Here is a 70908-nt window from a genome sequence, read left to right on the forward strand (position 1 = left end):
TGCTTTGTTATGTTTGTGTTGGAAATGGACATTTTCTAGGGTAATTTAAAAAAGTTGCGGCCGGTGACTTCTTTTTTGAGGGCGCTCGATGCGAAGTTAGTCACAACATGTATGTAGCCTGTCATGATGTGTGTGGTTTGTAATTTCAAAATATACCAATGCTTTTCCACAACCAGCCAAACACGTGAACCAGCTAAAGCAGACAAGGAGATCTGTGAATACATAAAGGCTACCGTAGTTGCAACACGCATTTGGAAAGGTGAGGCGCTAGAGAGCACTGTTCGTTTGAATGCAAAATACAATTTCACCACTAGATGGGGTAAATCCTTCTTATTGTCCCTTTAAAGATTAAAACTAAGTCCTGAGATTTAAAGACAAATACAAAATATAACCGTATTGTAAAGTGCTACCAAAAACTAAAGAGAGATCAGGCGTTACAGAGCTCCAAATGGTAGACTATACTTTTAGAAATGCTGGGTTCTTTCAACCCATATTTGAGTAAAATATGGACAAATCCGAGGGGCGCAAATTCAAAATAAGTGTTCAGAGTGTCAATTGTGTATCTTGCGTTTTGAAAATATGTGTTTGTTACGTCATGTGAACCATGTCCATCACGTGTGTTATGTCAAAATAAGTGCCTGCTGCAGACGCGTCTAAAGGGTTTTTGATAAAAGAGACGCTTGGGTTTGCCAGATTCTCGCATAATCTATAGAGTTAATCGTTAAGGGAGCGTCTCTTTTATCATAAACGGTTTTGACGCGTGTGCAACAGACACTTATTTCAACAAAACACGTGATGGACATGGTTCACATGACGTAACAAACACATATTTTCAAAACGCAAGCAACACACATGACACTCCGAACACTTATTTTGAATTTGCGCATTTCGGATTTGTCCATATTTTACTCAAATATGGGTTGAAACAACTCAGCATTTCTAAAAGTATAGTCTACCATTTGGAGCTCTGTAACGCCTGGTCTCTCTTTATTTTTTGGTAGCACTTTACAATACGGTTATATTTTGTATTTGTCTTTAAATCTCAGGACTGTGTTTTAATATTTGAAGGAACAATAAGTAGGATTTACCCCCATTTAGTGGTGAAATTGTATTTTGCATTCAAACGAACAGTGCTCTCTAGCGCCTCGCCTTTCCAAATGCGTGTTGCAACTACGGTAGCCGTTATGTATTCACAGATCTCCTTGTCCGCTTTACCTGGTTCACGTGTTTAGCTGGTTGTGGAAACGCGTTGGTAGGCTAGTGCTTTTTGTCCCTCTCTGCTATTATAGTTTATCAATACGTCAGAACGATATGGAAGTGCCCTTCAACTTACCCGTTCAATGTAAGTAAAGAGAAGAAATTCTAAGCTTGCAAAGAAAAGTCAGATCTCTGGCAGAGGTCATTTGACACCAACGAGGACATATTTATGAATAAAGACATTGATTTTCATTAATAAAACACTTAAAATCCTACTTATAGTCCCTTTAAGTCTAGACTCGAGCAAAATATGGTTAGAGGAATGAGGTGAGTAAGAACAAATGGTCCATTGTTATCTAACTAACTAACCTTTAGATATTTAGTATCCTGGGTGATGTGAAATTATTGCTTCACTCATGAGCTAGGACTTTCAGGAGATTGAAGATCTGCTTCACTGGATCAGGTTCATAATGGCCATTTTTGTGGAGTCAGTGATGCGACACAGACAGTTTTGTGCAGCGTGCAGTTGAGTTGACATTTTGAAAGACAAAAATATAGAGAAAATTAAAAAAATCTCAAATTATTAATGGCCCGTTCACAGATAGTCAGTACGGAGTTTACACTTCTCTAGGGCTTCTATCTAAATCCACACAGATGGCCTAATATTAACAGGACTGCTGAATGTGATGATGTCTACTGCCAGCTTAAGGTTTTCTCTTTTTTTTTGGTTTTAGTATTTTGATTAATTCTGAGATTCGGTTTAGACCGCCGTAATACTGTTTTCCCCGTCTCTAATCTGCTAACCCCATAACTCTTAATCAAAAGCATTTTTTTTCTTTTTTTGTCCTGCTTTATTCTAATCTCAGATGATGATGAGGTCACAGATTATGAGCCTGTGATATTCTAATCTACACATTGTGAGTCGACCTTTTCATCTGATCTTACCTGAAAAACCTTACTGGGATGCTATCTCACAACAGTGAGAGAAAAATGTGCGGTCCCTCAAAATTCCACTTTGGGACTTAAAGGGTATAAAGAGAAGCTACTAAGCACCCAGAAAATCAATCTGTTTTACAGAGGGATGCACCTGTGGTCTTTGTTGTTTTGTTTTGCTCAAGTGACATTGATATCCGACTCTGTTTTATGATTATGTGCTATGACTCAAAATTCAGGCACAAAGCACCAGTGGCTTTATTATTTTTTGCAGCAGACCAACAGCATGAAATTTAACCACAAAGCAGATTGTCCAAGATGCTTTTGCACATACCGCAAACATAAATGGTGACCATGGCTGTCCCTGGTGTCCGTGCACTTTCATTTTATTGATAATAACAGTATGGACATCCTATATAAGGGTCATTCTACAAAAAAGGTGGAAATTTGCAGACCCCTTAATCATTTAATTTGACCCAATAATCCCATAATGGAATATATTTAATAAATATAGACTGTCCTTAAAATGAAGAGAGAGTTGATTTATTTAATTTTCTTTTTTTCCGTTTTTTAAAACTTTTTTTAAATGTTAAAAATTGTCCTGTCCCTTTGATCATTCATGGAAGTTGAACTGTGTTCTTATTATTTAAAACCATGTTTTTTATAAAACAAATCTAATTTACATTTACCTTTAACCCTGAATGAATTTACTACAACACTGAAATGGTAAAAATACACTATTAATATGAATAATATCAAATAAATATTTGTGTTACCCTACCCAAAGCACTTTTATTTTGAAACGAAGCATCAGCTCTTTGAAGTTTTTCATGGGTCAAGAGGTCAGTGAAAGAAGTGCAGTGGAGGAAGGCAAAAGGTTTTTGAGATGTCTTACCTTATTACGCCCTGTCCCAAATGGCACACTCCGGACTTGTGGTCCTCCCCTGATGACATCACGTAGTCCAGACTTTAGGGACCCTTGATGCGAGTCCACGTGGGTGCACCGGAGTCGTATTTTGGGACAGACTTGAGCATCACACCGGAAATAGCTAGAGAAGTTGCCCGTCAGTGTGAACTCCTCCCTTCCGTCGTCTGATTGGTCTGATTGCTCTTTCGCAAGGACTTCTGGGTTGGCAAAGTCCGCGAAGCCTGCTGCAGTGCGGGCTTCGCTGAAGACCGCATCAAGGGGGCAAAGGAGGCGCTGATGAGCACACTTCAAAGCGTAAAAATGACAGATGGGACACCCTACGGACTCGTAGACTAAGCGAGAACGCGCAATTTAAGGCCACGAGACCGAAAGTCCACATGAAGTGCGCCATTGGGGACAGGGCCTTAGTCTTAAATATCATGATATATCTAAGAATTTTGAGATAAGATTTTTTGGATGTCATTAGTGTTACTCTTTTTTTTATAGCTGGGAGTGTTAAGATCTTTACATAAAAATACATTATACTGAATAAGTATGTAATTGTTACATCTCTAAGATAATAGCACATGGCTAATGGCAGCCATTTTTTTTAAATATTAATTTTTTTTGTAAATTGTCATTGGTGTTACCATCATTGGTGTTACCTTCATTAGTGTTACTTCTCTAATGAGTACTTCCTAAGCACGTGACCAACATAAAAGCATAAAAACAAAACAAGATGGAAAATTTTATGAACGTTTATAAGTTTTATCATATTCATTATCTATCATTATATTATAATTTTGTCATTGGTGTTACATTGTGTCATTGGTGTTAAACCAAGTTTTGGTGTTATAAATGTATTTTATTGTACTTTCTAGTAATATTTTGTTGTTGATATGGGATGTAAGACATTGTTGATATTTCAGTCTTTGCATCAAAGCTTTTTGGTTGAATGTTTTTGTTTTTGTTGGTTTTAAAGAAAAAAGTCAAACTGAGAATCAAATAATTTTATACAATGCTGGATAAAGATGAAGAATTTAATTAAACAAATATTAATAATCAATTATTTTTCTTGCTGTTATCATTCCTCTACTCAACCTTTAACTAAATACACAAGCTGTAATGAGAAAATATTTAGTATCAACATGAATGTTGTTTAAATTACAGGTTTCACATAATCACATAGTCTTTACCCTTGTCCCAGACTAAAATGCATGTTTGGGTTGCCTAAATTTCAAAAACACCTTGTACTGATGTATCTTAACACATATCAGTGGCATTGTTTTGTCTCAAGATGCACTCCAGTATTGCTTTTTCATGTTTGTAAAAACTGCTTAAATGTCCTAATATAACTAAGGCCTAGTGCTAAACCCTGTCAGGAAAAATGCCCCTTTATGCAAGACATACAGTTTTGTAATGCCATAAGGTAGAGGTGCACCGATATATCGGACGTGACTTGCAATGCTTCATTAATGAATTAATGTGAAATGCCGCTACATCCAAAAGCCAGAGGGCGCTCTCGTGCAGAAACTCAATATGCGCTGTAGTAGACGAAGAACCACTCGTAGCTCCAGGAAATCCCTTACGAAAATTAACCATGGTTTTACTACAGTTAAAACCAAAAAACCATGGTTACTGTAGTAAAACCATAGTAACTACAAAATAACCATGGTTTTGGCAATCATGGTTTTCAAAAACCATAGTTAAACCATAGTTAGTGTAGTAAAACCATGGTTTTGCTGATAGTAATCAATACACCAAAAAACCATGGTTACTACACTTTTACCACAATATAACCATGGTTAATTTTCGTAAGGGATTGCTTGAGGATATATTTATATTGCTGTTTTGCAAACCTTTTCAGGTATTGTCGTGATAATAAAGAATATCTATAATGATTATGTTTGACGAATGTTGTTTTTTCAAATGAATGTTTTAAACGACTCAAACTAACAGGGATTTCAGATTGATAAGGACTTGATCAAAAGCCGAAGTACATGAAAAGCTGTGAATAAGATCGGCTGTGCGACTAAGAATAATAATATCAGCGACTATATTATTAGTGTACATCGCATTTATCTGTGCACCCCTACCATAAGGGTAAGTAAATTACTTTGGGTGAGCTGTCCCGTTTAAGAAAGTAACTGAGTATTCACTTGTCCAATAACAAAGCTCACAAAGTCATTCGATTTTATACTTTGTACCAGATTGATTAAACCATGTTGCAAACCGTGATGTTTTATCAGGTAACTGTAAACTGAGCTATCTGTTTTCTGATAGGACCAGTGACATCTGGCTTGTCACGTGAAGATGAATGATATCCGATAGCTGTTTGATGATGAAACTGATGAGCGTGTCAGATTAACCCAAGGGATCAAAACACAATAATGAACACACTTTTGTTTTATAGCTGACAATCAGACAGCATAGATGCATCAAAATGATGAAAAATGCCTCATGGCCTACTACCAATTATTCCAGCACACATTCCTAAATCTGTGAGAAAACAACTTGTAATGTGACGTTATTCTGCAAATTGCTCTTCCAGCTGTCCTTGTTCTGTAGACTGGAAAGTGTTTACCCATTTGGATAATACAAGTGCTGCGGTTATGAGAGTTTATCACATCGACCACGAGGGACATTGAACTTTTATGGGTGAGTGCTACCATCTGTTGGTTAAACTACATCACTGCAGAAACACAATCTTTGTACAATAATAGCACTGTGTGCTACACGCTGTCAGAAAGAATGGACCAAAATTGGTCCCTAGCTGTCACTGGGCCATTACTCTTTAAAATGGTCCTAATATGTACCATAGATATGTATCCGTTTGAGGTACTACTACAGTAATATTACAGCTAGGGACCACTTTTTTCTGACCGTGTATAATGTCAGCTACATGTATGCTAATGTAATGTACAATACTGTACTAATACACTACATGAACAAAAATAGACACCCCCTTTCGTACTGCACAACTAACAGGTGCATCAATACAAGCAAACAGACATTTTGGGGTGGTTTCCAAGACAGAGTTTAGATCAATCCAGGTTATATTAGGACATTTAAGTAGTTTTTACAAACATACCTTACAAAAACACTACTGGTGTGCATCTTGTGAAAAGCAATGGCATTGATACATGTTAAGATATGTCAGTAAAATGTGTTATGCCAGCTCAAACATGCATTTTATTCTGAAGCCCTGTCCAGAAAACCACCCCTATAACTCTTCAGAAAAATAAGGTGTAGAAAAAGCTCATAGGCTGAATGTACATAAAAATAAACAGGGTTCCCACACCTTAGTTAACCTCAAATTCAAGGACCTTTTAAGGACTTCCCAGGTCCAATACCCTCAAATTCAAGGACTAAAGAGCAACGTTACATCGTGTTACACTTTAGGACACATTGTAACAGTTCCCTTTCAAGGGAACCCGCACTGCGTCACTGCGGTGACACTTTGGGGACGCCTCCAGGGGTAAGTGCGTCTGAATGTGTATATCAAATTAAACCAATGGTGAGGATTAACGACAAAGACAGGGTGACGCGGGAGCAAGGAAGTATATCGCTATCTGAAATATTGCCAAAGACGGCGTTACAGGGACCCAGGAAGTATGGCAAGGAAGACACAGCGTCTCGTTCCCTTCTTAGGGAACAACAGTTACATACGTAACCCGTGATGTTTTCATGTGTCAAATACAACTATGCAAAAAAGCATTTTGGTATGAATCAACATTGGCATACAGAAGATATAAGCATTTAATGAGAAAAGTTTAGCACGTGTGCTTAAAAAATCTAGAATTTTATGATATTTTCCTACACTATACAGGGAATTATATGGATTTTTTCCCAGAAAATTCTTGCATCAAATAGATTCAAGCACTTTCAATCTATGTATGAATATTTTCAAAAACTTCCAAGGGCCTTGAATCCCCCCCAAATTCACAAACTTTCAAGGATTTCAAGGACCCGTGGTAACCCTGAATATTAGACATAAACATTGAGACATCCAGTAGGAAAAACTCACACATTTTATTTATTAACTTCATTTATTAAGCTGTTTCTTAAGAGGTATCTGCCTGGTTTCATAAACAAGGCTTAGCTAAAGCCAAGACTAGGGTTTAGTTAAATTATGATCTTTTATAAACCTGCCTTATAAAAAGATGTTACTAGTGTGTATCTTAAGACAAATCAATGCTAGTTGCAATTTTTAAGCTGTGTCAGTGCAAGTTATTTTCAGTTGAGACAGCTCAAACTTGTGTTTTAGTCTAGGACTAGTTTTAAGCCTTGTCTGTGAAACCGAGGGATTATATAAATTGGGCCCAAGCAATGAAGAGTGGAATTATCCAGTTTATAAATCTGTAATACGTACATCATCTTCTTTGTGTTTGTTCAAAGACAACATTTATAATGAAAACTTTTTGCTGGCAAATGGCCATCAGAACCAATGACAACAAACACCAACAATTGAAAGAAACTACAGCGTGTGCAGTTCTGAACGCCTCAGCATTTACTTTAAGACTCTAAATATTTTCCTAATATATGATTTGGTTTACGTCACAGCTTCAACAAAAACAGATATTTGGTTCCTATTACAGCACCTATTACCTGGAATGCAGTGTCACCCTGAGAACATAAAGAAAATATTGGGAGAAATATTGAGGTGTGTTGTGTACTAGTCTCGAAATCTTTATCCTGTGAATTGAGGCAGATTAAATGTGACCCTGTCTGTGCAATCTAGGCTAAAGTCTCATAATCGAATAAATAAATTCGATTAGGAGCATCAAAGTTTGATTTCAGTCATTGACATGACCTTAGTCAATATTAAAGATATCAAGGTTATATTTTCACCGAATGATTTTATGTTGAAAACAGTAAATTACTTTAGCTGGGGTTTTCACAGGCAGGGTCACTGTGGGTATTCTGTTGACGTGCGTGTTAAAGGTGCAGTGTGTAAATTTTAGCTGCATCTAGTGGTGAATTGCAACCAATGGCTCAGTTCACTGTTTACCCCTCGTTTATTAAGCACATAAAGAAGCTACGGTAGCCGCCACCGGACAACCATGTCATCGGAGACAACTTAGTAAAAAAGTTTGTCCATTAAGGGCTTCTGTACAAACATGGTGGCACAAAATGGCGACTTCCATGTAAGGGGACCCTCGGTATATGTAGATAAAAACGTCTCATTCTTTAGTAATAAACACACAATGGTTCATTATGAAAGGTCTTTATACACCCCTGATAATATAGTTTTGTATATTATTTTGCATTTCTGTCAAGAGATCCTTCTAAAACACTGCACCTTTAAGACTAAAAACATGATTGATTTATGTGGAGGAATACCTAACACTGATAAGCAATCAGTGCACACAAAAGTAAAAAAAAGATCAGATGTACAACCTGCGATCACACAAGAATAATAGTGATCACTTTTGTTAAATGTATCTGCGTCGAGTTTGCGTGACTTACAAAAGAGTCTGTTTATCTAAAAATAAAATCTTCATTGAGTTTTTGTGGTCCTTCAACCTGAATATGTTCTATTTGGTTATTCGTCCGTTTCCTGGTTGTTGATGAGATCCGTGCTAAGTTTTATGATTGAACCGCACACCGTTTTCTCAGAAGGCGAGCTGTTAGCCTGACAGGTTTGTGACTGAGATTCGGTGGGCCTTGTAGGCAAGAGGTTTATAAAGCTTGATTGAGGAACACCAGCTGTGGTTTCTATTAAGGAATCGACAGGTGCGTTGGCTTCAGAGCAGCAGGTGCGTGCAGAGAAATGCGGGGAGTAGCCTGAAGTCAGGGGCTGGAGGTCGGGGCTCTGAGAGAGGTCTGAGGAGGGGCAGAGGAAAGCTGACAGTGGGCAGTCTGGAGAGGAATATTTGGCCAGCACCTGAAGTTGCTCTGGTTTGAGGGCTGCTTCGGCACAAACCCTATCGTATAGACCGGAATAACACTGCCAGGTCTTTAGCTTCATCTGATTCAGCTGAATCCTTTCGGCCGTCAGCTTCTCGTGTTCGTTCCTCTGCAGAGCAAACATACAAAAATGTCAAACAGACATAAATAGTACACAATGGGCATTAAAGGGATAGTTCGGCCAAAAATGATATTAAACCCATGATTTACTCACCCCCAAGCTGTTCGAGTTGCATATGTTCATCGTTTTTCAGACAAACACATTTTCAGATATTTTAGAAAATGTTTTAGATCAGTTGATTAAATGTGAAGTTACGGGGTCCACGTCCTTCATGTCCAAAAAAAGTGCGTCCATCCTTTACAAAATAAATCCAAACTGCTCCAGGATGATAAACAAAGGTCTTCTGAGAGTAATCCGCGCGGTGTTGTTGTAGAAATATCCATATTTAAAACTTTATTAATGAAAATAACTACCTTCAGGTAACGCCGCCATCTTAGTCGCGTCCGCATTCAAGATCAGAGCTTTACGCAGCTTACGGAGGCTACTCTGCTGCTGCTCTGTGCCCCCGCCCTCCGAATTTGTCATACGTCACTAAGAAAATTGCGTACACTACGCTAATACTCTCTCCTGAATACAGAGGAGTCTAAGATGGCGGCGCTACCGGAAGGTATTTATTTACGTTAATAAAGTTTTAAATATGGATATTTCTACAACAACACCGTGCGGATTACCCTCAGAAGACCTTTCTTTATCATCCTGGAGCCGTTTGTATTTATTTTTTGAAGGATGGACACACTTTTTTTGGACTTGAAGGACGTGGACCCCGTAACTTCACATATGATTCACTGAAAGATCTAAAACATTTTCTAAAATATCTGAAAATGTGTTTGTCTGAAAAACGATGGATATATGCAACTCGGACAGATTGGGGGTGAGTAAATCATGGGTTTAATATAATTTTTGGCTGAACTATCCCTTTAACAGCAGAGGAAAGAGATTTGTTGTTTCAACTTAAAGTTGAAATTAAATTGAAATGAAAAACTGTCATTTGTTTTGGAATATTGTGGTATTGTGATAGGAGCTTCATTATTTTTAAAACATTCATGTGACCTCATAATCTTTCAACATTTTTTAATAAATGTTAAAAGATCTAATAATAGGCTTTGTTTTCTCTAACCAAAATAGAATTGTGTAAGATTTTGTGTTAACGTTGAGCTTTCACAACAACTAAGACATCAAAGAAAGATTCAGACACCTACCAGTTTTTGAATTTCACACTCTAGGTTGAAAATGCAGTCGAGTTTCCTCTTGCGACATCGACGGGCCGCAATACGGTTCTTGCTCCGCCTGCGGATGTCGTGCACGAAATCGAGCTGCTCCCGTGTCAAGCACTGCTGCTTTATCATCTGCTGGAAATCATTCCTGTTCAGCGACACAATCTGCTCCACAGAGAACGGCAGAGCCATCTGGAGGAGAAAAACAAAAATGCTTGACAACTCATCTACATCAATTCCACGAAGACCACACAAGTGAGTCATGTTTACAGTTGTACAGATATATAGTGTGAAGTTGAACACAAAAAAATGAGTATGCAAGAAACCTGTGGACTTTTGACCCTTAGGGAGTTTTGGGCGTACTGCCCAAGACAAGTCCAACAAATATTAACCAATCTAACCCCAGTAACCCATTTCAACACAGATGCTAAATGGTTGCTTATTGGTCCAAGTCAAAAGACACAACTCCCAAAGCCCCAGATAAAAATCTCATCTATTTTAATTGGTGGCTATTTGGCAGATGCTTTTATCCAAAGTGACTTTGCGTGAATGTATGCATATGCGTAAAGTAAAGTATGCTAGGGCCTTTAGGGTTTGATGAAAATGAGCAATCACAATACTAATGTTTGTATTAGTGTAAATATAACAAATAATCAGCTCTTACTTCAGATAGTTTTTCATTGCTGTAAGACTCACTATCCCCCTCTGTGTCAAAACTATCAGAGTCCTCCCCTGATTGGTTAGAGAGCATGTAAGGACTACCCTGAGACGTGGCTCCAACATCAACATGGTGTAGTTGAGCACCCACTGCGCCAAAGCTCAGCAGAAACGGACACTCCATTGTCATGGGATCCAGGTGACAGTTCATTTGACACCTGGAAGTTTTCTCCTCCGTGTCTAGGCTGGACGGAGACGCCTCGGTGGGACAAACATCCGGCCAGACCGTGAGCTGTTTGGCTACTTCTATCTCTTCTCTGCTCCTAATGGTGTCGCTTTGGTACGATGGGCAAGATTCAGTGTTACTGTTGTAGTTAATCGCGGCATCATTCGTTCCTGAGACAGAGGACATTCCTTCATTACCCAAGTCACAAATAGATTGTGATGATTGGCTACAGTCTCCATTGCTTGAGAAAGGAGGGCAGCTTAGGGGACAACTGTCTTCTGGTCTCGCAAGAGACGTGGGGACGGATTCCAAGCCACAGACATCGGGACACGATCGCTCCCTCCCGCAAGCTCTTTGAAACTTTCTGTATTTGGGACATAAGAGGGAGTAGGTTGTATGTTTCTCAGTTTGGCCATTGTCACTTCCTAGTACATCCTCAATAGGCGTAGAAGAAGGACATGATGCCTCCTTTTCCTGAAGTAGAGACTGTGAGGGCTGAGGTATGGTTTTATCTTCATCGATGACGTCATCCCCGCCAACCAAAGCCTCCCGCCCTTTGCAGCATTTGGTCTTGCAGCATCGCTTCCTCTGGATGTTGGACGCACTTCTGCTGCTGTCGAAAAACTTGGGGAGAAGGAAGTCAAAGCAGGCTTTGTCCAAGTTCTTGAAACCAAGGACAGAAGCGCAGTTACGAAGTTCAAGCACGTTCTCTTTGGTAAAGGTAAGTTTAGAGGTGTAGGCAAACTCCAGTAAGGGTTCGAATCCCTCTGCAGTCACCTGCAATATAAGGCACAAAATTACACGTTTGGCCAGAGAGACTCATCCATGATCATCTCAAACCTGTGATTTGGCTGTTACCTCATCAGGAAGGTTGATGACAAGTCCTTCGGGCGTGGTAATACCACATACCCGAGCACTGAGGAAATCACTGCACGTGGCCAGAACCGCACGGTGGGCTCGGAAACTGTGGTTCTCCGCCACAACCGTGACATCACACAGAAGATCTTTCTTCCTTTGCTCATTTAGACATTGCAGAACGTGAGAACTGTGCACGGATGACTGGAAGGTAAACTGCGAGGATTTCGACCTCTCCACAGACATGTTGAGTTAATCTGCACCACAAAAACAGTTAGCATTTCAAAAGAACTGTCAAAAGTATTTCAATACATGCAGATAAATAGAGCGATGAATGTGACAACTTTGGTTATTCAAAAGCATTTGCAGGAATACGCAAATTATAATTTCGAGAATGATTTTATACCGACAGCGTCCCAATTTGCCCTCACATACCCTATTAGTGTGTACTCTTTTTGTTATCCTAAAGTAAGTGGCTAGCAAAAGAGTATACATACTGTAGTTTTTTTTTTTTTATGTTAAACTATGGTGTGCCGCAGTATTAACTACTATATAGTGAATACTATAGTATATTTCATCATTTACTATGGCAAAGATCAAAAACAGTAAATATATAGGAATTTTAAGTACAATTTACAATTAAATAATTAATTATATTTTTTATATAATTAATTAAAATGGTTTGGTTTTATTAGACGCGGCATGAACTCGCAAACTCGCTCTTCAGGAACTATCTAGGATCTCTGACCTAAAACACAAAAAGCGCCTGCGGGAGAAAATGTTTGAAATGGTGCACAAGTAATGAAAAGTCCTAAGAGTACGTGTCTTTTCACACGGAAGTTGTTTATCTTAACCGTGTACAGGCAGTTTGTCCCAGTCATGCACGGAGCGCGTGTGCGCCTTCTGCTGACTCACTGGCTGCGCTCGACTACATAAGACGCTGCGCTGACAGAACGGCCTATGACATCAATGTACCGCGAGAAGCGAAGCTTACTAATCGCTCTCGCGGTACTTGATGTCACACGCCAATCGTTCTGTGCAGCGCTGCATGAAGTTGAACGCAAGTCAGTGGCATTTGCTGATAAAGGATGAGTAGGCATTTTTCTTCAAATTATGTCCTTTTCCGTCGATCAAATCTGATTTACACCAAGCGTACGGGTCAAATAAGCTGTATATTAAACGGAAAGTAACGAACCCGCATCCCTAAAACATGTAACTTGTGTAAACAAAAGACGCGGTTTGATGCAACACTCCGGCTGTATCAAAACTGATGATTAAATCAAACTTTTGAACGCGAGTGACTTTCCAAACATGGTGTATAGGCTACTCACACAAGCTCCGTCGGAGGACAAATGTAAATAATGAAAATATCAGTTTTAATACGATTAGGATTACGATCATTGAAGTAATATAAAATCTGTTTTCATGAAGAAATTGACATTTAAATTAAAGATAGATTTGAAAACTTTACCTATAAAGTTCAGTTTGCCCGTGTCTTTCCGCCTCCATCAACATACATAACATATAAACCCACAACCTGTTAATACTCACCTGTCATTTGGAGAGTGATAGTAAAAGTTGGTATTGTTACAACATACTGACTAGGATTTCTTAAAGCGCTTACTTGTAACTATGAAATAGGAGGCGCGTGTGTTTTACTCTGACATCATGTGACTTACGCCAAATTTGTTTTTGTCCCGCCTTCTCAAACACTACCTCACGTTTATTGGTCTCCGGTCCTGTCTGTCACAAACGTCATCACTTCCTTAGTTTTCAACCACACAATACAATAGTTTGACACATTTTATAATTTATAGCCTACTATAAGTCAACATTTTGGGCGCACCTACTCATTCTTTATTTTTATATTCCAGAATAAGATTACACAAACGTATAAGCATGGGTTATGTATGTTTCAAATATTATAGTTAATAAATACTGTATAACTATAAATAACTATAACCAGCCTTAACCTATAACTTTCAACATAGATAATTCATAATTTATACTCCCAGTATAAATATAAATGAGGTTAAAAACTAAAATAATACTAAACTTATATATCAATTAAGTTAATCTAAATTGACTATTAAACTTCGAAACAAGTATAAGCTAACTTTACTCCTGTCCTGCTGTTAAACTGGTTTGAGGACACACATAAGGAACTAAATTACTGCTCGTATTTTAGCAACATGGAATGGTTGTTCGTCAGCCATTGATATTTTTAAAGAGTTTCACAATCCTAAAATGAGCAGATCACATTTCGAAACCCAAGTTCCCTATTACTGAGTAAGTAAACAATAGTGTGCAGTCATACGTCTGTTGTCACCTTGCTTGAACTTGAATAGTTCATCAGAAATGTAGTTCCTTAATCCCTTATTTACGTAAGCGAGAGACAACAGTAAAACATTTTACTAAGAGAAACATTTACTTTTTCACAGCACAGCATTTCGAATGATGTAACACAGACACAATTTCAACTGTACAATAGGCAGTGAAGCACATTTGTCAACAAACACGCCCTTTAAACACAAACAGAAAAGTAGTACAGTATATATTTAGAAAACTGTGCCAGACAAATACAAGTAAGGTGACCCTTAATAAGTTTGGACCATCAGTCCTGTAAATGACCAATTTATTAGCTTAAAGGTGCAATGTGGGACTTTTAGAATGATCTCACAGAGATGCAATAAACATAACTATATTATCAGTGGTGTATAAAGACCTTACATAATGAACTGTATTGTTTTTATTACCTTAGAATGAGACGTTTTTATCTACATAGTACAGTACACCGCGGGTCCCCTTACATGAAGTCGACGTCATGTTTCTACAGTAGCCCCCTGTAGACCTAAACTGATCTACCGAGTGCGTTTCGTGCCTACGTTGTCTCAGACGATTACATGTTTGTCCTTTGTCACCGTAAGATGCCGCTAAAAACCCCACATTACTCATTTAACATACATTACATACATTAAGTGCCTCAGTCTAATGAGACTGATTCAGGATCAGTTTTCCACATCATTATATAATCACAGAAAAAAGATGTTTGTAAGTACAGTGGTAGTAGGAGCCAGTGAGGTCACGAGGAGCCCTGCCTCTTTTGACTGATCACTCTGAGAGTCTCAAGCTGTCTGGCACGCTCGCTGTGAACCGAAATCAGATTCCGATTCTCTTCCGTAAGTATCCTGTATTCCTCCTCTAGCCGTGCATACTCCATCGACGCCTTTTCATCTTCTAACAGTTCTGCGATAAGTTCTTTCCTGTGGTAAAAACAACGTAGATCAACCTTACAATTCATTAGTTTTACATTACATCATCTTGTAAACGGCACATGATTCTATTTAACCGTACCGAGGAAGTTAGCCCAAAATAACATATGACGTCTTTATTGACTTAAAAAATGTAGGGAACAGAACCACCACCGTCATACAGTTTGATACTTGGGTTGATATTCAATCTATAATTATAGCCAAATCCGCAGACACGGAGGTCACTGGCCCGAGCCGTGGGCTGTGATCCAAAATGGCATCGACTCAATGACTGATATCCTCTACACATTTAGACTTTGTTAACTATCCAAGCAAGGTTGTTGTAGGGCGGGGCAGCGTCGTTTACGAGTCTGTTTGGTTTTTATTTTGAGGTTTAACATTTGAAATGCAAACTAAACTGTTAATAACTGAACAAGGATAAAAATAAAGTGTATTTGGCCTTGTTTACCTGCACATTTCACCTCTGTGTGACTAGGGAACGTCAACAAACCGTTCGGCATGAGTCAATAATAAATCTCTAGTAAATGTGCCTGTACTTGGTCACAGAAAACTCATGTGGTTTAAAGCGTGTTCCTAAAGAACCACCTGCTTTATCTTAACCTAACGGACCTGAGAAATTGCCTGTGTTTTCCTATCTGTGAGAAAAAATGAAGGGGAGAACAAGCACTGGAAATGTACATATGGCATTTAGATATTAAGAAAGCCCTTGTGTTTCCCTACATAAATAAACTTTGCATTGAGCCTTTACAAAATTTCCTTAGTAATAAAACCTACAATCTGCAGAAATGGGTGGCATGAATATTTCCCTATGTAAATTTTGGATTTTCGTTATTTTGTGACTGAACAAGAAACAATGCTTTCCTAAAATCTGTGCAATTCCCTAAGTTCACGTGAAGGAGAACTTTAAAATGTCAAATACACAGACATGGACTTTCATTTTCAAAGTGTGGTTTTGCAATTCTGTGCCTTGCATACCACAATACAGCATGTAAGGCCTTGTCATCATTACATAGGCCTTTTTAAACCAGCAGAGCAGCATGACTTTGAAAGGAAACCCCATATTAACAAAGAATACTTTAAACAATTGTATTCAAACTTTACACGGATATACCAGAAAATATTTAGTTATAACACGTTTTTAGTTATATTTACAGTACCGTGCAAAAGTCTTAGGAAACATGCTACCATTAGATTTGTTGTTTTTGCAATTGTATAGTGATCATATATAATTGTTTCTGAGTCTCTTTATTGGAATAAATCCAGAAAATACCGGAAATGTGTATGTAGGATTAAAAACGGTATAAAAGTATAAGCTGAAGTGTCAATTATTTAGGCTAAACTCCTTTTCCATTTAAGCAATATCAGGCAGCTGCCGGATCTCTTAAATTAAATGAAATCCTAATTTCTAATTCTAATGGAATGACTTCAGGAGTTCAGTCTCCTCAAAAAAGCTCAAGATGTGTTTCGTGCCAAGAGAGGTCACACTAAATACTGACTGATGCCTGAAAAAGAATTTTAGTTCTGAACATAGTTTTGTTTTTAATTTTGTGTACATATTTCTTGTATTTTCTGTTTGTATCTTAAAAAAAAAGAGGAGAAAATAATTAAAACTGCTTAAACAACAAAGCTGGGGATGGTGGGATAAGATTTTTGCACAGTACTGTAGTTGTAATAGTTATAACAAGTTTCACATCTCTTAATTAGAAATATTTATTTTACATAGGTTGAGTTTGTTTAAAGTGGTAATTTTAAAGGCTTACTTTTTGTCCTCCAGTCTGGCAATCTCATGTTTGACCTGGTTAAATTCATTGGCCATCTTGCAGTGGTCTTTATATACATCTACAGACTCCTTGAGTGACTGACATGGCAGGACTGGCTGTTAAGAATAAGAAAAACAGATGATCACATTATAATTCACATATCAGCGGGTTTGATTTAACCATATTACCTAACCCAATAATATCACACCAGTTATTGTCCTTTTATACCACAGGGGCTGCTGAATGCTTTCTGATTGGTTGAGAAAATGTTTCAGGGGTGTTGATTAATTTTCTGTAAAACTTTGGTCCTTTGAAATACTTGAAAATAATAATTACTCGCGGTGTAACGGTGTAACTCCGCTTCGTGTCGTGCCGCATTACCACCTTGGGTGTGCATTATTTTCGAATAATTCAATTATTCCTTACCTAAATAACTGAGTATGCAAAAATTTTGATTTTATTTTGTGTATACATGGTTATTATTATAACATAGTGTCATTTTAAACTTTTCCTCTTTGAGGTTACATACATAATATATAAGTCCACAAGTTACAGTTAAATTTGTATTGCTCACTGGTAGAGCATTGTGCTAGCAGCGCTTATCATGGGTCATGGGTTCGAACCCAGAAAACATACAGACTGATAAAAATGTATACCTTGTTATGCGCTCTTTCACATTCAATTGGAAATAAGTGTCTGACAAATGCATGTATTTGAATTATATGTTAAATGATGCAATAATTATATTATACATTGTAACATGTCTGACAAGTGGAAACATTAGTGAGGCGCTTGACGTTTTTAATTCCTTTTGTGTCTGAAACTTCTTCTTTCGCAATGACTCACATCAGTTCAATAGAATATCATTACCACAACAAACCACTTCTGTTTTTCCCAATTTTCCCCCTCAACTCCCCCATGTCATGTGTATGTCTAGTCGATTTTCAGGTAGAACAATGTACAGGTAACAATAAGTCATTTATGCATTTTGGCAGGGACATCTGTCCAAAGCAACTAACAGTTCATTCAATCAATACATTTTACCAGTATCTATGTACCATGGGATCAAACCCATGACCTTTGTGCTAATTACGCAATGCTCTACCAAATGGTCTACTACATGACCCACTCAATTGTTTAAACCATAATCTAAAACAGAATATATATGTCTTTTTAATCAAAGATATAAGAGATTTAATTAATTTGATCCTTTCATGATAAATTACCAAATGTATCTCTTATCTGACGCAAAGGAACAAAAGAGTTTCCTTATATTTTTCCCCTAAAAATACCCTGTCTCGGTCTCTGCTATCAATGACATAGACTTCCCTCGAAACCACACTAATGTTCAATGCAATACTGAACTCTTATCTGTTGTCATAACCCTGACTACTGCCACCTTGTGTTTTTACTTCAGATTTACTGAGGTGTATATTGTGTGTGATGTTTTTGTTGTTTTGTGAGATACATTTAGTGTTAAGGTGTGTGACAATTTGATGGTAAAAAATAGTAAAATATGTAAAAAATATGTATAAATGTCTTTAAAGTTTCAATTATAATCAGTATAAAGCAGCAAAATTGTATTTCCCTGATGAAATAGTGCTTATAATTTTGACAAATTCTCTGACACTGTTTTCATGAATAACAACTGGCGTCTACATATGTGCCTTTGCAGTTGTATAGGGCAGTGGCGGCTCGTGACTGCTCATCCGAGGGGTGCTAATTCAAAATATGTGTTTTGTGTGTCAAGAGATCCTGTGTGCATCACGTTTTTTGTCAAAATAAGTGCATTTATGATTAAAGAGATGCTCACGTTCACAAAATACACGCAAGAAACTCCCAAAACAGTAAACACTGATTACGCATGAGATAAGGCGCGAGTATCTAGCAAACGCGAGCGTCTCCTTTATCATAAACCCTTTAGACGCATCTGCAGCAGGCACTTATTTTGGCATGACACGTGATGCACATATGATCTCTCAAAGCGCAAAAAACATATTTTGAAAAAGGAACCACACACGGGCTACATACATGTCTACATACATTCACCTCGAGTGCCCTAGAAAAAATATGTCACCGGCCGCAACTGGTATATGGAAAAGTTTGGGACAGATCAGAGCAGGACAACAGCTTTAATGCAAGAAGCTCCCATGTTGCCCTGCTCATTACAATTAAAGTGTTATGTATTATGTTAACAGTATGGTATGTGAATACCAAAAATTATTATTTCAATATCTTTGTAATGCAACATTCATAACAAAGTATGTAAATCCAGTCTTAATTTAATACATGTATTGGTGGTCCCTGCTCCTCCCCTCTATCCATTAAAGGGGACATATCATGAAAATCTGACTTTTTCCATATGTAAATGCTATAATTGGGTCCTCAGTGCTTGTATCAACCTAGAAAATGTGAAAAAGTACAATCCAGTAACTTAGTTTTGGTAAACCATTCTCTGCAAGCATGTGAAAAAAATATGTCATTGAAATTTGGCTCCCCTTGTGATGTCAGAAGTGGATAATACCACCCCTTAAGGGCGATTTATAGTCGTGCGTAGGTCCTACGGCGTAGCAGCGACGGCGTAGGTTCCGCGTCGGTTTTCATTTATACTTGTGCGTCGCCGTCCGCGTCGACGTGCAAACACACGCGAAACCGCTGGTTGGCAGTTATCACGGGTGTAACCACAGCAGCAGCAGAAGTCGTCACAGAAGAAGAAGCTAAGCAAGTTAACCCACAAACGAAGACGAAATAGCAACTTGTTGTGTATAATTTGAGAAGACCAGCAATGATGGAAGTAAATAAACAGCGACTTATGTTGCAGTTTGAGTTAAATCACTCCTCAACTTGGCTCATCTTTGTTTTCACCGTCTCAAATGGAAATACCTATGACGCAGTTTTTTTACCTGACGGGAGGGGTTCTGGTGGACCAATCACAGAGCTTGCGGTCCGCGTATAGCCGACGCGCTGTTAGAAATTTTGTGAGGTGCGCGTCAGGCTACGCAGAGCTACGCACAGGCTACGGATAGCCTACGCCGTAGCTACGCCGTAGGACCTACGCACGACTATAAATCGCCCTTTACTCTGCACTATCCAACCACAGCACTGCCATTTAGTGCAGAGATCATCTCATTTGCATTTAAAAGGACACACCCCAAAACGGCACATTTTTGCTCACACCTACAAAGTGTCAATTTTTACATGTTATAATAAATTATCTATGTGGTATTTTGAGATAAAACTTCACATACATACTCTGGGGACACCAAGGTTTATTTTACATGTTTAAAAAGTCTTGTGAAATGTCCCCTTTAAGGGGGTCAATGACCTAAAAAACATAGAAAAGACCTCTAGATGTTACCATTTAGCAAGTCAACTTCTGTCCAACAAACTAATGTTTAGCTTAAATCTATATTTAAAAACAGCTAGTGTATTCAAACCAAAAAGCATGCTACTGCTTTAATAGATTATTAATAAACGTCACCTGCAACCGTTGCTCAAGGTGAGGAAAAGCTGGAAGGGGATCTTCTGCATCTTTCAACTCTGAGAGGAACAGAAAACCCGATCAACATGTCTGGTATGTGGATACAAGATGCAACCAATGTTAGAGATCTTTACTCCAAGGCCTCAGTGGTGACATCTACATCCATCTAATCAACTCTACCATACGACATCTCATATTGCACCTGAATGACACCATCACATCTACAGTCTGAGGTCATGTTAGATACTGATCTAGGTCCAGCCTCTCTGGCAGAAACATAAATCGTTGAATTCACAAGAGAGACATAAAGAACTGCTCCCAGATCAGGACAAATAGCCAAATTGAAGCTGCACCTGTTCGGCCATGGACTTCATAATCCTAAACGACAGATTGAAAGTAACTATTGCCCAGATTCTTTCAAATGGATTGACTTTAACAAGTACTTTGACAGACAGCTTGTCTGCACTGATTCCCGCCACGCCAGCTATGTCCAACTGGGGCTCACTCACCCATGCTGGGAATCCTCTGATGCAATCAGCTAAAACAGGGCTGTTTACAGTCACGCATCAAGCAGAAGGCCAATTAAAAGATGTGTATATATATGTGCACGAAATTTGCACATGGCCTTATCTTAAACCTGATAGGCACATTACTCAAATTAAGTATATCGCGTAATTCCTGCTGAAGGCAGCTGGTGGGGGTGAACGTGACAGTTTTGTGTTATTTTGGCTGACTGGTAGCACACCAGTGGACCTTTATTACAGAAGATGGGACTGTACAGTTTGCTCGATGAAACAAACTAGTAGGGAATAATGGGAAGTCAGGCAAACCTAAAAACAAAGTGCATTTAAGTTTTTGGTTCCATGCATTCAGCTTTACAACAGCATATTAAAGTACAGGCAGGAACAAAGCATGAAGTACTAAATGCTTTTAAATTTAGGCCAGTGTTCTAAAAGCAAATGAGTGAATCATGCAGCAGTGAGGTATTAAAAAAGGAAACCTGATGCTGCAATGTCCCGGCAGCAGCTGCCATCAAAGCATTTGCATGAATAGCTGTAAAACACTTTGACAGTGCTGTTGACTTTGTGGCTAGGTAGATATCTTGTTTTGAAGATGCCAGAGTTAAACTAAAATAGAGGGGGGCACCTGAAAAGGATGGCAGAAGCTGAATTGATCCCACAAGAGAGGCTTACGTGGGTTTTGTTGGTTGCCATTTTGGTAGAAGTCACGCATCTATTTTAGTCACTCAGTGGCAGTCTCTTTGTCACAAATGTGTAAACTTGTCATTGCGGATAACGTTACCTGAGGTTTCGTCGAGCCTGAATGCGATTTGTACTTCAGGTTTGTCTGCAGAGACTCGTCTTGTTGAGGTGATCATTTATTCCTAAGGAGCAAACAGAGACTGAACAGCAGTTTATGTAAACCCTTATTTTTAGCTGATTAAAGTATGGGTTCGCCAGCATTTCAATGGTTATGAATAAGTTTCATCACATGCCCACACTTGCACCAGAGATTAAACAATCCCAGCCAATGAGATCATACGTCTACAAGAGCTGCAGTGTCTGCAATAATAATTATTTTTGTGCAATATTTGCAACATATCAGTATTTTTTAAATGCAGTTAGTTGTTTATTTTAAAAGCACTTAAATTGTAATGTGTGATTATTAATATGTATTAGTTAAATATAAACCGTTATACAAGACAAACTATAAATATATTTCTATATGGTCTGTGTTAAAAAAAAAACTGATCAGATCAGAAGCTGTACAATGTAAATTAAAACAAGTTTAAAAAAAATAATCTGTTTATTTTGCTTATGATTGTATAAAAGAAAAAAAAACTTTACCTGCCAATAGAAACGTTTATACAGAAAAGAGTCAAAACACGCGCTGAAAGGAACTCGAGGAGTCGCGGAGCTACAGGCGCCCCATTGACACTCGTGTAGATCTTCCGTACCGTGTTTATACTGTTAAACCCTCGTTATAATCCTCGTAGTATACACTGGGAAGCCAACAGCAGGTTTACGAAACACAGCCAAAGTAATCACAGCTCTTCAGCGCAGGAGGAGAACCACGAGCCGGACGCCCATTAAATGGCCCAGATGACTTTACATAAGAACAATGTCCATCTCTCCAATCAGGGTTGAGTGACCCAGACATTAGCTTGAACAATGCTTTCGGTTGATAGTAATTTTGTACTGTCTGCTTTATGTTTATGTCACTGTCTTTGTAAAGGCTGTGATTAAGAGTTTTGTTTTGACGTCATTTGTGTACATGAAATTATTCAATGCTTGAAATATGTGAGATACGAAAAAAATTATATTTCATTATGAAGTTAAAAAAATATGGTGTTAAATAACTATATTTTATATTTGTATATACGTTTATATAATGATATTTTATATATTAAAAATAAAAAATTAGGAATATATGGAACATTAAATAGATTACTTAGAATTAAACATTTACTTTAATGTGAATCTAATAATTTTGTATTGTTATTTAAAAATATGTTTTGGTTATTTATATAATCACGTTTTATTTATTAAGAGAATTACAAATATTTATTTATTATTCTTTATCCATTTTAAACCAATAAAAAGACTTACAATTGAACATGTACTTTATAATGCAAGTATAATAATTGTTTTATTGTTATTAAACAAATATACGCTTTATATATTTTTTTTAATTTGTACAATTTTATTTTATGTGTCATTGGTATCTCAAAATAACTATTAAGTTAACTATTAAATTATAATGACTATTATACAGTGACACACTTCTTATAAAATCGACGAATTAATGTACCTTCGTTTTATACATTTCAGTTTTTTCGACAATTCTTAAAAAACCCTTTAACATGAATGATTCCAAAACATGAAATGACTTTTCTTCGGTTTGACTAGAGGGGATACAGCTAAGGCGAAATCTCGCGAGATGTTTGGTTTAGAGTTAGATTTGTGGGTAGGATTAGGATGAAAAACAACGTTTCTGGCTAAATATAATACAACTACAGCATAAATCCCGTAACATGTTGGGTTTAGGGTTATGTTAGGAGGTAGGATTAGTATTCAAGGAGCGCTCATCCGGCGAGACTGCACGATATTTTGGCCGTAGCTGTATCCCTTTTCTTTTCTAGGGTGTGGATCAATCGACTCGTTCGGCGTTTGATTGTTTTTCCTGTCGTGATCCGCGTGTCTGTTCTCTGCAGTCACGCCTGTTCTTTCTTAGCTGCATGCTTCTCGAGCGCTGCAGACTCATCGCAGCCTCACTGTAACATCCAAATATCTGCTCAAAATGGCCCTTCACGTCCCTAAAGCACCGGGCTTTGCTCAGATGTTAAAGGATGGTGCGAAGGTAGGGCTTTTGAATTAATTATTTTATTCTGTTGTGTTCTTTTAAGGTCCACCCATCAGCTTCATATAGATATTTCTAGAACAGGCCTTCGGGTCCCTCCTGTTACCGGTAAAACGCATCATGCTTTGGCAGTCAAATGACGAGTAATAGTTTAAGAAAGATCCTAATTATTATGTCTGGAGAAACGAACCTATCCCTGCTTTTACACTGACATGTTCATTAGTATGTGATAAAAAAAATGAAGTTAGCATGTTAGCTGAACACATGTGCGGCACATACTATTACTGACAGACAGATACTGTTCACCTGACGTCCAACTTTGAGTTCCTTTCTAAACAATATTTCAGTTATTGTTAATTAGGATTTAGTTTGTGTTAACTCAAAGTAACTAAGCCAGTTAAATACGACCTAGGTATAGTTAATAAATGTATTATTAACATAATGTATAATACAAGCAGTTCCTCATTTGCAATCTCTGCAGTCTTCTGTTGCCAGTTATTCGTTTGGTCAGATTTATCGTAGTATTTAAAGTGATTTAAACTATTATTTCTTTCTTGCTTTTGAGATAAACAATTAAATGTATCTTATTCCAGCAAAACATAATCTGGGTTAATAATAGCACATACACACACAAGCTGTATTTTAATATCCGGGTTTGTCTGTGTCCACCATAACAACTTAATTTTTTTCCAATCAGCACTATTCTGGTCTTGAAGAGGCAGTTTACAGGAATATTCAGGCTTGTAAAGAACTAGCACTGACCACAAGGACCGCGTATGGACCCAACGGTAACTCTTTCTGCCTTTGTAAACTAGTCTTTTGAAGTGAAACAGTTCAAACTAAAGTCTCATCACTTGAATTGTTTCTTAAATACTTTACAGGTATGAACAAAATGGTCATCAACCACCTGGAGAAACTCTTTGTCACAAATGATGCTGCCACCATTCTCAGAGAACTGGAGGTAATTATTAAATAAAATAACCAGTGTGCGGTCTTTAGCATTTTTTTATGTCATGAATAAGCTTAGATAATTTACAAATAACATTTCCATTAAAAGTGTGTTTCTGTTTTTTTTTTTTTTTAGGTTCAGCATCCAGCAGCTAAGATGATTGTAATGGCATCTCACATGCAAGAGCAGGAAGTTGGTGATGGGACGAATTTTGTGCTGGTGTTTGCTGGCGCTCTTTTAGAGCTGGCAGAGCAGCTGCTGAGGATGGGCCTGTCTGTGTCGGAGGTTAGTAAATGTTATTTTGGGATAGAGGTTTATGTTAATTTTATGCATTACTTATTTATAATACTTTGAGAGAGACTGTAATATTTATTGCTTTCTGTTTGGTTCTTTCTGTTTCCTGTCTAAATAATTTATGATTTGATGATTGTTTATCCAGGTGATTGAGGGATATGAGATGGCAAGTAAGAAAGCTCTGGAGATTTTGCCTGATTGTGTTTGCACCTCGGCTAAAAACCTGCATGATCTGGAAGAGGCCACGGCAATGATCCGCACAGCTGTCATGAGCAAACAGTACGGCAATGAAGACTTCCTGGCTAACCTTATCGCGCAAGCTTGTGGTAAAACCTGAATTTAAATCCTTTGGCATTCTCGGAGAATGATAATGTGTTTAGTTTTATTAACTGTTAGGTCCTTTGTATTGCTGGCCTTTGTAACCAGTTTTTTATTATTATTTTTTAGTCTCCATCTTCCCTCAGTCCGGCCATTTCAATGTTGATAATGTCAGAGTCTGCAAAATTTTGGTAAGTGGGTAAAGCATTATTCAATTTTAAAGTGTATCTGGGGCAGATTCAGATATTTCCTGTTCTCTTTAGGGTTGTGGACTGAACTCTTCTACAGTGCTTCATGGGATGGTGTTTAAAAAGGAGGCTGAAGGAGATGTCACATCAGTCAAAGATGCAAAGATAGCAGTGTTCTCCTGCCTATTCGACAGCATGGTTACTGAAACCAAGGTAAAAGAAAGATTCATTTGTATTTGTGCAGACAAACTTTTACATATTGTATCTGTATTGTGTTTGGCATAATATAGCTTACAAACCTTTTTTTATTGATGAGTATGACTTATAGGTTAACCATTGCAGCAATAATTTGTTTCAGTTAAAAAAATAGAACTTTTTTACAATGCGCAAAGCAGCTTTTCATAAAATTGCAGCTTTTCGTTTAGCACATAGCTATTAGTTTTCCCTAATGAAATATTTCTGCCTGATGTCTCATAGGGTACAGTACTGATAAAGAATGCAGAAGAGCTGATGAATTTTAGTAAAGGAGAGGAGGACCTGATGGAGGCCCAGGTCAAATCTATCGCTGATTCTGGAGCCAATGTGATTGTTACTGGGGGTAAAGTTGCTGACATGGCCCTTCATTATGCCAACAAATACAAGCTCATGGTGGTCAGGTGAGCGACATCACTTCCTGTCTTGTACAGTCCTTTTATAGATGGTTTCATCGGACACACGCGCGTTGCAGTGGTTACGCCAAACCTTCTGATTTCTGAAGTCGTCAGTACAGAAGTGACTTAAAATTCATTGATTGGCCGCTAGAGGCTGTCAATTCCCATAGACCTCCATATTAAAATGCCCATCTTTACAGCTGAAAATAATGTTAACAGCCTAGTACAAAAAGTGATTTTGGTATATATAGCTTATTTTGCCCTTTATGACATCTGTTAGGGGTGTGATTTTTTTTTTTTTGTAAAAATAAAAAAATTATATTAAGCCTTAAAGTTCTGCATAATTAAGAGTGTGGCCACTTGAGTGATGGGTTAACTGCCACTGCTGTTACTGAAATCGAGCTAGGCGGGCGTGGTTTCAGCAACCAGCCACCTCAGCTGCACCCACGTCCTGCCTCTTTACCTATTTTCGGTTATCCATGAGTGATAAGCGGTTACGTGCGGCCAAGATGGCGACGGCAGGTTCCGCCAACTTTAAGCTTTAAAAAAGCTCTTAGGTGATGTCACGGACACTACGACCATATTTTTACAGTCTATGGGTTATGCGCGTGGCCTGAAGTTAACATCTGGTTTGTGCTTGTTTATTGGTCTGGCTAGTAACCAAACTGACCTCTGGAATGGATACCTTGTGGAAAATTTTTTTTTTCAGTTTTCATAAGATGAGGGGAACTATGGTAATTTACTAGTCAATTTATTTAGCTTTTTATTAAAAATTATCTACTCCAGCGTTGTTATTGATTTTTTTTTGTAAAAGTCTACCGGAAGTTAAGTTTGTTTAATAAAAGCCGTTTATGTTGTTGCCGCTGAAACCATCTTTAAAAGCAAATATTCAATTTGTACAATGAAAAACAAAACAATTATATCTAATATATAATATAAATGCTGTGTATTCTGTACAAAGGCTTAACTCAAAATGGGACCTTAGAAGATTATGCAAAACTGTAGGAGCCACTGCACTGCCCAGACTGGTGAGTTTTGTTCTTTTGTACCTTTTTCAGGCTGGATTATTTCAATCTTTATCCCTTTTTACAAATAGATTATGTACAATACACAGAAACTGTGTTCATATTCAGGAATGTCTCAGACATCCTGTAAAGATCTCGAAAAAGACATAACGTGATGCATGTTGTATTGGTGGATTTTGTCCCAGCGTCTGTGTCATTTCAGATAATTGTTTCTAAACACATTATAAATGTTAGAAATGTCTATCCATATTTCTGTGTTCAGAATTATTTGGCAGGGGCTAAAGCCATGGCTCAATGACTGTGCATTCAGACCGCCACCGGCGAAAGCGTCAATAAAAGCTCTGGCTGCCCTGACAACGACGCTAAAGAAAAGTTGTAGTGGACGCTCTGACGCTCGAATGCATTCTCTGAACTCCTCTCAGGCGGAGGTTTCCGCCTTCCGATTGGTTGCCGGTGAACATTTCCGCCTTCCGATTGGTTGCCGCCGAACCCTGTCATATCTCATTACCATAAAGTTGAGCTGATTTCAACTCTCCTCGACGCTCACGCTGTACATGACGCACCACGCCGCTGCTCGCCACCGGCTTTATTGAAAATTAATGACTTCCGGCCACTTTGACGCTCTCGCCGGTGGCGGTCTGAATGCACAGTAACACAATCACGAGTGGGTGTGGTTTCAGCTCTGACAGCAGGGTTTAAGAACAGAAAATGTTGCTTATTTTTCCCAGGCTTTGACAGAACTTGTTTTATTTACTTTTTTCTATGGTGTGACAAATGTTAAATATAACTTTACACAGACTTTAAGTTTTCTTACAATTTCTCTCTTGAGTAACCATTCACATGGCAAATGTTCTCCGCTATGGTGTGAGGAACTCCCTGATATCGGCTTCAATCCAATCTGCAAACATTTTTCGTCGTAAATGTTTATCTAACTTCTTGTAGCAATGACACCTCACTACGAAACGCCCCTTGCGGCATTGCTCCTGCCTTTTGTTTACACAGGACACATTCCGGCAATGTTACTAGGTTCCCTTTATGGGAGCAATCCCAGAATTAATTACGTGTTTGCGTTTACACAGAAAGCACGCAGGCAATTTTATCTGAAATTTCTGGGATCATTGTGCTGTTTAAATTAGTTTTTTCTGTCCTAATGTTGTTTTGGTTTTAATTCAACAGACTGCACCTACGCCAGAAGAGATGGGCCACTGTGACAGTGTTTACCTATCAGAGGTTGGAGACACTCAGGTCGTTGTCTTTAAACATGGTAAGAATTTTTATATTAAATAAGAGGTTTTTAATTATTTTTAAACTGTTCATGATGACACACAGTTATGATTCACACAGTCTGACTTATTTCATTACTAGATAAAGAGGACGGCGCCATCTCTACTTTGGTAATTCGCGGATCCACAGACAATCTGATGGACGATATTGAGCGTGCCATTGATGATGGAGTAAACACCTTTAAAGTTCTTGTCAAGGTGAGCTCCCAAACCATTTCCACCAAAATGTGACCCAGTCTGTGAAAACCCAGCTAAAGCCGTTTTAAGTGATTTTTAGCGAAAATATATCTTTGATATCATTAATGTTGACTGAGTAAGGCCATATATTTTTTATTTATGAGAAAATGTGACACTTACTATATTACTTTCTTTTCAGGACAAGCGTCTTTGTCCAGGTGCAGGTGCCACAGAAATCGAGCTGGCTAAACACATAACCTCCTATGGAGAGGTAAAGTTTCATGAATTTCGTAATTTAATTCTGTCACTCACTTTGTCCTCTTATTAATCGTTAAATTTCTCATGAAGTCATGTCCAGGCCTGGAGCAGTATGCCATTAAGAAGTATGCTGAGGCGTTTGAGATGCTGCCTCGTGCCTTGGCAGAAAATTCTGGGGTGAAGGGCAACGAGCTGATCTCCAAACTGTACGCTGCTCACCACGAGGGCAACAAGAACATCGGCTTTGACATTGAGGTGAAGATTAAACAATACATTATCGCTGTAAAAAAGATGCCACGTCATTTATTAACATGTGCTTTTTAAACTTTAATTTAGGGAGAGGGGCCTGCTTTGAAGGATATGAAGGAGGCTGGTATCCTTGAACCTTACCTGGTCAAACACTGGGGCATCAAACTGGCCACAAACGCAGCCATTACTGTTCTCCGTGTAGATCAGGTTAGTTCTTCCCTGTATGGATATTTCTGTGTGTCTGTATAGTTTTCCCTTATGTGTCAATTTAGGTGTACCCTTTATTTTGGATTATAATGTGATATGTGTATGCCAGATTATTATGGCAAAGCCAGCAGGGGGACCCAAAGCCCCCAAACAGCAAGGACACTGGGACAAGGATGATTGGGACGAGGCGCCAGACAAATTTGATACACATCATTGATAAATCAAAAATGATAGCAAAGGTGCCCAAAAACACGCCACGTTTTGGAGTGCTTAACCACTGGTGTGATGAGGGTGTTGCATGAGCACTATGGAGATTTTACGAGTGACTTTCACATTGTTTAGATTAAAAAAAAACACTTGCATTTCTAATCCTCACCTGTTGTTAGATTTTGACTGTTGGATTGTATTTGTTTTAAACGTGCATTGTTTTGTCTGTTTTTAAAGCATTAACGCTGATATAGTTGTTGAAAATTGTTTGTTACGTCAACTAGAGATTTTGGCACGGTTTACTTGCATGCAGCATGCACTAAATGCACTTTTGCCGCCCAGGAGGGCACAGAGCACTGCTAACATTCCACCAAATCACTATTACGACTAAATATGTTTATATCTACCTGCAGATCATCATGGCAAAGCCCGCTGGAGGACCCAAAGCTCCACAAGGAAAGAAGGACTGGGATGATGATGAATGATGCTGTTAACCTGCGAGTTCCTCTGTCTGTTCCTAACTGTCTTAGCTTTTCAAGTGTTGTGTATTTAATATCGAGCCTATTCTTTTGTATTTTTTTTAGGAGAAGCCATACATGTTAACAGTGCGTGGCTTTGAGCTGTTTATTTGGTCCCAATAAAAGGCACTTGAGCTGTCAGCATGACTCTTTTCTTTAGTGATCTCTGCATTAAACTAAACTCATCTTTCCTTCAAGTATGTGTATAATTTTTCAAAATCTGTGAATTGTGTAAGCATTGCTTTGGCAGAACAAAGGTTGTGGGTTTGATTCACAGGAAACACATACTGATAAATGTGTACCTTTAAGATTAATTGTAATTCGCATTGGATAAAAGTGTTAGAAAAAGCCATAAATGAAAGTGTGCCTGCATTCAGGAATCAGGCTGGCAAATTGTAACACATTTTTGGTTAAGCAAAATAAGATAGTTAATGTTTGTCATTTGAGTTTAGGACATTTAGTTATTCATACCTAGTGAGTTGCACCCTAAACTGTTCTTAAACTACGGACTTGGTAAACTGAAAAAAAAAGAAAAATACTATTTTTATTTTTTGTGTTAAGCATAATTACATTTGCCTATTTACAAATTATTTCCAGTCAGTTAAAACAATGATAGTCTATCATAATTAAGATTAATTAAAAAATTTATTTTATATTACTAAAGTGTGTACTTTTGCCCGTAACTGTTCATCTCTAGCATTACACTTTGTGCTAGTACAGACCATATATAAAAATTGGTGGCTTTATATTTAATCAATGTGTAAAAGTAATTTAAGGACCCAACATTATGCCCAAACCAATCTAGTCACAAGTAGACAAAATGTACAATTGTAACCATAGTTACCACAATTTCCTTCCTAATACTTTTTTATAAACGACTATTAATTTATCATACATTTAATTTATATTAATTATATAATTATAATTTAAAGATTAAATGTGTTATTTTAAATATTTTAATTATATATTTTAATACTGTGGCGGTGACATTAAACGTAGTAATTTTAATGGATACTGTGTACGGTACTTTTGTTGAAAAAAAAATTAAACGTTAAAACGTTTTAAAAGCTCAAAAGTTCCCGTTATGTGCAATCCCCTGGAGCAGGCGTCTATCGGGAGTGCTCCTGCGTGCATGATTAGTGGACGCGCGCTCCCGCGGACCGGTGGTTAAACATGGCTGCTCTCAGCAAGTCGATACCGCACAGCTGCTATGAGATCGGGCACACATGGAATCCGTCATGTACGTCCTCCACCCTGCAGGTGACAGCCGGAGCTTTGGAGGTCTCCTTCAAAATATATGCACCTCTTTATCTGGTCAGTGTAATTTTGTTAATACAACGTTAATTCTTTAGCACAAGGGCGGACTTAGCCAGACTGCTACGCGAGAGTCCTGCAGGGAGATGCGAGGGCCATGTTCGACTTGGCGCAGACCTATCGGAATATTGCATCAAAGTACCGCGAGAGCGTTTCTAACGAATCGTTATCTCGCGGTAGTTGATGTCAGAGTCGATCGGTCTGCGCAGCGTCGTATGATGTCAAACAAGCTTTATGTGTTTATTATGTAGTTATTACACTAATCCAGGTTTTATACCTCTAACGTTTACATTTATTTAGCTTTATAATGACAGGAAAGCTTGATAGACCGATTCTATGATCTGATATAATCGGTTACGTAAAACTGATTCAACTGTCAAATACTTTGTTTGTGCCGTTTCTTTATTTACGCCTTTCATCCATCATTATAAATGCATAATGTTTGTATTGGCACAAGGTTAAACGTCAGGGTGGGTCGTTAAATTATTAGATATTAAATCATGTGAATGACACACTGACTGGTTGGTTTTGCACAATCATGCATATAAAACCGAAAGTGTCCACAGTTTGCCAGTCAGTCAGATTTGGACATTTTACAGAAGCAGAAGTCCTAGATTTAGGACTAGACGAGATGTTAAGTTTGATATAGTACTTGTCGTTAAACTGGTCAACAGTTGCATTGTGATTTTAGCAGTGTGAAAAAAAAATGGCTTGGGATTTCCTTGTTCTTCGTTGTATACCATAGCGTTCAATATCTAGGCTAGCAAATAAACGGTTGCAGTAGGTTATAATCTGGCAGGAGGTTAACATCATTGACTTTTCAAATACGTAATGTTGCCGGTTTATATGTCACCTCCTGAAAACCTGCTGTATTATTATGTAGATAAACATCAAGGGCACCGTGATATTGGCATGTGATACCAGCAACCTTCTGAGCTTTTGACACTGTGTAATACAGGCATATCAATCACAATTCTCTTTAAAAAGTGCACAGGAGGACACTGAATATGGTGACTAAATGACAAATGGATTTGTAGATAGTGTATACCAGCTGTATGTCCTTATAGATTATACAGTGAGTGTTGCATCATAGTGTCAACCTTGGTTTTGTCATCAGTATTTATTGCAAAACAACATTTATAGTTGTGCAATTTCTGAAGAGTTAAATTCATTGTTAGCAAGTGCCATATTTTTGCGAAAAATGAATGTTGGTCTCTGATTACTAAATACTTGAGTAGCATTGATCTTTTTTACTTGAAAGGGTGATCATGTTACCTAGTTTTGAAATAATGCAACAGCCTGAGTTACTGCTGAAGTCTTTGGGAAATCACTTTATATTGTTACACAAGCTGTAATGTCAGTCAGTGTGCCTTTCTTTAAAGGTGCAATGTCGGACTTTTAGATGAATCCTTATGGATCCTTTTAGATGCTACCTCATGGGGCATACACACCGAACGCGAGTTTAACAATTTGCGCGAGTAGATACATACAAAGTCAATGCAAAGATGCGATCACACTCGTCATCGCGTGGAGCGATGCGAGTGATGTGATATGGGCAGTGGGCTTGCCGAGAAAACACGCGCTATTCTCCTCAAACGCGTCTTTGCCCAAGTTGAAAATATTAAACTTGAGCGAAAAAATTTGCATGACACAAAGTTAAATCCTACGAGTAATCTAGAGCGAATAACGCGATGCCCCGCGTTTGGTGTGTACGTAGCATTAGTTTCTGTTAGATGCCGCAAAAAACCCACACTGGAGCTTTAAAATAGCGTAGCAGTTCCTATCACAACACTGAGCAAATTCAGTAATCCTGTGAATTTTATGTAGGGCTGCGCATTATATATCGAAAGTATTAAATCAGCGGAAATGTGTGTATCGTTATATGCATATAACAGTGGTTTGCAGTAATTGAGATTTAATTTTAATACTTCAAAAATGTAACATATTGTCAAAGTTTTAGGTTCATGCGTGTACATGTGCAACTGCACATGATATTGGTGATATTTAATTTAATTTGTTATGCTGCGTATACACCAACCGCGTTTCAGGCGTCAAAATCGCATCTACCGCACCTAGTTTGCCGCTTGAACAGTTTTAATGCATTTGCGCGTCAAGAGCGAAGTAGTCGCGCGTCAAACGCAAAATGCATAAAATGCTTAATTCGCCCCATTCGCGCGAACTAGACGAGCGAATGAGGCAGAAACGCGTCTTCCTCCGCCGCTTTTAAAGCCTCATCCGCGCCGCGGGACCTCCAGACGCGCTTCAACGCGTCTTCACATTGACTTAAGATTGAAATCACTCGCGCTTGCCGCCTCTACCGCGGTTGGTGTAAACGCAGCATTATGCAACAGTAAAACATGGGTCTTCATATTCAGAAGTTGCTGTGATGCTTTCTTTTCCATAAAAAATATGAAACAAAATAAATATATTTTAATACAATTTAAGTTGTTTTTAGAAAAAGAAATGTCACATCGCATATTTAGCATTCTATAGCATATCGCATTTTCTTCAGTAGTGCAATGTAGCCCTAATTTTATGTTTGATTTTTGAATAATAGTGTTTGAATAACTGAATAATAGTGTACAGCAGTAAAGCATTTAGTTTCATTATTATTACAGCAAATTTGTAGCAAATTTCCCAATGTGCATGTTTGCAAATGAGCTTTACATAAAACATTTTAATGATCTAATATGCAAAATAAAAAGCAAAAAAATTATAATAATTCTTAGTACACAAACTAAGGTGAACAAAAATGTAATGAATTTCATAAACAAGATTTCAGAGGGGTGAGAGTGTCTGAGGGAATAACACCCAAATTCAAACAGTATGACTGAGGTATTTTTTTTACTTTAAAATGTATTTTGTTTCAGATTGCAGCTATCCTAAGAAGAAGGAAGAAGGATTATTACAAGAAAAGGTTGATTCCTGAAATCCTGCAGTCCACATCTTTCTTGACGGCCAATGGAGGCCTGTACATTGCATTCTTCTGCATTCTTCGGTAAAACAAATACGTAATATGCAACTCTGGGAAATGTTTGTTCTGTAAATTTTTGCCACGGGTCACTTGCCACGTGCACAGACATTCAAACATGAATTGTACAGCAACCTTTGAATCCCTGTGGCTATCAGGCGTTTAAAGTTTGCACATGAGAACTTTACCATCAATAAAGTATTGTAAAGACCTTCGTTGGTCCTGAGACAGCCTGAGATAAAGTTTGGATTTATGACTGGTATTGTGCATGACCAGTGGAGGCAATGGAATGTACTTAATTTTTCAATATAAATTCTGTCAAACTGAATTATTGCATTCTAATATTATCAAAGACCCACTAATAGCTTTAGTCCTTTTTTGTTGGAATTATTTATGCTGGTATTCTGATTATTAATGTCCTTTTATCTTTCCATTGTTTTTGTTTTTTCCCAGGAAGCTGTTGGGGCGTTTTTTCTCCTGGTCGGCTGGTTTTGGTGCGGCACTGCCTGCCTCATATATCGCCATACTGATAGAGCGTAAAAGCAGGTCAGTCGTGATGTTACACCGTAGCTACCCCAGACACAAACAGTGCCACGTGACAAAAGACAATAGAACGCATTATAAGCAGTGACTGGACAGAGTTTGGACACATTTCCAAAATGTCATAATTTCCTCACCCTCATGACACCTCAGATGTATATGACAAAACATGTATATAAAAAGGCTGTAATTTTATGTTCCTATAAGTCTGAGATGGCATGAGGGTGAGTAAATTATGTAAACGTTTGCACAAAGACATTAACTTTATTACTAGTTTATTACTGTTCTTACTAGTATCTTAATTTTTTTGTGCAGGAGAGGACTTCTAACAATTTATATGGCAAACCTGGTAAGATGATGATTTTAGCATAATTTTTTGTTTCGGTTCCACTCAATTAAGTCTTCTTGACGGTTCTTTCACACTTCCACGATTATTTCCTGGCAGCAGTCAGCATCACATCTGTTATCTGTCACTTACGATACTTTAAATGGAAAGCGATGGTCAAAACTGTCTGTTTTAAGCAAACCGAGGCTGATTTTAATGTTAAGTGTTCTGTCATTTCCAGGCAACAGAGACAATTTTTCGGATGGCTGTCACAAGAGGTCTAGTTAAACCTGTGAAGCATGGAGAGGTACTTCCTTCCCAGATTTTCTGGAACTTTATTACATTATTAGGCTAGTGAAAATAAGTATTTTACTACTGTTGATAGAATTGCACTACAAAGCTTTATTATTATTATTATAGTCATGATGAACTCATTACAGAAAGATCTTTGTGATGACTCATCTCATAATCTCATCTTGCTTTTCAGGTTCTTCTCTTCTGCTTGACTGCGTCTCTCTACATGTATTTCTTCAGGTTAGTTAGTCAGGTTTTTGTTTTTCAAGGTACTCTGACTATAAACACATGTACGGCTTAATTGATAAATATGAATGTGGAATTAAAAACAGTACAAATTATCTCTACGTTGTCTCAAACAACTACTGTAGCTTCTCTATTGGTGCTTTTCCATTGCATAGTACCCCACGGTTTGGTCTGGGTCAGGTCAGCTTACTTTTGGGGGCTTTTTCACTGGGTGCAGTACGTAGTACCCGATACTTTTTCTGTAAGTACCACCTCAGCTGGGGTTCCAGGCGACCTGAGCTGATACCAAAAAGTGATGCGAAAACATTGTAGATCACCGATTGGTCTGAGAGAATCGTCACTACCAGCATCATCTCTATAATGTAAAGCTTTACCTTTGTGCTAGCTCGGGTAAACCTGTTGTCATCTGTGCTTTGCTGTAAGTTTCCAAAACATTCACAGGTTGAGAATCAGGAACACCAATAATGTGCCGCAGTTTGCAGTTTGTGGCGGCACATTCGCGATGCGCAAATCCGCATGTACTATGCTTAAATGCAACTTAAATGAGGCTCAGCAGGGTGCATCGACTGACGGCACGGGCCGGGCGTGTTTGTACAGAAACTGTCATGTGAGACAGAGGTAGTGAATAACGCAATGTGCAAAAATTTATTTGTGGTGGTGGTCAGTTTTAATTTGTGGCAGACTGAGAAAGAAATAAATGTATGGGAATGTACACACAGAACCCTTATGGGCGTTTTTACACGTTACGCGGCAACCGCGAGTGTTTAGTTATTTTTCAATAGGAGACGTGCGGTAAACAGAAAAACGCGGGTGGTTACAGAAGTGAAGCAGAATTGGTCCATACGCCTTGCTTGTGCACCCAAAATCTTATTCCTTTTGCGAACACTGCTGTTCATGGCAGGCGTCATTGAAGATAAAAGATTGGCACTAAATGCTGCAGAAAATGCTTCCACTACACTAGAAAAGCTGTAGCCAATACACCGTGTGAAGTGGCCTTTAATCTAGTTATGTCAACAATTAATATTTCTAAAAAAATACAATAATATATTTCTTATGTTATCTTTAGATGTAAAGACAGTCTGAATGGCTTTGCATTCTCTGCCCTTAAGTAAGTGCTTTTTTACTTTAACAGTCTGTTTTTTATTTACTAAGGATTTACTGTTAGTCCCATAGCACCACAGAAGTGACCCTGTTCGGTGCATTTACACTTGTAGTTGTTCTGTTAAAGACTGTTATGTGTGTGGTTGTGCCAGATTTATAGTTGGGAAAGAAGAGATCCCTACACATTCTCTGGCCGAGAACACAAACCCACAAGGCTCGGAGAGACCCACAACACTGGCGGATCACAGACACGCATCTACCTCTAGAGGGAGCGGCATCAGATCACTTGCACGAAGACTGCTAGAATCAATGTGAGTGTCACATAACTTCTTTGTACGTTGCAAACTTGCACATTGTACTATGATATTTGTGGCACAAAAATGTAAATGTCATGTGCTAGCATTCATTCGGTGTGTATTGTGCACTTCAGATGCAAACATGGACCCAGGCATAGATGTTGCAAACACAATCAGGACAACTGCATCTCCTACTGTGTTAAAGTAAGAGACCTCCTATCTGGTTGTCACCATTTTTTTTTTTTTTGTTCTGAGAGCTTGCGTTTGAAAGAGTGTGGGATTGTGTAAGCATAAGAGTTTCATTTGGGTGAAAGGGGACGTTAATAGCAGTGCTCTCTGCTCTTTACATGGATTGTGATGCTCTGGTCTGTGTTTTTAAAGGGTTTCATCCGGATGTTCAGCATGGGTTATCTCATTCAGTGCTGTTTGAAGGTTCCCTCAACATTCAGACATGTCTTCACAAAACCTTCTCGCCTGCTCTCGCTGCTGTACAACAAAGAAAACTTCCAGCTAGGAGCTTTCCTGGGATCTTTCGTCAGTATATACAAGGTACTTCGATCCAGTGCTTTTTCTCGTTTCTGAAACTAATGGGTTTTGTTTTTAGCTTTTGTGAAGATGTTAAAAGCTTTTTCTCCATCTTGCTTCTTTTTAATGACAGGGCACAAGCTGTTTACTCCGATGGATGCGTAACCTGGATGATGAGCTCCATGGTCTCATTGCAGGTAAATTGTGTTTTGGACTCTGATTTCGCACAGCCATTAGAGGTTCTCATTACCTGTTTTTAACTATTTATATTTTCAGGGTTTCTTGCTGGCACCTCAATGTTCTTCTACAAGAGCACCTCAATCTCCATGTACCTCTTTTCCAAACTAGTGGAGGTAATCATTAACTTCATTTACTAGTAGCATTTGCATCATATGCGGTCCTCCGATGTTATACAACATGCCAAATAAAAATTCACCAATCAAAAAGTACCTGTAATGATCCAGTGCCTGTAAATCTCCAAATATGCATTTGCCATTTATATTATAAAGTATATTTACTCATTGTGTGCTGCATATATGTGACCCTGTCTGTTAGTCAATATTTTTCACTGAATGTTCTTTACATTGTGTAGGATGGTTTTATGTAGAAAACATAAAATTTAGTTGGGTTTTCACAGGCAGGGTCACATGTGATACTTTCTTTATGAATTTCTTCACTATGTGTCTTCAGACATTGTATTTCAAAGGCATTGAGGCAGGCAGGTTTCCATACTTCCCTGAGGCTGACACAATAATCTATGCCATCTCCACCGCCATCTGTTTCCAAGCGGTAAGTTGAATGTTTTCAAAATGTACCCAAAGCTCTATTTAAATGCACAAGGACACTTCACAACAAAGTACAAAAAATGAAACGCATTATCATGCAGAATCTAGGAGAGGCCAATGCCATCTGTGACTTTCTGATTATAAAATTAGATACCATGAATTTTTTTAAATATTGGAAAAAAAAGTTGATTAAAACAAAACATTTGAACAAAATATAAAGTTTTAAATTATAGGTCCCCGCCCACTCCATGTCAATAAATGGGACATAAATTAAACTTTATATTTTATTTAATATTTATTAATAGTTATTTTACTTATTTCTTATCATGTTCATGTACTTTTAAGTGTTTGTTTTTCTAATAAGTTTGGTTTAAGTTGGATATTAGATGCTATTAAAAGTAGAGATTCACCGATATATCAGCCAATAATTGGTATCCATCGATAAAAGCAATTTTTTGCTATCAGCCGATGTTTTTAAAACAGCCGATATCACTCAGAATAATCGGCTATCGGTGGAAACGTTTAATATCGGTGCATCTCTAATTAAAAGGGGTGCGACCACTTAATTTGTGTGTTTGTGTTAAATGGGAAAATGGGTGGCGCCTTAATACAGTGGCTCCACCTTATGATCGCTACTGCACAGACTTCAAATAACATCATCGGTGCAAGATATCAGCGGCCATTTTTGAAATTTTGGTTAATTTTTTATGTGATACGTTTATGGAGACACTTTGCTCATATTTTTAACAGTCTGTGTTTCCAGTTAATGTGATTTTACATCCACAAAAAAGATATTGGAACCATTTTTTTGTGTAGATGCCATTCGGGTTCATATCTGATAGCTGTGACATTCATAGTTATAAGTGTGTTTTTAGTAATTATGAAGCTGAAATTTTGTTTCTGTGGCTCAAAGGGTACAACATTGTGTTAGCAATGCAAAGGTCATGGGTTCAATTCCAGAGAACATACATACTGAAAAAGAAATGTACAGATTGAATGAACTGAAAGTCTTTGGATAATTTTTTTTACCATAAATGTATGTGATTTGTTCACAAAACTAATCTTTGTCAATAACCTATTGTGGATAATGTGGTCATCTCAGGCTGTTATGGAAGTGCAAAATCTGAGACCATCATACTGGAAGTTTCTGCTGCGGTTGACGAAAGGCAGGTGTGTATAAATGGAGAAAGATGATTAATAATTATGATATCTGTGTTTTTATTCTTGACCACATCAAGCTATTGATTTCTTTGTCCAGGTTTGCTCTGATGAACAGAAAAGTGCTCGATACTTTCGGGACCCAAGCTTCTAAAAAATTTGATTTCACACCGAAACTTGATCCCAGATATGTGCTGTGTCCCATGGACATGGATGTACAGCTAGGCTGACATAATAAGCTAGATGTCTTTCCATAGACCAAGATTTAAAAGCTCTCGATCTTAAACAAGATCTCCCTTTACTACCCTCTCTCGCCCTCACACTGGTACATGTTGACTGTAAGTGTAAAGGCGGTTTTATGTTTACTTTAATGATGTGAATCTTTTTGTAATGACATTTTGTAACATAATCATCATAGGCTGGATGTGACACAAAAAAAAAACTATTTGACCTTCACAGGATAATGGTTCCTTGTAACCTAAAGATTCAAGATGCAACCATAGTTTAAACATTTAACCATTAGGCTTGAAATTGAGATGTTCTGATAGCGGTTTATCTCATAAATCAGTTCAAATCCTAATGTTTGGTTACCAAAATGATCAATAACTTCCGATATCTGCCGTAGTCAGGGTATGCGGGTTAAGCCATGTGAAAAGATCTTACTAGCACTATTGTTGCGTGTGATCTCTTCCTTGTCTGTTTCATACGACACTATATTAAGTCTTCTCTATAAACGGAGGCTTTTAATAGAAAGTTAAAGGTTATTGGTATAAAACTCTTGTAATCCACCTTTTCTTGTAGTATTCTGGTTAATATTAACAGATAGTCTATTTGATCTGAAAACAGATTAACACTCATTTTAATTGTTTTAATCTTCACTCTTAGTAGCAGAGTTTCTTTTTGATTAGCAATAACAATCTGACAATATATCAGAGTATTGCTGTTTATTTGAAAATGTAATTTATGTAAAAAGATAAAAGCCTTATGTCTTTGTTTATATAAAGGCAAAAGCTTTATATTAAAAAAATGAGACAGAAATAAGGTTTTAAGATTTTTTTAATTTAAGTGTGTTTGTTTGATTGTTTTATTATGCCTGGTGATTCATGAAATCTCACATCAGATTAAGGCTTAAATATATGAAAGTTTATTAAACCTGTTTTTTAATAAAGCGATGCTAACTTTTATTACATTTTTAAGAATTTATTTATTAAGTATTACCTGAGGTATAGACCATGAAATATTTAAAGTTTGCTTCAGATAAAACAGATATACTGCAGATATTTAGTAATGAATGGCTGCATTTTTATTAATGTCCACTGGATGGCGATGCTACATTTTATTATAATTGCAGGTCAACACAAAACTATGATTGGACGCCAAGTGCTTTGCAAACATTTGCAGTACAAATCGAGTGTTGTATATTTATGTAAGAGGAGTTTAAAACTTTTTTTATTTTATTTTGTAGTGCATGGTGTACATGGGATATTAACACTTTCCCCTTACAGCCATATACAGTAGGAAAATCTATATGTTAAAGGCGGGGTGCATGATCTCTGAAAGCCAATGTTGTCATTTGAAATCACCTAAACAATCACGCCCCTACCCCAATAGAATCTGGACCTTGTTTTGATAGACTCGCCCCACACATACGCAACCCAGGCAACGATGTCTAGTAGACATGCCCCTTACTACTGATTGGCAACAGTGTGTTTTGGTAGTCGGCCCGACTCCCTTTTCCAAAGCATTTTTCAAAAATCATGCACACCGCCTTTAAGTAAAAATACACAGATATTTTATTTGACATAACGACTACTGATAATTACTTGCAGTAATTTGTAACTCACAGTCACAATGCGTTTAAAGTTATGAAAAAGTTCACAGAAAAACATTTATGATTTATGCTATTTGTATTGTGTTCATGATGTTGACAAATCACATGAAATGGTTAAAGTTTAAGTTTGTTTTAGCTATACCACTTTCTTATTGTCTGGCTTTATAGAAAGAGCTTTATATTCAGATCCCAGAAGTCTGTGTGTGAGAGAGAGTCAAGTTTAATCCTGTAACAGAGACAATATGTTCTTGTCACTGTGTACAGAATTGAGATTTATTTGGACTGGCAGACGACTACTCAATAAAGATACTTTCTTATTAGTTTTTAAAAGATTTCCTCTACAGTAAAACTTGCACACACAAAATAAAAACGATCAATTAAATTGAATCTTGAGGAATAAGATATATTAAAATCTTAATTCCTTTATTTTGGACATGAATTACAGTAAAGGAATATACTATTCTGTCATTTACTCACCCTTATGTTGTTACAAACCTGTATACATTTATTTGTTCTGTTAAACACTTAAATTTGTAATGAATCAGGAAACAGAAGCGGCATGGACTTCCATAGGAAAATATACTACCATGCAAGTCAATGGTGCCCCAAAACGGTTTGGTTACAAACATTTCCCAAAATATCTTCCTTTGTGTTCAGCAGAGAAAAGAAATAAATACAGGGTTGTAACAATATAAGGATGAGTAAATGATGACAGAATTTTCATTTTTGGGTGAACTATCCCTAACTTCCTTCTGTTGTGTGTAAAAGGAAAGGTATGTATCGGTATCCACATTTCCAGACAACTCGGATTTAGGGTGTTTTCCACCTCAACCCAGAAATAACGTCTAGATTAAGTAACATTAAAACATTTAGTAACATTAAAACATGTAAAGTGTTCATATTACATTTACATTTAAATTGCGCCATTTTTCAGACGATATTTTTTGTTGAAATAGGCTATCATAGAGTTGTCTGGAACGCATAATAAGTGACACAAACGCGCATTTGGTCTAATGTGAGATCCGTCTTTAATTGTGCCGGTATTTTTGCAATGACCTTGAGCGCGTGTCATGACAGCAAACTTTCTCACAGATCCGTACATCCCTCGTGCCGAGATTTCCCACGGGACCCTTTAAAAATAACGAGATGATCTAGAAGTTTCGTCGAGCACTTTTCAGGTACCCGGCCAATCAATCACTTTCAGCCGTCTCCATGGCAACAGAATCTCATCAAACAGCCTGAAGTACCTCCGAGGTAGAGGGTGTGAATGTGTGGCCGCACACTGTACATTAGCCTACCTGCTGCAGCCAAACTGAGCGTTAAACGGTAAGTTGTTAACGTAAAAATTTAAATGTGCTGTTAATTTATTCACCCTCCTCAGGACATTCAAGATGAAGGTGACATTTCCTCAGTGAAACGGTAAAGATTTTAGGTGATTTGATTCATGAAATGCAAGTCCTCCAATATTTAATGTTGTTGTTATAAACAGCTTAGCTTGTTTCACATTAAATGCGAGAACCCTTTAAGTTTGAACAGATTTTGATTGGGTTTCAATGTTTTATCAATTATCAGCTCTGAAAGTCAAGCCCCCAAAATATAATTCTTACGTATCGTTTTCGTTGTGATGTAGCCTGCAATGCTGTTAAATCATGTTTAGGATAGATATGCATATACTTAAAGGAAAACACCACAGTTTTTCAATATTTTACTATGTTATTACCTCAACTAAGATGAATTAATACATACCTATCTTTTTTCAATGCGTGCACTTAATCTTTTTACAGCGCGTCGTGAATGTGTTAGCATTTAGCCTAGCCCCATTCCTTCCTTAGGATCCAAACAAGTATGAATTTAGAAGCCAACAAAAACTTCCATGTTTTCTCTATTTAAAGATTGTTAAATGAGTAGTTACACGAGTAAGTATGGTGGCACAAAATAAAACGTGGCGTTTTTTTAAGCAGATAAAAAATGAGAAGTATATTGTATGGCAGAAGAGCGCTTAGTTTGTAGCACTCGACCTTGGGCGCAGTAATATTGTTGGAAGTTTAAGCAAGAGGGGGAGTAGTCAGGAGTGACGATGTTACTGCTGAATAGGTATGTATTAATGCGTCTAAGTTGAGGTAAGAACATAGTAAAATATTGAAAAACGGTGGTGTTTTTCTTTAAAATGCGAATGCAACTGTGCACCTTTACAAGGTTACTACTGTAGCAACATCGTGAACTCGCATTGTCTCTCGTCTCCTCACACTTGTCTGGGACCTGATCCAAAGGAACCAATACCAGGTGCAATGTCAAGCTGTCATGTTTGTTAGAAATAGGCGAGAGGTGCATGTGTGAGTGCGGTTTAAGTCAGAAACGCACCGAATCATGCCATGTCCTTTTCTTTTACCTCCGCCAGGTTGTCAGAATCCATGGCAGAATGATGCCAAAGGCACACATACAGGTGTTGTGATCAAAAGCTGTGCGGTTTTGTCTAGTTGTTGTTGTATTGATCGCTGTATGATGCCATCTCTGTGTTGTCACTGCATTTTCAATTGATTTCCCTGTAGAGGATTTGATCTGCCATTAGTCTTACAGAAGACCTTACTGAATGAATAGTTTGACCTGGAGTGTGTGAGAATGTGTTTAAAGGGATAGTTCACTAAAAATGAAAATTATGTCAGCATTTACTTAATCTCAAGTGGTTTCAAACCTGTATAGATTTCTTTGCTCTGGTAAACACAAAAGAAGATATTTTGAAAAATGTTTGTAACCAAGCAGATCTGGGGCACCATTGACTTTTATAGTAGGGAAAAGTAAATGGGTGGTTTATTCATTTCAAAAGGAGTTTTTATTTTTGGTGGGACATTTTTTTTTTTAAAGTCTGATTCTTATTGGTAGCATTCATAAAAACCCTTTTAGCATTTATTTGTAGTATCTCCTACCTGCTGCCAATGTTTCTCCTATGGGAATAAAATCTTTCAGTGTAATCGAAGGCCACTGACACTTTCAGTCACTGCTCACCTCTATCACTGCTAAATATTCGATAAACCCTCTGCAGCTCATTCATATGCGGCATGCAAATGTATTCTTCCTCTCTTTTAATTAAACTCTCTTCTTATTAGACATGTCTGGAGGACAGGGCCCAGGAGTGCCAAACAGGACAGAACGGGACACAGTTGGTCCTCTCACTCGCTTTAAAATTCGTTTGAGAATGAGTGTTGCTTTTAATTACAGGAACGATTGGTTATTGCACCTTTGCTTGCTATAAAGCAATGAAATATAACTTGACCTACTGACAGTTTTGTATCTTTCATAATGGTTTGGATGGGGCCAACACTGTGTGCACCAAAGAGCATTAAATGTTATACATTACCGCAGTGTGGTCTTCATAAACCTGCAACATAACCATAAAATGTGGAACTGAAGGTGACCCCCAATAACTTGTCTGGTGCCATAAAAGATTGGATGAAGGGGTCACGAGGGACAAGAGTGATTCTGTTGGAGCCAGTGAGGCACCAGAGGGGCCAATATAGGATATTATATCCAGCCATGACAGTGTCTTTTCTGACTCGAGTTTAAAAGTAGTTTATCTGTCTCTGTTTTACAGTCATATGGTTTAGGCATTTTTGATGGCATGTCCTGACACATCTCTAGTGAGGTATAATGATAACAAAATGACATTGCAAATATGGAAAATAGGACAATAGGTTGTAAGTTTATTGTTTGAATTCACTCTTTATGTGTGTAACGTGTGCAAAAGTGACTAAAATGTACACCACTGATATAGTATATACTTTAGAAGAACCCTTTTTAGCATCTTGATTTTCAAAAGTGCATGACATTGAAGTGTTTTAAAAGCATTGTCCATAGAAGCAGCCAGGAAATATTACTTCATTTCCATTGTGCCAACTGTCGCTGGCACACTTTCAAGATGAACACTCGGTTACCCAGTACAAAGGGCAGAGGAAATTAACTCCAAAACAACTGGAATACAATTAGACAGATGCTCTTTAAACTCTGATAGGGTTTATAATCATACTGTAAGTCATTTAAGATAATTCTATATTCAGCACTGACTGATCTTGATTCAGTGTAGTCCACTGAGAGTCCACTCTGGGGGCTATTTTTTTAAATGCCCCACTTTTTGATGAAAGGAGTTAACAGACCTGCCATGTACAGAACCATGCAACTTCGTTGGTATGTTGGAAATTATAAAATAAATGCAAGACGTTAAAATATTAATGTGTTTCATTTGCACTCAGTTTAACAACGCATTTAAAATCTTTTGATAAAGGGGTGAAATGGGCAAGGGAAAGAAAAACATGCCTTGTATTCAGCCAATCAAAGACTTTGATATTCAGTTGAGTCCTGTTTTGCAGTATTGACTGATGTCTTCAGATGTCCTCAAGCGGTGAAATTTAAAGTGCCCGTGGTGTATTTTGAGTGACATACGTTTAGAAGGCTGTCAGACGGCTGCCGCTTCACACAGCAGTGACAGCAGACACAAAATGTGTTCATTGTTTCCTAAAATACTCTTGAGAGGTGATCTAAAAACAGGCGCAACCTGGATTTAGAGTATCATTTGACAAGAAACTTGACTTGTCAACTATTGGAATTTGAGAAGAGCTGCCTGCGACCAAAGAATTTGTATTATGGTTTATTATTTGCTTCGGATATATTAATTAGCAAATTTACGAGTTCGCTTTAACATATAATCAATAGGGTTTTTGTTCTCCAAAGAACCTTTCAGTTAAACTTTTCTTTTTTTATAGACTAACTTAACTGTTCTTTATTGAACCTTATAAAATAGTTAGTTCCAATCCAATTCTTGATTCTGATTAGTCAATAGCTGTGTTTTATTCAGGATAAAACACGCCAATGACCACTTCACCCAACGGTGCTATTTATTACTGCACCCTTAGCAACCACACATATCAGTTTGAAATTGGTTTGTTGTTTTTTATTTGAGCTTTCATGCATTGTTCATGGTCAGGGACAATTTTTTTTCTAGTGGAACGCTTTTATTGATTTAACTTCATGAAAGTTGCACTAATAAATTTTTTTGCTTTAATAATGTGTGGTTACCGTTTTATAATAATACCGTTTATTTGCAAAGACACGATCAGACGTCTAGTTGAAAATATTCAACTTAAGCGAAAAATTCGCATGACACTAAGTTAAATCCCGCGATGTAATCTAGAGCAAGTAATGCTATGTACACACCAGATGCGGGGCATCACGTTACTAATTGTAGATTACTCGCGGGATTTAACTTCGTGTCATATTTTCAACTACACTGAAGACGTGTTTGAGGCGAATAGCGCGTGTTTCCGTGGCAAGCGCGCCGCCGATATCGCTTCTTCACATCGTGGGGCGATTCTGATTGCATCTTTGCATTGACTTTGCATGTAATATACTCGCGCAAATCGTTTAACTCGCGTTTGGTGTGTATGTCCCATAACGCGATATCCCGCATTTGGTGTGTATATAGCATATATGTGTATATAGTGTATAAAGTCAAAAGAATGGAATTTGCACAATAATGGGTAACTTGTGGCTTTTTTAAATGCCCCAACAGGTCTTTTGACAATGCCAGTATTCTTTAAAAGTCAGAAGGTCTAGGAATCAAAGCGTCTGACTACCTCTTCAAGTTTTTGGTAACCAAACCATTGACTTCCATATTAGGAAAAACATATACTATGGCAGACAATGGATACCCTCAACTGTGTGCTTACCATTATTTATTAAAATATTTTCTTTTGCGTTCAACAGAAAAAAGAAACTCACAGTTTAGAACAACATGAGAGTGAGTAAGTGATTACAGAATTTTCATTTTGGGGTAAACTATCCCTTTAAGCAGTATCAGTATTGTTGTCCCATTGCATGACTAATTCAGGTGGGGTTAAGGTATTATCATACTGTAAAAATCAGACAAATTTCTTTCATTCCAACTTCTGCAAATGTCTTTTTTTTTGGCTGTCCAATGGAGACATAAGTCGAGAAACATTTTTGATTTTTTGTGTTAATCAATTTCATTTATCATTAGTCAACCGCACTGGATTGCAGCTTTCCATTTGTTTACCATTCTTAACATACCCAATGGGAATTTTTGATATATTTTTTTCACGTTTTAGTGAAACTGGCAACCTTTTCACATTTTATATGACACTGACTGATAACTTGGGACATAATATAAACTACAGTACTAAAGGTGCTCGTGGCTTGCACATTTGTTCCATTTTTGTTAGTTGTAATCTCTTCACTTTTCTCTCTCTCTCTTGTCTCTCTTTCTCTTGCTCTCTATCTGTCACACTTTTTTCGCACTGTATATGTCTCTGTGTGTGCCTACAGGGTTTGAATTGCACACACTAACTACCAGATGGATGGTACTGCAGTTATTAATGTACTTGAAGTGAGAGCAAAATTTAGAAACTGCCCCTGAACATACTGTCATTTTTTATATGTGAGATAATGCATCTCTACAGCATATTTTCATCTCATGCATATAAAAGGCGAACCTTGTCGCAACATTTTAAACCTTCATGATTTTCTACATTGAATATCTGCTCTGATATCTGTTCAGATCCAATATCCAGTAATCTGCTTTAATCCAAGCTGCTCCTTACGTGATATAAGCACATCAAAATCTTGTTACAAGTCAGGTCAGAGTACTTTATAAAGAGAGAGAGAGAGAGAGAGAGAGAGAGAGAGAGAGAGAGAGAGAGAGAGAGAGAGAGAGAGAGAGAGACTGTACTAACAAAATAGTTTTTGGACATTTGGAGTACTTGTTTTACAAAGATGCACTGTGACATTAAAATAGCAGTTTTGGACATTGTAGTATCGTAGTCATAGCAACATGGTAAGGGAGAATCTGGGTGAAAGTAACGCAGGACAAAAGTAACCAAGTGATTTTCAAAGAGCCCTGACTACATAGTCCCAAACTGTGACAGCATCTTTAGCACGCAACCCTTAACAGAGCTGACAAATATTGCCAATATTTGAATGAATTGTCACCGTTTTGCACGCCTAGGTCCAGAAAGCAGTTTGCTAAGTAAATTCCTAAAGTGTAGGATTATAAAAATCATGTGTTTCTCGTTTCATGTGTTACAGTACTGATCAATCTCCAGGTTATTTAGTACTGTAACGTATCCTGAAGTTTGAATTCTCAAGAGTTTTTCAAAATAAAAATTAATCTAATGTTTAAAATTAAAATTTTTCTAATTTGATTTAATTTAATTTTCGTAGTGTTCAAACTATTGAATTTTTTTTTTATTCTCAACAATTCAAGTTTGTACTGTCGGGTTGCTTTTGAAACATTTGATGAAACCGAAATTTAAAATGAAAATGTAATTTTGATTATTTTTTGCAAAGATAATTGACACAATATGTTTGCAGTTACATATTAACAAGGTCATAGTCATGTATATTTACTTAAAGTGACACCATGTAATTTTTCAAACTTCATAATAAATTTTCAAGACCCTTGTGATAGTACATCAACTTTAAATAGGTTGAATGACATGTCTACCATAGCCTGACGGGGTCTGTATCACTTTTACTCGTATTTTAAAACTTAGGGTTTCTGGTAGTAACCAGAGCACATAAAAAAACTACAAAATTCGACTGCTTTACGGCATACGTCACTTCCTCCACACAATTTGTTTTTAACGTGAATTTTGCTGGAGGCTACTTAAGAAGTGTAGAGAGCAGTTTCTACTGTGTGACGCTGTGGCACCGTGTATGTCTCGCGGACCTATGACATGGGCGACCCGGGTTCGATTCCCCTTTAAGGCAATTTTTTTATATAAACTCTTGATTCATACTAAATGCGATCTTCTTTATAAATGACGGCGATTATTTTGCATATAGTTCCCTGTATTCAGATGCTGTGTTCACGTATTTAGCTTTCTTTTACTGTGTATATGGTATTTACATTACAATCCAGGATGCTATACCAGTCAAACTTGCTCAAACTCACACAGTGTAAAACCAAACCCTATTCATTCACCAATCAGATCCGAGCGTTTCTCTCTTCTCTCTTCCTCATTTGCTGCGTTCCGCTGTCACTCGCGTGACGTATTACAAAGCGGCAGACTTTAGGTCTGCTTGGACCACATCAGTTTAGTTGGATTTGGAGCGACAATTTTCACACAAAAGAGAGGAAAAACGAGCGCCATTGCGGAAAATCCTGGTGGCGAGGGAGAGAGAGACGATGCAACAATATTTGTTTGGAAAAAGGCAAGGAAATACTTCTGGTCGTTTCTCAATTGGAAGGCTGCAGCCTCCGGAGGTCAAATATGCAGGCTGCATACGTCATCAAGCCTGGTTTATTAAGGTAAACTGAGCATTACATTCGCAACTCATAAGCCTACTGCAACAATTTACGATTAACTATAAAGTATAATAGTCAACTTTATAATTTTTAATAATGTGAAATAAGACAGTCTTGATGACGTATGCAGCTTAGAAATACGACATCCGGAGGCTGCAACCTTCAGATTGAGAAATGGCTTCTGCCACGACGAGTTCCTCATCAGAAAGTTGTAACATGACTGCGTTGTCTCAAAATGTTGATCGTTTAGCGTTTTAAATGTTTAGTTTTTAGTTTAGTTTTAAGGTTGGCCAGTTCCTTTCCTTTGCGACAGTGCTGCGGCGCTTGTGGCCTCTAGGAGCGCTAGAAGTGAAAAATACATGTCTAGCACCCCCTAGTGGCCAAAAAGTTCCATGGTGTGCCTTTAAAACAAGTGCAACACAAAAATCTATATTGTTCTGTAACCACCTGTGTTACTTTCGTCCTAGCTGACGGGGTCGAAAGTAACAATGCGCTACTTATGTTCAAAGTGAAATTATACTCGTTTTTACATTTGTTCAAAATTCCACCTGGTATTGATAGACCACACTTGTTATTTTTTGACCACAGCAAAATATATCTCTGTCTAAAACATCTTAAAAATAAATGTTTTCTGAAAAATTTTACTTTTGCCCCTGCTCTCCCCTATGTTACGTTGCAGCAACGTAAGGTATGTTACGTTACAGGAACTTAAGGTATGTTACGTTATGGCAACTTAAGGTATGTTACGTTATGGCAACTTAAGGTATGTTACGTTATGACAACGTAAGGTATGTCACGTTATAGCAACTTAAGGTATGTTACGTTACGGCAACGTACACTCTAAAAATATTGGGTTGTTTTTAACCCAGGGCTGGGTAACTATAGGACAGAACACATTTCTGGGTTAAAGTGACCCAAATAATGGGTTGTTTCAACATTGTTACAACCCATTATTTGGGTAATTTTAACTCATAAATGTGTTCTGTCCTATAGTTACCCAGCTCTGGGTTAAATATTTTTTTAGAGTGTAAGGTATGTTACGTTACGGCTACGTATGGTATGTTACGTTACGGCAACGCATGGTATGTTACGTTACGGCAAGGCAACGTATGGTATGGCAACATAAGGTATGTTATGTTACGGCAATGTATGGTATGTTCCCTTTCAGTCGGTCACTACGACGTCACGTCGTGACCGACGAATTGGGAACTCGCTTAGAGAGACCAATCTGCTTCGAATACTACTAAAACGCCAATGAACTTGGCATTGAGATATTTGCATAATGCTGGCGCCGCCCCGCCAGGTGCGTATATAAGCAGCAGGTGCAAATAGGGAAATTAGCTTTTATTCGCTTCGAAAGCCTGCAGTATCTGCTACTGAGAAGCTACTCTACTCTGTTGGGATCTGATTGCTGAAGTTGGTTGTACTAGCAGTACCACAGCGGACGCTTCGCTTATTCCACGGCTCTACATCTGTTTATTGTTTTGAGTTTAGTGTGTGCGTTGCCTTCCTGTGCGCTCATCAACTAAGCATCTGAGTGAATTTCCCTAAAAGAGTGATACGAGAGAGCTTTGTGCCTTGTTAAAGGCAGCCACTCTCTCGTATATTTCCGGACATCAGCGTCCTTTTCAGGATGGCTTTTCGTCCGTGCGATCTTGGGTGCGGCAAATACATGGGTCCGAAGGACGGTCACGAGCGTTGTCTTTCGTGTTTGGGCATCGAGCACGCAGAGGCAGCGTTCGCTGGGGGTAAGTGTTCTCACTGCGAGAGCATGTCCCTTGTGGATTTGCGGAGACGGTTGTCTTTCCTCCGGGAAAAGCGCAACCCTCGTCATGCGAGTGCTGAACGCCGCCACGGTGCGGCTGTGAAGCTCTCAAAGGACGACCTCCGCATCACTGTGCTGAGCCGGTCGGGGGATTCGTCCTCATGCTCTCAGCCTCCTCATCCACAGCCGGTTGATGTGCCGATGGAGACTTCAGCGTCGTGTTCTACGATGTCTCTAGAATCCATTGTGCCTCCCTCCGGGTCCACCGACGCCGCAGCATCCGAGGGTGGGCCTCCTCCCCCTGACGTGGACCCCGACGCCCTTCCTCCCTCTGGTCGGGTTGGGACGCCGGAGTTCGATCCAGAGATGGTGGCCGTGCTCGCTCGAGCGGCGGAGACCGTAGGGTTAGAGTGGGTTCCCCCCCCCTCAGCCCGAGCCGTCCCGCCTGGATGATTGGTTCTTTGGAGCTGCCCGGGTGTCACAACCCTCTCCACCGGTGCCTTTCTTCCCCGAGGTGCACGAGGAGCTGACTAGAACCTGGAAGTCGCCGTTTTCCATGAGATTACGGCCGTTTCAGCCCTCCCCCCTCACCTCCCTCACCAGCGGAGCCGCTAAGGGTTACACGGGGATCCCTCCCGTGGAGCGTGCTGTCGCGATGCAACTGTGTCCGGCTCACGCTCCCTCTTGGAAGGACCGCCCAACCCTCCCCTCTCGTGCCTGCAGACAGTCCTCCGGTTTAACGGGCGCTGCCCACCAGGCATGTGGAGAGGCGGCTTCAGCCCTGCACGCAATGGCGTTGCTGCAGGTTCATCAAGCGAAGGCCTTGAGGGATCTGCACGAGGGAGGACACGACTCGCCTGTCCTTTCGGAGCTCCGGGCTGCCACTGATCTGGCTCTTCGCGCTACGAAGGTGACAGCGCAGGCGATTGGTCGTGCCATGTCCACTATGGTGGTCCAGGAACGCCACTTATGGCTATGTCTGGCGGACATGTCGGATGCGGAGAAGAACAAGTTCTTAGACGCTCCCGTGTCCCAGGCTGGTCTCTTCGGTGAGTCGGTGGAGTCTTTTGCCCAGCAGTTCTCCGCTGCCCAGAAGCAGACGGAGGCGATCGCTCAGATCATGCCCCGGCGCAAGCGACCTGCATCTCGCCCTCCAGCACCGGCGGCCCCGTCTGCTCCTCGCCGAGGGCGCCCTGCGGCGGCTGCCTCCACCCCCCCCACTAGAACATCTTCCAGGACACGGAGGGGGAACAGCCGTCGGCAGCCCGCCCCGCCCGCCCCACCCGCTTCCCGTGGTAAACGGAGATCGAAGCGGCCCTGAGACGGGCGACCTGGATTCGGATGGGATCACTCTACGGGAGACGGTGATGGCATCGCTCCCTCCACCGGTAGAGGGCCGGGTGGAGAATCTTTGGTTTCGTTTTGTTCCGTTCCGCCGGCTTCTCAGCCGGCACCCACAAAACCACAAAAAGAGTGCATTCCTATTCCTTCTCCAGGTCTCCAGAGGATCGAGAGAGATGTGAGCGGGCATTTACGTGCTCTTCCTCCCTCTCCTCTGTCGCCAGCGGGTGTCCTGAGGAGTTCCAGCTCTCCGCTGAGGAGTCGGGACCACCAGCACCCTCCTCGGAGTCTGTGCTCTCCGCTGAGGAGACCAGACGACCGTCACCCTCAGCGGGCTCAGGTCAGTGTCACACACACATACTGTAGATGCTTATGCTGTCACAGCAGACGCACCGGCAGTCCCACCTGTCTCGCTTCGCTGCCCCACCGCGGGTACTTCGGTAGTGTCGTTAATTCTCCTCGTACGGTGCCTGGGTGCTTGGCTTCAGTTCCCAGCCCGTTTCGTTGGGTTTTACGCACAATCCGCCTCGATTACAAGATCCGGCACACCCCAAAATTCTCGGGCTTTCATTTCACTGTGGTGAAAGCGCCCGATGCACATGTACTGCGTGCAAAGGTCGATGTCCTGTTGGCGAAGGATGTATCGAGCCGGTCCCTCTTACCGAGATGATGATGATGATGATAGGGTTTTTCCAGCCTTTATCTCATAGTACCCAAAATACGCGGCGGGTTACGGTCGATTTGATTTACGCACCGGCTCTACAAAGGTGTTCTTTTGGACGATAACGCCGAGGCTCGTGTTTCAATATTCAGATCGTTTGCAGCCTTAGACCTGTAAGACGTGTACTTTATGTGTCCATCTCCCCTCGCTTTAGACCGTTTTTCGCTCTGCGTCGTGGGGTGGGCATATTAATACTAAGTACATCATTCGAGCTGTCTCTCTCTCTCCGTGTCTCCATGTGCTAGTCACGGCTTTAAAATATCAGAGAGAGGGTTGTTCGCATTCTGCTTTTATGTACGTCGACTTATAATAGCCCGTTCTTGGCAGACGTGCGCGAACACAGAGTTAATGCTTCGGCATCTCGCTCGTTTATATCTTCAGGTCGACTGGGAAAGAGTCCTTTGCCCCGTGCAGAGGATCCTTTTTCTCAGTATGGAAACTATACTCGATCGACTAAATGGCGTGTTTTACAAGAGCGCGCAACCAGTCAGTTCTGACTTGCCTCGGTTTAATTCGAGGGAAGTACGCGGTCCCTCTGAAACAATTTCAGAAGCTCCTGGACATATGACAGCATGCTGCGGCTGTGACACCGCCCGAGCTGCTTCATATGAGACCGCTTCAGCGTTGGCTTACGATCGAGTCTCGAGGAGAGCGTGGCGCACCGGCATACACCGTGTAAACATTACACCTGCGTGTCATTCCAACTTCCCCGTGGTAGACCCGGCATTTCCGATAGACAATGCCCCCTGAAAGGTCTCCTGGCATTCTGTAGCATGTATGCCCTTAGCACGGGATGATCGCCACGTATGACGGGCTTGCAGTCTCAGGGGTGTGCATAGCACCCCAACTGCCGCGAGCGGTGCGCTGTATATCTGGGACTTGTACGCTCCGCTATGGAGATGCGAGGGAAGGATGTATTAGCCGACACCAATAACATTGCGACTGTTGCGTTATTTACCGTTAAGGCGGTTTTGCGCTCTCGTCACCTGTCGCATCTCGCTCGTCATCTCCTCCTTTGGAGTCAGAAGCATCTGAGGTCCCTTCGTGCCATTCACATTCCGGGCTCGCTCAATACAGCAGCGGACGCGCTTCTCGAGCTGCGCGCCCCGGCGAATGGCGACTCCACCCCCAGACGGTCCAGCTAATTTGGAAGAAGTTCGGTTGTGCGTAGATAGATCTGTTTGCGTCGCCGGACGATACCCACTGTCGCCTATTTTATTCACTAACCGAGGGCAGCCTCGGCGTGGATGCGTTGGCACACAGCTGGCCTCGGGGGATGCGCAAATACGCATTCCTTCCAGTGAGCTTAATCGCACAGACACTGTGCAAAGTCAGGCAGGACGAGGAGAGCCTTTTATTAATCGTCCGTACTGGACGACTGGAAATTGGTTTTTCATAGTTAATGCTCCTCGCGACAGCCCTCCCTGGCGGATTCCCCTGAGGAAGGACTTTCTTTCTTAGGAAGGGGCACATTGGCACTCGCGCCCCGACCCGTGGGATCTCCATGTATGGTCGTTGAGCGCGCGCAAGGTTTAGGTGATTTATCGCAAACGGTATCTAACACCATCGACGCGGTTCGAGCACCGTCCACAAGACGGGCTTACGCGCTTAATGAAACCTTTTTCGTCACCTGGTGCTCTTTGCAATGCGAGGACCCCAGAGAATGCCCCATTAACATTGTGCTTTATATCTTCAACATAGGTTAGATGGTAGGCTGTCCCTTCGCCATTAAAGTTGATATCGCCGCTATTTCTGCTCGTCACTCACTCACTTATCAACGGCAGATCAGTTGGCCAGCATGATTTGGTTATTACACTATAAGAGGCGCTCGCAGGCTAAACCCCTCGCGCCCTCCTTCTATTCCTCCTTGGGACCTGTCCATGGTGCTGAAAGCCCTTCAGGCCCCCCCGTTCGAGCCTTTGCAGTCTGCGAGTCTGAAGCTTTTATCAATGAAAGCTCTGACCCTGCTAGCTTTGGCCTCAATGAAGAGAGTAGGGGATTTACATGCATTCTCTGTTGACGACTCGTGCCTTCAGTTTGGTCCTGCTGCCTCAAGCGTAACATTGAGGCCCAGACCAGGCTACGTGCCCAAAGTTCCCACGACTCCTTTCAGAGACCAAGTGGTGAGCTTGCAAGCGCTGCCCCCGGAGGACGCAGACCCAACCGTGGCTTTGTTGTGCCCCGTACGCGCACTGCGACTCTACGTGGATCGCACGCAAAGCCTCAGGACCTCAGACCAGCTCTTTGTTTGTTATGGTGGCCAGCAGAAAGGGAAAGCTGTCACTAAGCAGAGGATGTCTCATTGGATAGTTGATACTATCGCCCTGGCTTATAATCTTCAGGGTATTCCTTGCCCCTTTAATTTGAGAGCGCACTCCACACGGAGCGTTGCCTCATCTTGGGCTCTAGCTCGTGGTTCCTCGCTAACAGACATCTGTAGAGCTGCTGGTTGGGCGACACCTAATACGTTCATTAGATTTTACAGTGTTCGTATTGAGCCTGTATCCTCTCGTGTTCTTTCCTCACCAGGGGGAGCACGGAGAACAGTCTCACAGGTCGGCTTGCAGCCTCCATCTGATGCTTCATAACTGTGTCAGTATGGAAGGCCTTCAGAACAAAAATGCGTAATGGTTTGAATTGTTCTTCCTCCGCTGCCTTGGCAGCCTTTGTTGCGGAGCATTGGCTGTCAGCCTTCACTAGCTGCATCCTCGCGAACCTACGTGTTGGCTCGGGCTCCACATTGTGTCCCACCGGGTTCCTTTGTGAGTATTTTTCCGTGGGGTTAATCCTACTAGCCCACGTTTCCCTTAGCAGAGCACTGCTTTGCTTACACAGCCACGGCTGTCATTTTACCTCAACTACGGTTGACTTTCGCCCACCATTAACCCTTAAGACGGGTGGTGGCTTCCGCAGCGTTCCTATCCCGCTCAGGTAGGGCGCTTCCCAGTCGCTGGCACTTCTGTGGGGTTAAAGGAACATCTAGTGCCCGGCCTTCTGCCTTAAAACCTAATTCTCCTTATCCTTAAGTGGAACCGGAGGGCTTTACGCAGACACTGGAAGAGGTCAGCCCCTAGTGGCGTTTTGGTAGGGATTCCCAATTCGTCGGTCACGACGTGACGTCGTAGTGACCGACTGAAAGGGAACGTCTCGGTTACGGATGTAACCCTCGTTCCCTGAAGGAGGGAACGGAGACGTCACGTCCCGTCGCCACAGGTGCTGCCACCTGCTGTTACGGCCGGTCACACTTTCCGGCTTTCTCAGCGAATAAGAAGCTAATTTCCCTATTTGCACCTGCTGCTTATATACGCACCTGGCGGGGCGGCGCCAGCATTATGCAAATATCTCAATGCCAAGTTCATTGGCGTTTTAGTAGTATTCGAAGCAGATTGGTCTCTCTAAGCGAGTTCCCAATTCGTCGGTCACGACGTGACGTCTCCGTTCCCTCCTTCAGGGAACGAGGGTTACATCCGTAACCGAGACGTTACGTTACAGCAACATATGGTATGGCATAGGGCTGTGTATCGCCAACAATTCCCCGATACGATACGTATCCCGATACAAGGGCCCCGATACGATGCGCATCACGATACAAGACTATTTTGAATTACATTTTTGTTCAGAATTTAGTAACATTATTATTATTATTTTTATTATTATTTGTTTATTGTACATTGAATAAGCAGTGTTGTAACAGTTGTGTTTTTGCCATTCATTTATTAGCTATTAGAAATATTTAAAATCCCAGAGTTAGTACTTAACTTATGTTTTTTTAAAAGCAGTTTTACAAAGATGGTGTAAAACTTACACTTGTCTCTCATTATTCTAAATCTATGAATATATCTATAAACATGCAGTCAGACTTAATACTATTTAATATAAAGTAGCTCTGTATCTCTTCTCTAGACGTACACTTTTCACATGAAAATCTTTGTCGTGTTTCTTCTAAATGCTTTAGTACTGTTTTATAAGAGCATGGCTAATAAAGCCCTTTGCAGTAGTATAGGCTAAGATATCTGCGCTTTCATACTGAACTCATTGACTTTAATGCGCGCGCGCGAGAGAGAGAGCGCGAGTACGCGGCTCACTATGCAGACACGTGCGCCAGCGAGACAGACACGCAAAGTGAAAGTATTCTCCACCACCTTTAACTCTACATACTTCGCGGGACACATGCGTCCTTTCCATATAGATCACGGATCAACAGCAATTCGTCACGTTACTTTCAAAAGTACATCCGAATCGATACGGAAGGTGCTGTATCGATGCGCGCATCGTCAGGCGTCCATGATGATGTATTGTCGTATCGATATTTTGAACACAGCACTAGTATGGCAACTTAAGGTATGGTACGTTACGGCAACTTATGGTTTGTTACGTTATGGCAACGTATGGCATGTTACGTTACGGCAACGTATGGTATGTTACGTTACGGCAACATATGGTATGGCAACTTAAGGTATGTTACATTACGGCAACGTATGGTAGGCTACATTACAGCAACATATGGTATTGCAACTTAAGGTATGTTACGTTACGGCAACGTATGGTATGTTACTTTACAGCAACATATGGTATGGCAACTTAAGCTATGTTACGTTACAGCAACATATGGTATGTTACGTTACAGCAACATATGGTATGGCAACTTAAGGTATGTTACGTTAGGTCAACATATGGTATGTTACATTATGGCAAAGTATGGTTTGTTTTATAATGGTAACGCATGGTATGTTAAATTACGGCAACTTATGGTATGTTACATTATGGCAATGTATAGTATGGTTATCATTCAATAGATATTATACATGTATTAATGTCTAATTTACCATTGTACCACCACAACACATTCTTGTAAGGTAAGGGTGTAAAGGAAAGTAAAAGAGATAGATTTTAATCACTCAACAATGAAATGTATGTGAGTAGGTGGATGTGTTGATATTCTCATCTCAGCCTAACGTTTGGGTGTGTGAGTGCATGTCGGTCTATAGAATAGAAAGAATCAGTAGCTGTATTTCAGGCTGTGTGGGTGTCTATGTGTGGGTTGCTCTCTCCAGCAAAGCTAATGCGAAGTGTTCAGAGCGCTCGAGAGAACTGCAGAGTGCTTTTAATAAACACAGGTAACCATGCAAATGTCCACTCCTTTATAAACGACAGATTCAAATCTCTTCCTATTCTGTTTCAACGGCACTACTGAAATGGCTATTATGTCATTAAGTGTCTTATTTCATCTATAAATGTCCTCTTGGTGTCCTTCCCCCGAATCCCACCACCCATTCATTTTTCCAGCTCAATTTTATGCTTTCGTCTTTATCACATTGTATCTGTAGGAGTTGCAGAAAATGACAAAGACACAGGATGTTTCAGAGAATCAATTAGAGTGCCTTTGTCTTTTTTGATGAATGTGCTCCTATAGATACAGACAGAATTTCACTGTCACTTCAGCAATGGCTAACATTTCTCACTTACGCATTATAGTTTAATTAAAAAGATCTTCCTTAAAAACAGCTATTTCGAACTAATTTCTTTGCCCAAATTATTATTTTACGGCTGTTTGGTAAATTCTTATTGGTTCACTAAAATATATTTCATTAAAAGGTGCTCTGTCAGGATGACCTTGTTCCAGAACTTCATTTTTTAGGAGTTTGTCATTGCTTTCTGAATAATTGCATTATTGCGTCCAAATAATAGAAAACTAATAACACACGAGCTTGGGAAGGCTTTGATAAACGACATAGTTAGGAATATATCAGTCTAGTTCAAAAATTCCATCCTTTTCCCCCCATACGCACATACTCGCATCATGTGCTCAGTAATGGTAAGCATATGACTAAGAGTAAGCTTATATAACCTGTGGTGAACTTGGCAAAATCAAATTAATTTGAAGTAAGCAGTCAGTGAGACACAGGTTCCTATAATTTAGGTGTCCTCACGTATCTCATAAGCAGGTCCTAAATTAATCTATCTTAAATAAATAATTCTCTTGGATTAACTATCTTAAATCACAACAGTGAATCAGCCTCGACCCCAACGGACCAAAGGAAATTGTACTAAAACCAGCATGATCATACGAGAATTTGTATGTATTTTACTGTACAAAAACATACGATTATCATAAAAAACAAAAACAATAATGAAACCTAACCACGCCCCTAACCCCAACGTTACATTATAAAAATTTACGAATGTGGTTACGAATTAGACACCTCCTAAAATACCAGACTGATTTCAGGGAAAGTCGTGTTATGGTCACAAAATTTTGTATACATTTATTTGTGTCCATGTGTATTTGAAATTCAGCTTTTTTCGTGCCTTGAGCATGAATGTCTTTGTCGTGTCACTCACACACATTTCTATAAATAGTTTTTGTGTCCGTGGCACGAATTTCTTTTATGTGTCATTTTATGCATTGTTTTCTCATTGTTTTATCCTATTTTCTTACCATTGTCGCTTGGGGTTGGAATCACTTTCTGAAAAACTTTTAGACATCCAAACCCAAACCCCAACTCCAGGCGACAATAGTTTTAAAAGCAGAAGAAAAACATGTAGAAACTAATACATAAAAGTACAACCTAACCCAAACCCCAACTCTAACCACAACAACAGGCGACAATAGTTTTAAAAGTGGAAGAAAAACATTTAGAAACTAATACATAAAAGTACAACCTAACCCAAACCCCAACTCTAACCACAACAACAGGCGACAATAGTTTTAAAAGTGGAAGAAAAACATTTAGAAACTAATACATAAAAGTACCTACTAACCCAAACCCCAAATCTAACCGCAACCCCATGCGACAATCATTTAAAAATAGGGAAGTAAAAGAGAAATCGGTACATAAAATGATGCGAAAAAGGAAGTCGTGCCATGTACCAAAAAACTATTTATAGAAATTTGTGCGAGTGCCACGAAAAAGACATTCGTACTCAAGGCACAAAAAAAGCTGAATTTCGTGCCGTGGACACAAATAAATTGATTCAATTTTTCATGACTATAACACGACTTTCTGTGATATCATGTTGCAAATACGTACAAATTGCCATTAGATAGCATTGAACATATATAAGTGAGAGTATACAAATGTTTTGGAATTATTGCCATTAGATTATGTCCGCCTTTTTATTGTCCAAAAACATTTGAAGCCCCCCCCCCCCCCAATCACAGCCTTTATGCAGACAAATATTCTAAAGCTTGGTATAACCAGAAAGAAGTTTTTTTTTTTACAAATGTTTACATATATTGTACATTATATTATACTAAAAAAAACATCTTGATTTTTAGATGTTCTCGCATATTGTGATGCTTGTTTTGTCCTTTTTTTTTTTCAAATAATTGTCATTTTGAGTCCACACTGATCTCTCCAAACATCATACATTGTCAGAAAAAATTATCCCAAGATGTCACTGGGGCAAGTACCATTTGAAAAGCTCCTAACCTAAACCATTTAGGTACAGGTTTGTATACATTTGGTACCAATATGTCCCTTTGAGGTAGTATAAACATTATGTGAAAAGGTTTACTTTTTGAAAGGGTGCCACCCCAGTGCCAGGGACCATCTTTTTGACCATTTCTGACAGTGTATGATAGGGTTTTAGTACTTTGTGTGTCATGTTACATGTGTGCCAGCGATAGTTTGGAAACACAATTAATTAAATTCAGTAAATGTATTCTCTGAAATCTGTGCATATGGCAGTGGTCCATATTTCCAGGAACCTGGTGCAAATACCATGCTTTAAAAAACCCAAAACAAAACTGTACACTCTGCAGAGGCTAGAATGCTAGAAAAAGCATGCAGTTGTCATGGTGATAACACTAGAGTTGAATATAAGTGAGAAATAAGGACTGTAAGGCTGTAATTTGTCTAACCTAGTTATACACAGCTCTAGTTATTCCAGCTGAGAGATCACATTTATGTTGTTATACGGCACTTCAGTGTAATTGGTGATAATAGCACTTATGTTAATAATGATAATTCTGTATGAATGAATAGTCAAAAAATAACCAGAGGTTTTGTTTCATTCAGTAAGATTATTGTGAGCTCTACAGCTGTACTTAATATAGATTTATACTGTGTTTCTTTTCTAAAACACATATGGAATATTTATTTCACTACAACAGTGAGTGTCTTTTGTATTACATTTTATTGAAAAACATATTTTCAATTGTCAATGCATATTTTTATACATTAAACTATACACAACATTCTTGAACAAAATGGCTCATGGAAAAATATTTGGTTATACAATACATTACATAATTATTAAACTCCTCCCACATTCGAAAATATTATCAGGGAATAAAAGCCTCTTGTTTGCCGCAGGTACAGCTGCATATGGCAGCAAATCAATAGATTTAAAGCGCTTGAATACAGAATACGGTGATGTAGGGAATCATGGCAGATTTATATAACGTCAATGAGTCACACACTGAATCAGTGCAAACTGTGATAAGATTTGAGATGCAGAGTGAAGGAAGAATGCTGAAAAGGGGAATGTAACAGTGGGATGGTGAGAGATAAGACAAACCAGGTGTTATTGTATAAAAGCTTTGTTTAGTTTTAAATAAATTTAGCTCAACCATAGAGCATGGTACTGTCATTGCCAAGGTCATGGGTTTAATTCTTAGAAAATACACATGCTAATGAACTAATGCATATCTTAAATCTAGTCTAAAGCGCTAGATTTCTTAAAAACATGTTATGTTTCATATGACACTGAGGTTATGTCAGAAAAAAAATACACAGACTGGTACAAAAAGTGCAAAAGCTGTCACTAGAATGGTACCTTTTAAAGGGCACCCATTATGCTCATTTTTACAAGAAGTAATCTCAGGGGTGCCCAAAATGTGTCTATGAAGTTTCATCTCAAAATACCCCACAGATAATTTTTATAGCATGTCTACAATGTCACTTTGGGTGGGAGCAATAATGCGCTGTTTTCGTGTCTGTACCTTTAAATGCACAAATTTGGCAACTCCCTTGCAAGCGTGCCGCACAAGCCCTAAAAAGTGAAGCCAAAACATCCAGTGCTATCGGGACGTTTTATTTAATGCTATAAAAACAGTGGTGTGATGTCATGATTGGAAGCTGTGATTGACAGCTATCCGAGCCAAGTGAAGTAGTCACTGAAGGACCAACAGATTTTTTTCGGGATCTCCAGAGGACTGAGATGATTGGAGCTTTAAATTTAAAATCTAAAATAGATCTGATTCCTGTGATCACAGTCACTATTGAGATATGGCAGACAGCGTACAACTTGCTGAGTGCAGACACTGTGGTAATGTATGACTGTCAGTCAGTGGCAATGGGTGGGGCTTTATCAGTGTGATGTCACATTAACAAGAGAATCAAAATGGCATGTCTAATGAGATTGCTTTGGTTTAATAGGGATTAATAAAAAATAAGGAGTGGGTGGATTTTTTTTATTGTAGGGTGGTTTTGTTCACACACTGCCAACACACATATATGTCCAAAAACCTTGTAAAAGGCTATTTTGCATAGGTGCCCTTCAAAAAAGGTCCTAATATGTAGCAATATGTACATTTGAGAAGCTGTGACCCCAGTGACAGCTTTTGTAGCATTTTTCTGAGAGTGTCCTAATAAAATACTACTGTTTTTTATTACAATAATCATAATTCACCCTTCTGCCCGTGCATCTGACAGAAATAATATCTCATCTCTCATCTAGTGCATTCAATCATACTAGACTTTTATTAGACATAAATAATAAAAAAGGCTAAAAAAAGTGCAACGTATTTAAATACATTTATATAAAGTCTGTAGTTTAATATTTTACAGACAAGCTGCTGTTTAATGAAAAATCTTAACTGATCATATAATGCTGGAATCAGAGGGAATCTGATGTGACTGTGTCCACACCTGCTGCTTCTATAGGCTGTAGTGATTCAAGATTTGAAACAGGCAGAGCAGGGCAGCTCTTTAGTGGAGCTCAGCTGAGGCGAGATTGTGTCCGGGACCACAGATTTGAGGATGTCATGCTCACTAGCCATTATGTGTTTCACTAGGAAGTTGGCTGCTTCGTTAATGTTGATGTTTTCCTACAGTTTGGGGAGAAAGAGGGAAAGGGAGAAATGTATGGAAAAGCATGAATCCAGGGTTTGATCATTGTTTTAAAAAAGACTGATCTCATCCCCCACTGAACCTGATCTGAGAATAGTAATGAATTATTTAAACGCATGAAAATGGTGCTAGAATGAGGTTAATTTAAGACTGCTGGACCCTTCATTAAGGATGAATGAGAAAGGTGCTAAAATAAATGAAATAAATAGGTCTCTTTGAAACAGTCTCCATAGGATTTAATGAGACGTCTCCATCTCCATTCAGTTTCCTTTGGCAACTGCTCTGCATGTGAGTGGCAGGTGTAGCTAAGATGCTGATATTAATATTCAATCACAAGGTTTAATCACGTGCCAAAGGTTTTTTCTAACAGCATAAATTCTGACAAAACAAAACAAAACAAAACATATTTGTTACACGTGTGAGTTATTCAAGCTGTAATTGTGTGTCATAGAGTTGCCATGTTTAAAATTATGTATGAAACTTATGGCTTTATTATTGTAGCATTTTGGTAGTAAAACATTTTCATTTTATGGAATTTAAATATAAAATATATTAGGGATGCACCGATAGGATTTTTTTTGGGCCAATACCGATACTGATTTAAACAGACAACTTCTGGCCGATACCGATGCCGATACCGATATTAAACACTTGTATACAATACTATACAGTTGGTCTATTAGCTAGTTTATTTCTGTATCAAATAATTTTTACCTGAACACGGATTGGATCTAGTTAACATTCAACTGACCAACATAATAAGAGAGGCACAAATTAAGCTAAAACAAATATAATAAGACAACATGACAACCTTCAAAGGTGGTTTTTATTATTCAGCATTTATTTTATTAACAACATTAACAAATTTTTTACATATAATGGATTTCTTTATGCAATTAATTAATAAACAATCGGTATCAGCCTTTCTCGTGCTATTGCGGATATGCCGATGGTTTCAAATTCATCAAAAATCGGCCGATAAATATCGGCGGCCAATACATCGGTGCATCACTAAAATATATACTTTGTTGCATTTTCAGTTTTAAATAAACTTAACTATTACATTCTTAACTATTAATAACAATTTTTTATTTAATATTCACAACTCCAGAAACTTAAGTGAAATACATTAAATTGTCTTCTTTAAAAAGAGACCAAAATTTTGCTTTTAGACCCTTACCTTTTTACCCCTCAACTTAAAAAGGGGTGACAGTTAAAGGGTTAAAAGATCCAATCAGAACTCAAATGAAGTTACATGATTCTTAACTAAAGAGGTACTGCTACTACATGTTTCATAACACATGCTATTGTAATACTACATGTCAATGTCATGGTACATAATTATAGTAAACATTCAATATCATAAATATAATCTACACTCACTTAAAGGATTATTAGGAACACCATACTAATACTAAGTTTGACCCCCTTTCGCCTTCAGAACTGCCTTAATTCTATGTGGCATTGATTCAACAAGGTGCTGAAAGCATTCTTTAGAAATGTTGGCCCATATTGATAGGATAGCATCTTGCAGTTGATGGAGATTTGTGGGATGCACATCCAAGGCACATAGCTCCCGTACCAGATCTGGTGACTGTGGGGGCCATTTTAGTACAGTGAACTCATTGTCATGTTCAAGAAACCAATTTGAAATGATTCGAGCTTTGTGACATGGTGCATTATCCTGCTAGAAGTAGCCATTAAAGGATGGGTACATGGTGGTCATAAAGGGATGTACATGGTCAGAAACAATGCTCAGGTAGGTTGTGGCATTTAAACAATGCCCAATTAGCACTAAGAGGTCTAAAGTGTGTCAAGAAAACATCCCCCACACCATTACACCACCACCACCAGCCTGCATAGTGGTAACAAGGCATGATGGATCCATGTTCTCATTCTGTTCACGCCAAATTCTGACTCTATAGAAATCGAGACACATCAGACCAGGCAACATATTTCCAGTCTTCAACTGTCCAATTTTGATGAGCTTGTGCAAATTGTAGTCTCTTTTTCCTATTTGTAGTGGAGATGAGTGGTACCCGGTGGGGTCTTCTGCTGTTGTAGCCCATCTGCCTCAAGGTTGTGCGTGTTGTGGCTTCACAAATGCTTTGCTGCATACCTTGGTTGTAACGAGTGTTTTTTTTTCAGTCAAAGTTGCTCTTCTATCAGCTTGAATCAGTCGGCCCATTCTCCTCTGACCTCTAGCATCAACAAGGCATTTTCACCCACAGGACTTACGCATACTGGATGTTTTACCCTTTTCACACCATTCTTTGTACACCCTAGAAATGGTTGTGCGTGAAAATCCCAGTAACTGAGCAGATTGTGAAATACTCAGACTGGCCTGTCTGACACCAACAACCATGCCACGCTCAAAATTGCTTGTTTGGAGTTCAAGGGGATTGTCTTGACCAGGACCACACCCCTAAATGCATTAAAGCAACTGCCACGTGATTGGTTGATTAGATAATAGCATTAATGAGAAATTGAACAGGTGTTCCTAATAATCCTTTAGGTGAGCGTTTAAGCATATGGTATTATTTTTGTAACATCTAAAATAATTTTTATATATTTTGCCCTACCTTAGCAGACGTCTCAAACCAGCCCACAAACCCATTCTCTTTGCAGTACTGGTCCATTTTCATGCTGTTGTTAGTCAGAAAGTCGTTGTTTTGGTCACACTTATTGGCCAGGAGCACGGTGGCAATACCCTGGCCATTTGAAAGTATTAATTTCGAGTCCAGATCCTCCTTCCATTTGGAGACGGCCTCAAACGTTGCGAGCTTGTTAACGTCGAAAACGACGATCGCCCCCATGGCCTCCCTGTAATACACCCGGGTCATGTTCCCGAAGCGCTCCTGACCTTTCCGGTGAAGAGAAAGAAACGGGTAAAATAAACACATGCAAGATACATAACAGACACATAAGGTGCAGGGCATATTGAAATATTTGATACAGACTGTTGTGATTTTTGTGACATTGTCGAGATGTCAAATGTGAGATTACTTTGTCTTCTTTAAAAAAAAGCATTTGAGAAGCAAAAGACTTTCCCCAAAGTCCACATTCTGTCTATATTTAATCTCATTACTGTCTGGGACAGAAATGGGATGCCATCTGTGTTTATCTTTCTAACTATGGGAACGCATGACTCTATACAATGAACTATTTAAATACACTGTGTAGGTACTGTGTATGCAGTATCCACAGCAATGTTTCCTGTGATTCTTATTGGTCATTACTGCAGTGAATGTTTGAGCTAATTCAACAATCTCTTTGTGTTTCTCTCCTATCTAAATTTAAATGCAGCCACTCTTCTGTGCTAACAATAATGCACAACTTTCTCTAGGACAGCTGTTTCTGTTGTCAGATTGTTGCTATTTGTTCAAAATAAGAATCAGGAGGTGTGTGCTGATTTCCATGCCTCCTTCACACTTGGTAGACCACAGAAGGGTATTGTTTTTTATTATTATTATTTTGAGAGTTATTTTACACAGGTGTAATATAACAACAGCACATAAATTGTGTAACTATTTAAAATTTGTAATAGCTTTATAGTAGTGATGCACCGATGTATCGGGCGCCGATATTTATCGGCCGATTTTTGATGAATTTGAAACCATCGGCATATTGGCAATAGCACGAGAAAGGCCGATACCGATTGTTTATTAATTAACTGCATAAGGAAATCCATTATATGTAAAAAAAAAAACGAGTTAATGTTGTTAATAAAATAAATGCTGAATAGCAAAAACCACCTTTGAAGGTTGTCGTGCTGTCTTATTATATTTGTTTTAGCTTAATTTGTGCCTCTCTTATTATGTTGGTCAGTTGAATGTTAATTAGATCCAATCCATGTTCAGTAAAAATAATTTGATGCAGAAATAAACTAGCTAATAGACCAACTGTATAGTATTGTATACAAGTGTTTAATATCGGTATCGGTCAGAAGTTGTCTGTTTAAATCGGTATCGGTATCGGCCCAAAAAAATCCTATCGGTGCATCCCTACTTTATAGCATTAAACCATATATTTAGTAGCAAGTACATAAAAAGTACAGTGTTCATAACTGTCTCTATACATTACTCTAATTTACAAGTGCGTCAACTGTGTGCTTACCATCATTTATCAAAATATTTTCTTAGTCATTTATCACAATACTTCCAAAATATATTTTTTCCTACTATGGAAGTCTATGGTCACTTACTGCTGTGTGTTTACCATCATTTCTCAAAATATCTTCTTTTGTGTTCATCAGAAAAAAGAAATTCATACAGGTTTAGAACAACATGAGGATGAGTAAATGATGACAGAATTTTCATTTTAAAGTGAACTATTCCTTTAAGTATTATTATGTTTTATATTATAACCACAAATTATATAAAATAAAAGCAACTTAAAGCTTCTGTATTGTTGCATGTATGCATGAGCCCGTACCTTCAGTAAATGTGCTAAGTTTTAAGTTTATGTAGGAGTTTTTCCTGCGGTTTACAGTACATGTTTGCCTGACATTTGAAATCGTAGTAGGGAATACCCATTACAGAAATGAGTTTGCAACTTTGCAAAATGTGCGTGCCTCGAAAGGAGAAATACACTTGATATGTGACGTGTTATTATTACACTAACAAGGGAAGATGAACTCAGCATGTTTCAGTTCATAAAATTTTATGTCAGATGGGAAGCACGAGGAGTTTATGACTGATTTACAACTACTGAGTCATGACTGGAGAAAATTTGAACGTACTGAAGGCAAAGTATTATAATGATGTAAAACAAATCCATGTGAGCTCAGAACATCAGCCAAGATTTTAAACTGTATGTGTGCCTTTTGTAAATGTGTATTGTCATAAATATATACTGGGTATTCATGTATTGCCACCACCACCACACTTGTTGTTTTAGAAGTTTCATATTTTTTTAATCTATTTTATAAAGAAACAAACAGAAAATACATTTTACATTCTTACTGCAGTAAAACTGTGTTAATGGCATTAGCCACCACTTCCATTTAATAAATAAATGTAGAAAAAACTATAATACACTATAATCTTTACTATAGTAAACTGTAGGATACAATAGTATCTTATAGTTATTTTATTAGCCTAACTATTACAGTGTACTTTACTGTAGCATCCAACACGTTACAAAAACGTCTAGGAATTTATGTATTTAACTACAGTTTGTGGTTTGTTTACAGAGATTTAATCTCAATTTCATCATTACCTCAATCTCTCTCACAAGACCTTTCCATGCGGAACACGAGAAACATTAGCTCTAAGTGCCGCGTGCTAGCCACGTGAAAAGGATTATAGTAAAGGAACTTCTGATGCATGGGAAAAATGCCTAGCTGTGCCCAACAAAATTCCCTATACAGTAAGATCAAGTCTTAATAGACTCATTTAATATTGAAACATAACTGCTTTTTAACTTTTCAGGTCAATATTTTATTTATACTAAAGTTAGGCTAGCAATTACCTTCGGTCATATTTATATTTCACTTCTCTCTTTCTTTAAGCCATTAAAGGCCAGGGCACTCGTTTTGGGGGGAGGCAAACGCTGTATCTATTGTGAAATAAATAAGCAAGGGTTACCGTGACTGCTTTTCTTTTTTTGCGTATATTTTATATTTAGCCATACGTTAGCAACATGTCAAATATATGCGTAGATCAGTTATTGCATGTCACGATGTTTTTAATAAATGCTGACACAGATGGCTGATACATTTTAGTGTTGTCTCTTACCTGCGATGTCCCACAGCTGTAAGCGGATCGTCTCTGAGTCCCAGTTTAAAACCTTAAGCGCAAAGTCCACACCGATGGTCGCTCTGTAGTTAGTGGAGTATGTCTGATGAACATAACGCTTTATGATGCTGGTTTTACCAACTCCTAGATCACCGATGACAAGGATTTTGTACAGATGTTCTTTATGACAGCTTTGCATCGTTGAACAGCTGTGTGACTGAAATGTTTCATGCTAGCAGCCAGCTGTCAATGAACTTAAAGAGGCGCCGCCCAGGGCGGGGAGAAACTTGTTAGTAACTATCAGACAAACTCTATATACTGTATGACTCAGCAGATTTTATTTATATGTCTGCTTGTCTGTCTGTATCCATCTATGTATGTATGTATCTGCTTGCCAGGCAGCCTGCCTGTCTGCCTGCCTGTCTGTCTGTCTGTCTGTCTGTCTATCTATCTATCTATCTATCTATCTATCTATCTGCCTGTCTATCTGTCTGTCTGTCTGTCTGTCTGTCTGTCTGTCTATTTATTTGCCTGCCAGCCTGCCTGTCTATCTGGATCCACCCATCTATCCATCCATCCTTGTCCGTCCGTCCGTCCTTCCATCCATCCATCCATCCATCCATCCATCTATCTATCTATGTTTTTCCTACTGTCTGTCCATCTATTTATCTGTCTGCTTATTTCTGTCTTTGTACATCCATCCATGTCTATCTATCTGTCTTCTTGTTTGTCTTTCCATCCATCCATCCATCCATCCATCTATCCATCTATCTATCTATCTATCTATCTATCTATCTATCTATCTATCTGCCTGCCAGCCTCCCTGTCTATCTGGATCCACCCATCTATCCATCCATGTCTACCTATCCATCCATCCTTGTCGGTCCGTCCATCCATCCATCTATCTATCTATCTATCTATCTATCTATCTATCTATGTTTTTCCTACTGTCTGTCCATCTATTTATCTGTCTGCTTATTTCTGTCTTTGTCCATCTATCCATGTCTATCTATCTGTCTGCTTGTTTGTCTGTCTATCCATCCATCCATCCATCCATCCATCCATCTATCTATCCATCTATCCATCCATCTATCTATCCATCTATCCATACATCTATCCATCCATCCATCCATCCATGTCTATCTATCTATCTATCTATCTATCTATCTATCTATCTATCTATCTATCTATCTATCTATCTATCTATCTATCTATCTGCCTGCCTGTCTATCTGGATCCATCCATCCATGTCTATCTATCTATCCATCCATGTCTATCTATCCATCCATCCATGTCCGTCCATCCATCCATCCATCCATCCATCCATCCATCCATCCATCCATCCATCCATCCATCCATCCATCCATCCATCCATCCAGAAAATTGGGTGAAAATGACACAGCCACAGAAA

General features: G+C 38.9%; 5 protein-coding genes across 8 annotated transcripts; 2 read left to right on the forward strand and 3 right to left on the reverse strand.

The window, feature by feature from the left end:
• Positions 1-6823: 6823 nt before the first annotated feature.
• On the reverse strand, positions 6824-13635 carry bach1b (BTB and CNC homology 1, basic leucine zipper transcription factor 1 b). Of its 2 annotated transcripts, none has more exons than XM_065290722.2 (5): positions 13432-13589; positions 11964-12217; positions 10887-11882; positions 10208-10414; positions 6824-9056 (listed from the first exon to the last, which is right to left on the reverse strand). In XM_065290722.2, the coding sequence occupies exons 2-5, from the start codon at positions 12204-12206 to the stop codon at positions 8583-8585; spliced, it is 1920 nt and encodes a 639-aa protein (XP_065146794.1). In that variant the 5' UTR covers positions 12207-12217; positions 13432-13589; the 3' UTR covers positions 6824-8582. The 2 variants fall into 2 exon arrangements, with proteins under 2 accessions (XP_065146794.1, XP_065146793.1); XM_065290721.2 differs by having other exon boundaries at positions 6825-9056; positions 13512-13635.
• Positions 13636-14369: 734 nt separating this feature from the next.
• Positions 14370-22638, reverse strand: map3k7cl (map3k7 C-terminal like). 2 transcript variants are annotated; one of them, XM_065290724.2, is made up of 5 exons: positions 22431-22638; positions 21776-21857; positions 20474-20532; positions 16993-17108; positions 14370-15223 (listed from the first exon to the last, which is right to left on the reverse strand). In XM_065290724.2, exons 2-5 carry the CDS (start codon positions 21849-21851, stop codon positions 15043-15045), a joined length of 432 nt encoding a protein of 143 aa, XP_065146796.1. In that variant the 5' UTR covers positions 21852-21857; positions 22431-22638; the 3' UTR covers positions 14370-15042. The 2 variants fall into 2 exon arrangements, with proteins under 2 accessions (XP_065146796.1, XP_065146795.1); XM_065290723.2 differs by having other exon boundaries at positions 22321-22635.
• A 1035-nt stretch (positions 22639-23673) lies between these two features.
• On the forward strand, positions 23674-30297 carry cct8 (chaperonin containing TCP1, subunit 8 (theta)). 2 transcript variants are annotated; one of them, XM_065290719.1, is made up of 16 exons: positions 23674-23833; positions 24531-24621; positions 24715-24794; positions 24918-25067; positions 25222-25402; positions 25524-25585; positions 25658-25795; positions 26060-26238; positions 27194-27260; positions 28434-28521; positions 28623-28738; positions 28917-28988; positions 29066-29230; positions 29312-29431; positions 29541-29670; positions 30052-30297. In XM_065290719.1, exons 1-15 carry the CDS (start codon positions 23774-23776, stop codon positions 29646-29648), a joined length of 1677 nt encoding a protein of 558 aa, XP_065146791.1. In that variant the 5' UTR covers positions 23674-23773; the 3' UTR covers positions 29649-29670; positions 30052-30297. The 2 variants fall into 2 exon arrangements, with proteins under 2 accessions (XP_065146791.1, XP_065146792.1); XM_065290720.1 differs by lacking the exon at positions 29541-29670.
• A 984-nt stretch (positions 30298-31281) lies between these two features.
• On the forward strand, positions 31282-41779 carry tmem135 (transmembrane protein 135). The gene is made up of 15 exons (XM_065290716.2): positions 31282-31470; positions 34341-34468; positions 34895-34987; positions 35297-35330; positions 35548-35613; positions 35794-35840; positions 36913-36954; positions 37100-37258; positions 37378-37447; positions 37625-37792; positions 37902-37965; positions 38045-38121; positions 38459-38557; positions 39656-39723; positions 39812-41779. Exons 1-15 carry the CDS (start codon positions 31330-31332, stop codon positions 39939-39941), a joined length of 1386 nt encoding a protein of 461 aa, XP_065146788.1. The 5' UTR covers positions 31282-31329; the 3' UTR covers positions 39942-41779.
• Positions 41780-61807: 20028 nt separating this feature from the next.
• rab38b (RAB38b, member of RAS oncogene family) lies at positions 61808-69773 on the reverse strand. Its single transcript, XM_065290715.2, has 3 exons — positions 69498-69773; positions 66342-66622; positions 61808-63737 (listed from the first exon to the last, which is right to left on the reverse strand). Exons 1-3 carry the CDS (start codon positions 69694-69696, stop codon positions 63585-63587), a joined length of 633 nt encoding a protein of 210 aa, XP_065146787.1. The 5' UTR covers positions 69697-69773; the 3' UTR covers positions 61808-63584.
• Positions 69774-70908: the final 1135 nt, after the last annotated feature.

The sequence above is a fragment of the Paramisgurnus dabryanus genome, chromosome 10, assembly GCF_030506205.2.
Source record: "Paramisgurnus dabryanus chromosome 10, PD_genome_1.1, whole genome shotgun sequence".
Taxonomy (NCBI): domain Eukaryota; kingdom Metazoa; phylum Chordata; class Actinopteri; order Cypriniformes; family Cobitidae; genus Paramisgurnus; species Paramisgurnus dabryanus.

Excerpts from the sequence above, each read along its gene's own strand:
- bach1b (XM_065290722.2), bottom strand. The coding sequence starts at position 12,206 with ATGTCTGTGGAGAGGTCGAAATCCTCGCAGTTTACCTTCCAGTCATCC. Across the intron at positions 10,415-10,886 it reads GCAATGAAAAACTATCTGAA|ATGGCTCTGCCGTTCTCTGT; the intron begins GTAAGAGCTGAT and ends TTTCTCCTCCAG. Across the intron at positions 9,057-10,207 it reads AGTGTGAAATTCAAAAACTG|AGGAACGAACACGAGAAGCT; the intron begins GTAGGTGTCTGA and ends TTTGCTCTGCAG.
- map3k7cl (XM_065290724.2), bottom strand. The coding sequence starts at position 21,851 with ATGATCACCTCAACAAGACGAGTCTCTGCAGACAAACCTGAAGTACAA. Across the intron at positions 17,109-20,473 it reads ACCTTGAGCAACGGTTGCAG|CCAGTCCTGCCATGTCAGTC; the intron begins GTGACGTTTATT and ends TATTCTTAACAG. Across the intron at positions 15,224-16,992 it reads GCCAGACTGGAGGACAAAAA|GAAAGAACTTATCGCAGAAC; the intron begins GTAAGCCTTTAA and ends TTTTTACCACAG.
- cct8 (XM_065290719.1), top strand. The coding sequence starts at position 23,774 with ATGGCCCTTCACGTCCCTAAAGCACCGGGCTTTGCTCAGATGTTAAAG. Across the intron at positions 25,796-26,059 it reads GCATGGTTACTGAAACCAAG|GGTACAGTACTGATAAAGAA; the intron begins GTAAAAGAAAGA and ends GATGTCTCATAG. Across the intron at positions 28,989-29,065 it reads ACATAACCTCCTATGGAGAG|TCATGTCCAGGCCTGGAGCA; the intron begins GTAAAGTTTCAT and ends TTTCTCATGAAG.
- tmem135 (XM_065290716.2), top strand. The coding sequence starts at position 31,330 with ATGGCTGCTCTCAGCAAGTCGATACCGCACAGCTGCTATGAGATCGGG. Across the intron at positions 34,988-35,296 it reads CTGATAGAGCGTAAAAGCAG|GAGAGGACTTCTAACAATTT; the intron begins GTCAGTCGTGAT and ends TTTTTTGTGCAG. Across the intron at positions 39,724-39,811 it reads CTGCGGTTGACGAAAGGCAG|GTTTGCTCTGATGAACAGAA; the intron begins GTGTGTATAAAT and ends TTCTTTGTCCAG.
- rab38b (XM_065290715.2), bottom strand. The coding sequence starts at position 69,696 with ATGCAAAGCTGTCATAAAGAACATCTGTACAAAATCCTTGTCATCGGT. Across the intron at positions 66,623-69,497 it reads ACAGCTGTGGGACATCGCAG|GTCAGGAGCGCTTCGGGAAC; the intron begins GTAAGAGACAAC and ends TTCACCGGAAAG. Across the intron at positions 63,738-66,341 it reads GGTTTGAGACGTCTGCTAAG|GAAAACATCAACATTAACGA; the intron begins GTAGGGCAAAAT and ends CCCAAACTGTAG.